The sequence below is a fragment of the Cydia fagiglandana genome, chromosome 5 (assembly GCF_963556715.1).
Source record: "Cydia fagiglandana chromosome 5, ilCydFagi1.1, whole genome shotgun sequence".
Lineage (NCBI taxonomy): Eukaryota > Metazoa > Arthropoda > Insecta > Lepidoptera > Tortricidae > Cydia > Cydia fagiglandana.
The window spans coordinates 4,104,510-4,176,598 of NC_085936.1; the positions used below are offsets into that span (position 1 = coordinate 4,104,510).

Below are 72,089 nucleotides of genomic sequence, written 5' to 3' on the forward strand. Positions count from 1 at the left end.
GAGTAGGTAACTTTATCTCCCTCTTTTTAAAAGGTTAGTCGGAAATTAGATACGAGTGGATAAACGAAGATAAAATTAAAACTATGCGAACGATGGTATCATCGCCCACACTGTTAACTGACAGTTCCTAAATCTTATTAAAAAAGGCATAAGGTCAGTCGATGGACAGTTAAAAGTGTTGATGTTTGTACCTACCAACTGCTAGAGGTCCATAGTTTGACAACAGTTTCTTCAGCACCTCTTCGTCGGGGACTTCTACTTCTTTACCATCTAATACCAAGGCAACTCCCTTACTCTTATCTTCATGACAGTCATGTTTGGAGTCTTTATAGGGATAGTCTTCTTCCTTTTCCAATTTTTCCTTCTTTTTAGCTAATTCCCTGAAATTAATACTTGTTATAAGGTTTATAATAAATTATATCCTGAACGACGGTCCCGGAGAGTTCCTCATCTAGCTAACGGCGAGTACCTACTTGTACAGACATAACCTCATAACTAGGATTATTCACCAGTGACTTGCTCTTCTATACGATATTGCTTTGTGGACCTCGAAGCACCGTACTACTTGCAAGTACTTACCTGCGCCATTTTTCAAAAATGGTCTTGCCACGCTCTATTGGGTTCGATCTATGACCACTTACAGTACTGTAGTCAATAACTCAGACATCTTAACAATAGATAGATCACAACTCCAGGCCGTGCTCGCCGGCATCACTATCTCCCATGAGAATCATGAAAGCTGAGAAGTACAAGTCCAGTAAGTACCTAGACTTGGTTCACGAGATAACCGCCATGTGGGATGTTGATTCGACGATCATTGTCCCGATCCCGATAGTTGTTAAAGCGAACGGTTAGGTAGCGAAAAGTCTCGACCAACACCTTGAAAGACTCTCGCGCAGAGGTGGTTGGATCACAATTATCACAAACACTAGGTTCAGATGCAGAAGGCGCTAGTCTTGGACACAGCGTGGATATTCCGGCGGTTCCTTTCTCTGCGGCCCTGACCACCGGCAGCTTGCTCTGCTGCTAGTGGCACCATAGGGTAGGTTTTTCATAATGTATTTATATGTATTTTGTATTATTTTTTTATTGTGTTTTTATACCTATTTTATTTTTACTCACATTGTAAAACCCTAAGACCGGATGAATAAATGAATTACCTTACAGGTGGGCAAGCAAAATCAGAAAAATACTTAATGAACTTGTTTTGTTAATGACGTTAATAGATCTTATTTTTTCCTGTAATCCTGACCTATAATAGGTACCAGTAGTGTACACAATACATATGGCCTGAGTTTCTGGAATAAGTTGGATTGACCGGGAATTCTCAAATTAGATTTTTTTTACATGCATGTGCTGGCGATTAATATATTGGTATTGCAGCCAGTTAACGCTAGACTAGCTTCAACTATTAATTTTCTGAACAAGAAGTCAAATATTTTTCACCACACCAGCTCGGAAAGGCTTACTTTGCACTTCGAAAACGAATAGCAAAGTTGCATTTTATCCGCATGTGAGGCAAAGTAATCGAATGCAAATTTTGAGTTGTTTTCTTATGTTTGCTGGTAGAATTGACTTTTAAATGATGATTTTGGATGGTAAATGTTTAATAACATTCATTTGGATTTGATTTGGTTTGATTTTGTTTGATATTTTACATTTAATATTTGCTTCGGGTTGGTGTGGTGAAAAATTTTGTGTTTCACTCGCGGGCAAATTTTGTTTAACCCTCGTGCTTTGAAACCCTCGCAACGCTCAAGATTCCATTTTTCGAACCACTCGCTACGCTCGTGGTTCAATTTTGGAATCTTTCGCTTGCTTGGGTATCAATATTAGCACGAGCGGTTAAACAACAACTTTGCCCCCTTGTAAAATAAATAACTATTATTAATATAAATAAAAAGCGAACCCACTGGAAAACTGCATGCATTATTCCTCCGTCGCAAGTTCCACTGTCAAGACAGTCAAGGGCCTGTCCTTCTGAGAAGGCTGGGCATTGTTTGTGTTTGATAGCGTACTGCCCTTCAATTTCGCCTGTGAACAATATAAACATATATTTTTCACCTCAGCAGCTCGAACAAGGATAATTTGCTTCTTAAAAACAGTGAGCAAAATGCGATTTTGTTCACTGATTGAGACAAAATAACATTCAAGTGACCTTTATAGTCAAATGTCATTTCAACATGCGGGGTCTAATACAAGTTCGATGTACTTGGGTTCTATTATCTCTGTCCCTTTCACACTGTTAGCAAAAAGAAACAGACAAAAAAAAGTAAAAACAACATTCAACGGCATATTGACGGTTTATAATAGACCCCCGAAAACTTCAGACCGCATCGTTCCAAACCACGTACGAGTACCTACCTATGAATTCTTAATAATTAATTAATAAAAATAAAGTTTCAGATTTGAAAAAACACTGATAAAATATTAGGTATTTTAATGTACAATTAAAACAATGAAATCAAAAAATACACAGATTATCACGCCAAATTACTTTTTTTACTTTTAAGAATTTCTAAAAAATTTAAAAATCACAGAGGAGCTGGGATGACGCTTTATCGAAATTAACTTATACCACATGTTTAGATAACAGCGAAGGAGCTGAACGCGCCCGTTTGATCGCAGTTGGGTGTAGGGAGCATATTCCTCGCCCAATACTGGCACTTATTTAGATGGAAACACCCTCCGTGTTGCAGTTGGGCTGCGCCTGGGGGTTCCAATCTGTGCACCGCATAAATGCCACTGTGGGAGTGATGTGGACCAGCTGGGGCGTCATGGTCTGTCTTGCCAGCGAAGCGCGGGGCGATTGTCACGTCACGCCGCGCTCAATGACATTATCCGTCGGTCTCTTGTCAAGTTGTCACCCTCAACGAGCCAGCGATACTCGAGCCGACCGGTATAGCCCGGGACGATGGCAAGAGACCGGATGGTATGTCACTGGTCCCGAGGAGAATGGGACGAGTGTTAGTGTGGGACGCGACCTGTGTGGACACACTGGCACCGTCTCACCTTCACGGTACAACAAAGAAAGCGGGTGCCGCTGCCGAAGCTGCCGAGACCCTCAAAAGACGTAAATACGGGGGTCTCGACGATAATTACAAATTTATTCCTTTCGGTGTCGAGACCCTCGGTCCATGGGGCTCAGAGTTTTTACACAGATTTGTTCATCAAACGGCTCGTTGAGGTCTCTGGGGACAAAAGAGCTGGCAGCTTCCTCGCTCAACGCATAAGCGTTGCGATCCAGCGAGGAAATGCTGCCAGCATTCTTGGCACTATGCCCCAGGGACCTTCTCTAGATATAGATTTTTAGGTATTTTTTTTTAGTTTTAGTTTTAGTTTTGTAGGTAGTTTTAATTTTAGGTTATTTTAATTGTAGTTAGTTTTATATTTATATTCCTGATTATTTTATTACCTATATTATTATATATTGACTTTAGATTTTAATAAATAAAGCACCATTTCATCTTAAACTGTAATACGCCATTAAGTCCCGTTGTACAATTTACTTATTACACATTTTCTAAATTACCGTTTTCAAGAAACCCGAATTCAAGGCTATTAATTTTGCAAGAAATAATAACGAATAAAAAACAGGAATCCAAAAACTATATAAACAAGTAAAATAAGTGGAAGCTTACCAACAGCACTGAAGATATAGCAACTGCCACAATTTCCTTGGTTCTTCACATGAGTTACCGCATCTTTTTTCCTCCAGTCCAATTCAGCAGCTGTAACCTCGGGCAAATCAGGGAGTACCGCTTTCGTCCTATTTCCACTTGGAAGTTTGAAACCGTGGTATTGCGCCCACTCATGTGGCTTCAGATCAGAAAAGTGGTTTACTGCAAATACTGTGTCAGGAAACCTGTCATTTCGCTCATTTATCTCTTTCAAGCTTTCCTTGAAAATTTCAAGCCTTTCATAGTACTCCCTTCGGTTGTATACTTTCTTATGCTCTTGGACATAGTTTTTGTAAAGGTTCTCAGCGTCTTCCACGTCGTAGTATGGCTTGTCATAAGCAGCCAAGACCGTACTGCTGGCAAGGCACACCGTCGCCAGGACAATCGGCACAAACATGGTTTTCGTTGATAGTTATGAGCTTACTAGAACGTTACCAGTAGACCCACTGATGATGTTACATTTTTACGCAGCCTTTTTATATAAAAAAATATCAATTGATAAAATACCTCAGTCTACTTCCACGTGTATTTTATGTCTCAAAATTTTTCAGATTGCGTAAATAATTTAGTTGTATTACTCCGATAGATATTATTGAAGAAAATAAACCTTGAAATACCTTAGTCAGTTTAAATTCTTCCACGTGTTTTTTTTATGACTGAGTAACTTTTATACTTTACCTTATAATTCTAACCTAACGTACAGTCACCATCAGATATATTGGAGCGGCCGAGGTGTTCTCAAATATCTGAACACGCCTCTATTGTCAACGCGTTAGAGTGCGTGTTCAGATATTTTTGAGCATCTTGGCCGCTCATATATATCTGATGGTGACTGTACCTAATAACCTGTCTATGTACCCATTATACGTACATATTATTCTATCTACATCTTATTATTAATTACACGTAGGTTGTATTTTTCCCATGAGATGACAATATTTAGCATAAAAAGGCTAAACCCATATGCTTATCCTGGCGGCTGTTCACAGTCACTTGTTGTATGTATGTATGTAAACACTTTATTCTTCGGCGCTCAATTTAATATTAAGTAGCAGGTTAAGATTGTTCAACCGTAGTGTAGGTAACCGCTAGACCCACATTTGCTCTCTTGTCCCTATTAGAGGCCTAGTTTTAATTTTAAGAGCTAGAAAGTTTCAGTGTATTCAAGGCCTGTAAGGCCCCGGGTATTTAATTTTCTGTTATAAACTAGTAGTTCGCCCCGAACTGTGAACTCGCGGTTCGCCAAAAAGATCAATTGAATGCAGTGCTACTTAGTCTGAGATGGGCATTTCGTAATTGATTCCTGATTCCACGATTACTTGAAATTACTTTGTAATCTGATTACCGATTCCCAGATTACTTTGTAATAACAAATTACTTACTATCCATTTGAGGAATCAGGAATCAATTTTCGAATACTACAATTACTAGTAATTGGAATCAATGTAGATTCCTCATTACAGGAATATAATACTTGACTCCTTTCAGATTACATTTTGTACTACTTCTATCAAAAGTATAATTCGATAGTAGATATAGATGTTGTTGACTTACTAGGATGCATCTACCTATACCTTATTTGAAACAGGTGTGCAGATTTCGCAAATGATGATCATGAGCAATAAAACGACATCCATGACGACTTTTATGGCATACTGCATGGCCGCCATTTTGCACTCCAAAATGGTCATCGTTTTCGAAATCTGCGCCCCCCAAAACCTATAAAACGACATCCATGACGACTTTTATGGTATAGTACATGGCCGCCATTTTGGAATCTAAAATGGTCATCATTTACGAAATCTGCGCCCCCCAAAACCTATAAAACGACATCCATGACGACTTTTATGACATAGTGTATGGCCGCCATTTTGGAATCCGAAATGGTCATCATTTTCGAAATCTGTGCCGCCTAAAAGCTATAAAACGACACCCATGACGACTTTTATGACATAGTGCATGGCCGGCATTTTGGATTCCAAAAAGGTAATCAATTTCGAAATCGGGAACCCCTAAAACCTATAAAACGACATCCAAGACGATTTTTATGACATAGTGCATTGCCGCCATCTTGGATTCCAAAATGGTCATCATTTTCGAAATCCGCGCCCACCAAACCTATAAATACGACATCCATGACGACTTCCCATATAACCATTCCAGTCGCAGAATCATCAAAGTGGTAACTAAATGTCAGATGTGTCGTAACAGAGTCCACACAATGTGTCTAGAATTGTTTCGAAACAAAGTGTCGTCGCCGTGTCTACACTTTTCCGTAACAAGGTGTCGACACATTTGTGTGCACTTTGCGTGCGGTTTGCGACTAAATCTGACAGCAAATTTGTGACAGCAAATGTCAATATAAAATACCTCTTGAAAACCAAGGTTTGTCAAACTACTATTAGTGTCTCGTGTGCTCGTAATTCTAGTAAGTCATCATGGGCGATGCGAATGATAAAAATCGACCAAAACCATATAAACACCCAACACCCGTCAACCTTTTACAGAAAAGTTTTTAAAGAAATGCAATACGCTACTAGGTCAGGCAACGAATGCCAGGCAATAAAGTTGTAGAGGGAAATGCTCGGAACACAATTTTTGGCTCCTTAAGAGTGCTATTACATTTCGGGGTTGAGCGAGTTTAGGTATTTTACGCGCTGCGGCAGGCCGTGCGAGCTCAGTATTCCGATCCCTTCTACCACACTCGCACTACAATGATGGATTAAACATTCTTGATCCTTCGTGAAGCATATTGAAATCAACCATAACAACACTAACTGTACTTAACTTATAAAGTCCTAAAACTGTTATTTGGTAAGTACGAAAATACTAAATGCAGTGCAAATGTACATAGGGGCTGTTCATAAATTACGTCATCTATTTTTGACCCCCCCATCCCTCAAATCATCCAAAAATCATGCTTCGGATGACTCTGTTTCCTCCTACGTCATGCTACCATCATCCGATGTCCAGACCCCCCCCTCCTCCCATTTGAAACGACGTAATTTATGAATAGCCCCATACTCGTACTTATGAACGTATATTACTCGAAAGAAATTATAGGTACTCAATTATTTACAAGAAACAAGTTACAAGAAACTGAAGATACACAGGGTCTGATGATGGAGCTGGAAGGTGGCCACGGGTACCAGTCTATCATGTAACTAAACCACTTCGTGTTTGGGCTCGTTTGATTCGTCTCAACAAGATCTTTGACACTGAAGATACACAGGGTCTGATGATGGAGCTGGAAGGTGGCCACGGGTACCAGTCTCTCATGTAACTAAACAATTTCGTGTTTGGGCTCGTTTGATTCGTCTCAACAAGATCTTTGACACAAGACAGTACTCAGGGTCTGATGATGGAGCTGGAAGGTGGTCACCATTACCAATCAACCATACAACTAAACCACATCGTGTTTAGGCTCGTTTTATTCATCTCAACAAGATCTTTGACACTACAGTCCGTTTTTTTTAGCATTAGAAAGAACTTCGCAGAAGTAAGCTTGTGGTTCCAAATCCGGCACTATTAGCGGTAATAATTTGAAGTAAATTATATGTATTGACCATGCTTCATTAGATAATTCAATCATTATTAACAATTAAAGAGCCTGATAAAAACTGCACGCTTGCTTCTGTAGAGTTCTTTCTAATGCTAAAAAAAACGAACTATATATAGGTGATACTCAGAGTCTGATGATGGAGCTGGAAGTTGGTTACCGGTACCAATCAACCATGCAACTAAACCACTTCATATTTAGGCTCGTTTGACTAGTCTCAACAAGATCTTTGACACTAGGTGATACTCAAGAGTCTGATGATGGAGCCGGAAGGTGGTCACCGGTACCAATCAACCATGCAACTAAACCACTTCATGTTTAGGCTCGTTTGATTAGTCTCAACAAGATCTTTGACACTAGGTGATACTCAGAGTCTGATGATGGAGCTGGAAGGTGGTCACCGGTACCAATCAACCATGCAACTAAACCACTTCGTGTTTAGGCTCGTTTGATTCGTCTCAACAAGATCTTTGACACTAGGTGATAAACCAAACACGAAGCCCAAACACGAAATGGTTCAGTTATGTGATAGACTGGTACCCGTCGCCACCTTCGAGCTCCATCATCAGACCCTGAGTAGTATCTTGTGTCAAAGATCTTGTTGCGACGAATCAAACGAGCCCAAACACGAAGTGGTTCAGTTACATGGTAGACTGGTACCCGTGGCCACAGTCCAGCTCCATCATCAGACCCTGAGTACTAACTTGTGTCCAAGGTCTTGTTGAGACGAATCAAACGAGCCCAAACATGAAGTGGTTCAGTTACATGATAGCAGTGTTGGCAAAAAATCAATTCGAATTGACGATTGAGAATTGACCGATCAATTCGAATTGACGATTGACGAAACTAATTCTAAATCTACTGATTGAAGATTGACGATTACTAATCGTTAATTCGAATTGATCGGTCAATCCTCAATCGTCAATTCGTATTGACGATTACTTTGTATGTACCTACCTAATGTCCTTTTTATTTAGGCCATTTTTGTGAAACGTCAGAAACATGTTTCGAAACCTTTGGGCACCTCAGATATCGATTTTGAACGCAATCGGTTAATTGGAAGAAATGTCCCATAAATGTCCAGAAAATAAACATGTTACGGAACCTTTGGAAATCTCAGATATCGTTTTAAAGTGCCAACGATCAATTTAAAAAAATGTCCCGAAATGGAAGGGACATCCTTCAATACTGACGTCAGAAACATTTTTCGGGACCTATGGTCGACATCGATTACGAATATGAACGTAATTGTCCAATTTCGAAAAATGTCCCTAAAAGGGACATCAGTCAATACAGACATCAGGAACATGTTTTCGAACCTCTGGGAACCTCAGATATCGAAGTCCAGTAAGTCCCTAAAAAGGACACCTTTGAAAACTAATCTTAGGGAAGGGAAAGGGACCCTAGGTTAATCTAGATTGAGAATTGATTTAATCCAAATTGAGGATTGATGCGTTAATTCCAATTGATTCAATCGGATTGACGCGTCAATCAGAATTAAATCAATTCGAATTGATCAATTCGGATCAGAGGCGTAGCTAGAGGATATGGCGCCCGGGGCAGGCACCGAATTTGCGCCCCTCCCTCCCCCCTAACGAAAGGTCTTGTGCATTTTGGCGCCCCCCCCGTTGGACGGCGCCCGGGGCACGTGCCCCCTCCAACCCCCCCCTAGTTACGCCACTGATTCGGATTGATCAATTCGGATTGACGCGTCAGTTCGATTGATCAATCCGGATTGATTTAGTTCAGATTGATGCCAACACTGCATGATAGACAGGTACCCGTCGCCACCTTCGAACTCATCATCAGATCCTGAGTACTATCTTGTGTCAAAGATCTTGTTGAGATGAATAAAACGTGCCTAAACACGAAGTGGTTCAGTTACATGATAGACTGGTACCCGTGGCCACCTTTCAGCTCCATAATCAAACCTTGTGTATCTTCAGTGTCAAAGATCTTGTTGAGACTAATCAAACGAGCCCAAACACGAAGTGGTTTAGTTGCATGGTTGATTGGTACCGGTGACCACCTTCCGGCTCCATCATCAGACCCTGAGTACTATCTTGTGTCAAAGATCTTGTTGAGACGAATAAAACGAGCCTAAACACGAAGTGGTTTCGTTGCACGGTTGATTGGTACCGGTGACCACCTTCCGGCTCCATCATCAGACCCTGAGTACTATCTTGTGTCAAAGATCTTGTTGAGACGAATAAAACGAGCCTAAACACGAAGTGGTTTAGTTGCATGGTTGATTGGTACCGGTGACCACCTTCCGGCTCCATCATCAGACCCTGAGTACTATCTTGTGTCAAAGATCTTGTTGAGATGAATCAAACGAGCCCAAACACGAAGTGGTTTACTTGCATGGTTGATTGGTACCGGTGACCACCTTCCGGCTCCATCATCAGACCCTGAGTACTATCTTGTGTCAAAGATCTTGTTGAGACGAATTAAACGAGCCCAAACACGAAATGGTTTAGTTGCATGGTTGATTAGTACCGGTGACCACATTCCGGCTCCATCATCAGACCCTGAGTACTATCTTGTGTCAAAGATCTTGTTGAGACGAATAAAACGAGCCTAAACACGAAGTGGTTTAGTTGCATGGTTGATTGGTACCGGTGACCACCTTCCGGCTCCATCATCAGACCCTGAGTACTATCTTGTGTCAAAGATCTTGATGAGACGAATAAAACGAGCCTAAACACGAAGTGGTTGAGTTGCACGGTTGATTGGTACCGGTGACCACCTTCCGCTTCCATCATCAGACCCTGAGTACTATCTTGTGTCAAAGATCTTGTTGAGACGAATAAAACGAGCCTAAACACGAAGTGGTTTACTTGCATGGTTGATTGGTACCGGTGACCACCTTCCGGCTCCATCATCAGACCCTGAGTACTATCTTGTGTCAAAGATCTTGTTGAGATGAATCAAACGAGCCCAAACACGAAGTGGTTTACTTGCATGGTTGATTGGTACCGGTGACCACCTTCCGGCTCCATCATCAGACCCTGAGTACTATCTTGTGTCAAAGATCTTGTTGAGACGAATTAAACGAGCCCAAACACGAAATGGTTTAGTTGCATGGTTGATTAGTACCGGTGACCACATTCCGGCTCCATCATCAGACCCTGAGTACTATCTTGTGTCAAAGATCTTGTTGAGACGAATAAAACGAGCCTAAACACGAAGTGGTTTAGTTGCATGGTTGATTGGTACCGGTGACCACCTTCCGGCTCCATCATCAGACCCTGAGTACTATCTTGTGTCAAAGATCTTGTTGAGATGAATCAAACGAGCCCAAACACGAAGTGGTTTACTTGCATGGTTGATTGGTACCGGTGACCACCTTCCGGCTCCATCATCAGACCCTGAGTACTATCTTGTGTCAAAGATCTTGTTGAGACGAATTAAACGAGCCCAAACACGAAATGGTTTAGTTGCATGGTTGATTAGTACCGGTGACCACATTCCGGCTCCATCATCAGACCCTGAGTACTATCTTGTGTCAAAGATCTTGTTGAGACGAATAAAACGAGCCTAAACACGAAGTGGTTTAGTTGCATGGTTGATTGGTACCGGTGACCACCTTCCGGCTCCATCATCAGACCCTGAGTACTATCTTGAGTCAAATAAATACATATAGAATGTCAGGTCGTTTCAAATATTTTTAATCCTGTCCGGTAGTTTATTAAACTGTACCATTATAAATTATAATACTATAAAAACAGTGCTAGGATCAAAGTCTCTCGTTGCGGTTTACACGCACACAGTATAGCGTTTTACACGGCGCCCGCCGCACACAATGATAAAAAACCTCGTCGTCGCCGTTGAAAATGTGCGGAGCCGACCGACACACGTCCTGCCTGTACAAGCTCTGCCGCGGCACTGAGCTGGCGAGCGCGCGTCATCGGTAATATAGAGTAGTTTTCAAAAAATTGCCAAAAAATTATAGTAGAATTTCATAAACACTAATGTATACCAACAGTATAAGCAAACGTTGCAGATTGCTTGAGTATGAAAATGACTTCGATATTAAGTAGATTTTCGTAGAAATTGACACTTGTTTCGGAGAGAAAATTGAGTTCGTTTTACTTTGATTTTCTCTTTCTCAAAGGTATGTAGGAAAAATATCGTTTGATATGCCTAAAGTACAGGGTATTAGTAATACAAAATAGCCAGGTTTAGCAGAGTAAACTTCTCAACATTTCCAAATAAGAGCTTGCCGTTCAGTGCTTCACGCGGTTTTTCGGAAACGACCATCAGAAAAAAATTCATTACTAATTTAATAAGTCCTTTTTCTAATATTTACAACGATATTTAAAAAGATAAGAAGACGCTTTTACTGGAACAAGTACTCATTGTTTCTAATAATGAGCACAAAGTCCTGAATTTCGTCGACTAGTATCATCAATTTTGCATTATTTCGACTTTTCATGTAAGAGCGCTCTTAACTTGGTTTGGACAAGTTAGGAGGTGAACATATCAAAAGTCCTCGGCCGTAGCCTTTGAGCGGGGGGGGAGAGAGGGGGCTTTGAAGGTCCCATTTTCCGGTTTTTCGATTATATCTCGGAAACTATGCATCGTAGCGACATGGCCACTTATAGAAAATGAAAGTTAATTTAATTTGTTACAAGTTTATTTAGTCAATTTTTTCCATATATTGAATAGTTTTTGAGATATCCGCTCTTGAAACTTTATTTAGGGCTCTCAATTTTATCTTGATCTCTACATCAGTGAAGGTGCTAGGCCGTGTTCCACAAAATATAAAAACAATTTTTTTAGGGTTCCGTACCTCAAAAGGAAAAAATGGAACCCTTATAGGATCACTCGTGCGTCTGTATGTCTGTCCGTCTGTCACAGCTTATTTTCTCGGAAACTACTGGACCAATTAAGTTGAAATTTGGTACATATATGTAAATTAGGGACCCAAAGACGGACATATAACGTAAACAAATTGATTTTATACCCAAAAATGACCATTGCCCCCCCCCCCCTTTATCTCCGAAACTACTAGGTCTTAAATTTTGAAAAAAATACACAAAATAGTCCTTTACCTATCACGATTATTAAGATGACAGGAAAACCTATTAGAAATGTGCAGCCAAGCGCGAGGCGGACTTAATGTACGGAACCCTTAATACGCGAGTCCGGCTCGCACTTGGCCGGTATTTTTTAAACTCCTCTTGACGCTTAACCGCTGAACCGATTTCGTTGAAATTTGGTATAGAAATAGTTTGCGTCCCGGAACAGGACATAGGATAGATCTTATAACCAAAATCATCTTTTGAAGGTGTGAAAAGTGGCGTGAAAATTTGTACGGACAATCAATAACCGCTGAACCGATTTATATGAAATTTGGGATGGTCTACAATTCTACATCTTTGATTTAGTTGAAAATGATAAAAAACATGACTTCAAACCTAAACTTAAACAGTAAGTATTAACTTCAAGAATTCAATTCTGAATTCCCCCCTGCACCACATTTCACACCTTTAAAGGATGATTTTTGAGATAACTTATTATGTCCTGTCTCGGGACTCAAAATATATGTGTACCTTTAAATTAAAACTGTTCAGCAGTTTAAGCGTGAAGAGGAGTTTAAAAGAAAGTATTTTAATAAGTTTATATGTTTTTACTTCGGAATGGTGTCAATGTGATACCATAACTAAATTTGGTACTGTGAATTTATACGAAAACGATACCAAACATGGCCTCGTAGCTTTACTGATGTAGAAGTCAAGATAAAATTGAGAGCCCTAAATTCTTATTACTTGGCCTAACTTGTGTAGAAGGAAAAGGAAAAATAAAAGTCTTCGGCAGGAATATAAGACACAAATATAATTTTTAGAGTTACTATTTCAACCATCAAACATAAACATACCTTGATTATATTATTCTAGTGAGATACGCATATATAAACAAAAACATAAAAAAATTACAAGGTCGAAATGTCACGGAGCTTGTGTGAGTTATATGTGAAAAATAAAAACTTTTATGACAAGAAAATCTGGACACAATTTAAGAATCATCCAATTGCGTCGAGGAATCATCAGTATTTTTGCTTGTTTCATTACCTCCTTGCTTCTTTTTTTGTCCTTTGTATTCTGTAGCAATTGGTTAGATCTGAAAATAAAGATAACTTGCGTCGTCACGGATGTCGATTTATAGGTTTTAGGGAGTGCAGAATTCGAAAATGATGACCATTTTATAATCCAAGATGGCGGCTACGCATGTTGTCATAAAAGTCGTCATGAATATTGTTTTATAGGTTTTAGGACGTGACAGGTCCAACAATAGGGTATATTACTGCAATGTTCTGCCGCCAGAGTGCAGCACTACCGACTCAGTAAATTCATAGACTAACTTATACATACTGTGCCTTAAACTGTTTTTTGACAAGTTTTCAAAGACAATAAAATATGACATTGATGCATCAAGGCGGTTTGTTAACAAGTGCCTACCGGTAAACGCGAAAATCGAAATTTAGTTATCCGCCTCTTTATCGCTCGAATATGCGAGAGTGATAGAGAGGCAGAAACCGAACCCTCGATTGTCGTGTTTCACGATAGGCGATATGTGAGTGACGTAGTGACGCATGTTTGTTTACTGTATGTGTACTACTAGTGCCACCTACGCAGAGCTTTGCCTAATATTCCCTATTGTCTACATCACTGTAATTGAAGTCACAGGCCTCCATGGGCTACGGTAAACGCTTACCATCAGACGGGCGGTGTGGTTGTTTGCCACCAACATGTTAATTAAAAGAAAACTCCACCATATCGCCAGTTAATAAGTTATTTTGCGAAGCTAATGACATTTGTCACAAGAAATACGACAATTGTCACGAAATTCCGACACATAACTCAAGAATTACCGAAAGTTCTTTGAAATCTTGTGACAATTTCCATCATTATCATCATAAACATCGCAAAAGAAATACATGTTTTTGCCGATATAATAAAGTTTTTAAAAATAATACAATGATGGTGACAAACAGGAATACGGCCCGCCCGATGGTAAGCGATAACCGTAGCCCATGGATGCCTGTGACGTCAGCAACAATGAGACTTGTCGAAATGTCGCACCTGTCACGTTACGTCACATTGTCACGCCAGGGAGTACATCTGAAAATTGTGTGTTCCCATTTGTCCCCATACCGATAAGGTGGGAAAAAATGGGAAATATTTACATGCAAATCCTATTCCATCTGTTCCCTACGGAGATAAATGGGAATATATCCGAAAATTGTGTGTTCCCATTTGTCCCCACCCCGATAAGGTGGAAAAAATGGGAAATATTTACATGCAAATCCTATTCCATCTGTTCCCTGCGAGGATAAATGGGATTACATCCGAAAATTGTGTGTTTCCATTTGTCCCCACTCCGATAAGGTGGGAAAAAATGGGAAATATTTACATGCAAATACTATTCCATCTGTTCCCTGCGGGGATAAATGGGATTACATCTGAAAATTGTGTGTTCCCATTTGTCCCCACCCCGAAAAGGTGGGAAAATTGGGAAATATTTACATGCAAATCCTATTCCATCTGTTCCCTGCGAGGATAAATGATAAATGGGATTACATCCGAAAATTGTGTGTTCCCATTTGTCCCCACCCCGATAAGGGGGGGGGGGGAAATGGGAAATATTTACATGCAAATACTATTCCATCTGTTCCCTGCGGGGATAAATGGGATTACATCTGAAAATTGTGTGTTCCCATTTGTCCCCACCCCGAAAAGGTGGGAAAATTGGGAAATATTTACATGCAAATCCTATTCCATCTGTTCCCTACGGGGATAAATGGGAATACATCCGAAAATTGTGTGTTCCCATTTGTCCCCACCCCGATAAGGTGGAAAAAATGGGAAATATTTACATGCAAATCCTATTCCATCTGTTCCCTACGGAGATAAATGGGAATACATCCGAAAATTGTGTGTTCCCATTTGTCCCCACCCTGATAAGGTGGAAAAAATGGGAAATATTTACATGCAAATCCTATTCCATCTGTTCCCTGCGATGATAAATGGGATTACATCCGAAAATTGTGTGTTCCCATTTGTCCCCACCCCGATAAGGTGGGAAAAAATGGGAAATATTTACATGCAAATACTATTCCATCTGTTCCCTGCGGGGATAAATGGGATTACATCTGAAAATTGTGTGTTCCCATTTGTCCCCACCCCGAAAAGGTGGGAAAATTGGGAAATATTTACATGCAAAGCCTATTCCATCTGTTCCCTGCGGGGATAAATGGGATTACATCTGAAAATTGTGTGTTCCTATTTGTCCCCACCCCGAAAAGGTGGGAAAATTGGGAAATATTTACATGCAAAGCCTATTCCATCTGTTCCCTACGGGGATAAATGGGAATACATCCGAAAATTGTGTGTTCCCATTTGTCCCCACCCCGATAAGGTGGAAAAAATGGGAAATATTTACATGCAAATCCTATTCCATCTGTTCCCTACGGAGATAAATGGGAATACATCCGAAAATTGTGTGTTCCCATTTGTCCCCACCCCGATAAGGTGGAAAAAATGGGAAATATTTACATGCAAATCCTATTCCATCTGTTCCCTACGGAGATAAATGGGAATACATCCGAAAATTGTGTGTTCCCATTTGTCCCCACCCTGATAAGGTGGAAAAAATGGGAAATATTTACATGCAAATCCTATTCCATCTGTTCCCTGCGAGGATAAATGGGATTACGTCCGAAAATTGTGTGTTCCCATTTGTCCCCACCCCGATAAGGTGGGAAAAAATGGGAAATATTTACATGCAAATACTATTCCATTTGTTCCCTGTGTGGATAAATGGGATTACATCTGAAAATTGTATGTTCCCATTTGTCCCCACCCCGAAAAGGTGGGGAAATTGGGAAATATTTACATGCAAATCCTATTCCATCTGTTCCCTACGGGGATAAATGGGAATACATCTGAAAATTGTGTGTTCCCATTTGTCCCCACCCCGATAAGGTGGAATAAATGGGAAATATTTACATGCAAATCTTATTCCATCTGTTTCCTGCGAGGATAAATGATAAATGGGATTACATCCGAAAATTGTGTGTTCCCATTTGTCCCCAGCCCGATAAGGGGGGAAAAAATGGGAAATATTTACTTTCAAATCCTATTCCATCTGTTCCCTGCGGGAATAAATGGGAATACATCCAAAAATTGTGTGTTCCCATTTGTCCCCGCCCCGAAAAGTTGGGAAATATTTACATGCAAATCCTATTCCATTTACGTACAAAAATGTCCCCCTGTCAACTTTCAATCGAGATTTAATCGATAATTTATTCGATTAATATTCAGATTAATGCAATTTCAATCTATGTTAGGTCGACTAAATTAATCGCGATTAAAATATGAGGATTAACTTTTTTTTATTCCACGGCATGGCTCTTACACTTTGAGAATATCTGAAAACGAATGAACACAAGGAGCCATTTTGCAAATCCAGTAACTTTGTTATTACTTTTGACAGCGCGTGTCATGTGTCAACACAGAGTCGACACAAAGTCGAAACATTTGCGATTACTTTGTGACTGCAATATTTCTCAGCCTTAAACCATATTTATACATCATAATTAACAAGTTTCGTAGTATGTAAAGCGTTATTTCTGTTATTTAAGTATAGTATACGCATCGAAGTACTAAAAATGCATCAAATAATATAGTTATGAACACAGGCACTGAGAAGTAAACAATTTCATTTCCGGCTAAACTAAAACAATGTGGTGGCGCGTTGATTATATTACACTTAGTTTATCAAATCACTCGAGCAGTTTAATTCCCCATAATAATTTAAGTCCTATTGTAATATAAATGAAAACAATATATAATTACGTCTTGTAATCCGTTTTAGAGATGGCGTATTAATGTCACTTATTTTTATTTAAGCATTTTTCCATCTGACAGTTTCCATTTGACAGGAACGAAATGAACGAATGAACGAATGATTTTGGCATAAAGTAGTCGCAAACCCGAAACAATGTGTGCACACGGCGACCACACTTTATGTCACTTTGTGTCATGTGTCGACCCTTCCCCATTTCTGGTAACTGTGTCGACACGGCGACGACTCTGCGACTGGAATTGTGACCGAAACAGAAGGTGTCGACACAAGATGTGTCAACACCGCGTCGTAACGGCGACTAGAAATGGTTGTATGGGTTCCATGACATAGTGCATGGTCGCCATTTTGGAATCCAAAATGGTCATCATTTTCGAAATCTGCGCCCCCCAAAACCTATAAAACGACATCCATGACGACTTTTATGACATAGAGCATGGTCGCCATTTTGGAATATAAAATGGTCATTATTTTCGAAATCTGCGCTCCCTAAAGCCTATAAAACGACATCCATGACGACTTTTATGACATAGTGCATGGCCGCCATCTTGGATTCCAAATAGTCATCATTTTTGAAATCTAAAATTCAAAAGACAATATTATAAATGTGTAACAAACCGAGCACTTTCATTTGATACCAAACTCGACCATACTTTCTTTTAATAAACATGACCAGAATAGCCCTCACAAATGACTTTTTAACATTTTAAGCTCTTCTAGCTCAATAACCTCTTGTTCGAGCCTGCTCAAAATTTTATGACTAAAATATAATGCCCTAGCTAAAGTTCTTGAGTATCAAACTATCTTACTGACAGTTCAGCTTAAAAACATCGAAATGCCGGGACGTGCCGCTAGCCAGCCGCGTGATCCAAGTCGAATGTAAGAACTTAGCTTCGCTTCGCTCGCTCGTTCGATAAAAGTTGTGTTGTAACTACAGTGTTTGTATTTTTTTCTTAAAAATCTTCTATTTTAGTATCCCCAAAAATAATACGTATATTTGTAACAGTGGCCAAGTACATAAGACAGGTTATATTACTTGTCCAATACCGTCACATTTCTTTTAATTTCTAAATTTTCATTCTTAGCGCCACTTGCACTAAACCCACTTAACCGGTTAAAGCGTTAACCCAATGTCAATTTGTACTGGTAACCCTGGTAACTCCAGGTCTAACCGGGTAACCCGGATTAGTGAATGGTGCAAGTCGCGCTTAGGCGATAAGGGCTTAAGGCGTTTTAAGGTTTACCTCCCTTTGATTTGTTGTATTCTTTTCTCTATTGAGGTGTGCATTTCTTTTGGGCTTAAATTACATTATAATTTGTATAATGTAATGTACATTATAATTTGAATAATGTAATGTACATTATAATTTGTATAATGTAATTTAAGCCCAAAAGAAATTTTTGATTAAAGAGATGCAACTAATACATATTGATTAGGTAGGTAGATGATAATATAATTAAGGTTAACGTTATGTTAACTAAAGCGACGTATGTGTGACATGTAATCCAGGAATGCTACATTTCACGGTGATGTTGACAGTTGGAGATGACAGAGAGAGCCTAAACCTCTTGGGAGTCGGTGTAGCTTCTTCGTCAGTCGGTCCCTCAATACTGAGGATCGTGACATCATATCCTTCTGTTGAAGACCAGGTTCCTCCATAGGGTTCTGTTCCCCGCCAAGCGCATGGCCTCGTGCTGTTTTAATTGCATAGGTGCCGTAATTTGAGCACACCATCTAGTAGGAGGAGGGCCCTGAGTTCTCGTGCCATCAACTTTACCCGTCATTATTACTCTTTCCAGGAACGGTGTAGCTATTGCCCTTTTAATCTTCTTCCTCGCGTTATCCCGGCATTTCGCCACGGCTCATGAGAGCCTGGGGTCCGCTTGACAACTAATCCCATGATTTGACGTAGGCACTAGTTTTTACGAAAGCGACTGCCATCTGACCTTTCAACCCAGAGGGTAAACTAGGCCTTATTGGGATTAGTCCGGTTTCCTCACGATGTTTTCCTTCACCGAAAAGCGACTGGTAAATATCAAATGATATTTCGTACATAAGTTCCGAAAAACTCATTGGTACGAGCCGGGGTTTGAACCCGCGACCTCCAGATTGCAAGTCGCACGCTCTCACCGCTAGGCCATCAGCGCTTCAGATCAGATCAGAGCTATTGCCCTTTTAATAACGGGTTGATAAAGAACGCCTAAGCCACATGGGAGTGGGCGGTGTAACTAGTGCTATTGCGATTAACAACACGATGTATGGCTTATTGGCATTGGCTGCCAGTGATTATTATGATAATCGATCCCAATAGAGCATGGTACGACCATTTTCGAGAACTGTATTACGTGAGTTCCTTAAATAGGTAGATGCAAAAGGCGGTAATCTTGGACACGGCGCGTATAATACGTCGGTTCCTTTCTCCTGTCGGTCCTAACCACCGGCACCCTTGGCCCTACCCCACAGCTGGCGGCACCCTAAGTTAAATTTTTTATAATGTGTTTAATATAAAGAACAGTGTATATTTAGTATGGTTTTTGTACGTGTTTTTATACTTTACTTTTGTATATCCATATTGTAAAAAAAACTTACCTTTTGATGAAAGATAAATAAAGAGATTAAATGTGACGTTCCACGGCAAAAGGTGCCTTATGGCGGCTGGTGCTTACGTCGCCTAGCGCCGCAATAATATTGGAGCGGCGTTAATAATAGCGTAAGCGCCAAGCCGCCAACCGCCATAAGGTACCTTACCCATGGGACATCACAAATAAATATGAGGATATATGTATAAATCTATTCAGTTCATACCTAAATAGGTACCTAGTACGGTGGTTATGTACCATAATTTCAAAAATCAAATTTCCTAATACGAAATTCCCAAAGACAGAACATCGAAAATCAAAATGTATAATGTACGAAATTCCTAAGGATGCATGTCCTAAGACGGCTAATCAACCTATTTAGGTATCTAGTACCTACAGGTATCCGGCCTGGTAACATTAAAATACCTAATAAAATTAACAAACGCAAACACTATTTCAACAACTTGGAGACATAAAATACACGTGGAGACAATTAAACTAAGGTATTTACTTTAAGTGTCATTTTGTATTAAATAAACTGATAAAATTAAGTATCCAATAAAAAACATATTTACGCAATCTCAAAAATTTTGATACAAAATACACGTGGAAGTACTAAAAATGACTGAGGTGTTTTAATTATTATTTTCTGTATAAAAAGGCTGCGTAGAAATGTATAGTTACAGATCAGAACTGTCAACGAACACCATGTTTGCGGCGGTTGTTCTGGCGACGGTCTGCCTCGCCAGCAGCACGGTCTTGGCTGCTTATGACAAGCCATTCTACGAAGTAGAAGACGCTGAAAGCCTGTTCAAAGACTTTGTGCAAGAGCACAAGAAAGTATACAACCGCAGGGAGTACCATGAAAGGCTTGAGATTTTCAAGAAAACCTTGAAAGAAATAAATGAGCGAAATGCCAAATTCCCTGATACTGTGTTTGCAGTGAACCATTTTGCTGATTTATACCCTCATGAACTAGAGCAATACACTGGTTTCAAACTTCCAAAAAATATTACGAGTGTAGTACTTCCTGATGGGCCGACTCCTACGGCTACTGAATTTGATTGGAGGGACAAACATGTGGTTTCTCATGTTAAGCACCAAGGATATTGTGGTAGTTGCTATATCTTCAGCGCTGTTGGTAAGTTCACTGGAACTTACTCGTTCTTTTATCGGTAACTCTTAGATAATCACGTTATAAGTTTAGTGTCCATATATTTAAGTTGCTCAAATGCCCGCCACCATCTCTCACCTTTTAAATTATACTATTTTTCATTAGTCCTTGACATATTTCTGTCATTAGATACCTGATGATATTCTCTTGAGGTCTCTTTTCATTACTCCACCTATTATGAATATTGTGAAAGGTGAACATGAGTTCTCCTTTCTAATTTGAATTAGTTTATTAGTGGTATTAGTGAGTTAGTTCGTTGTTTTAGTGAGAGCGTTTAAGGAAGTTAGTGAGAGCGTTTAAGGAAGTTAGTGAGAGTGTTTAAGGAAGTTAGTGAGTCGAGCGTTTAAGGAAGTAAGTGTTAATCTTAATAATATAATTATGTACCTAACAATGTAACCTATTATCCTGTCGCATACTTCCAGGCCCCAATTTCACATCGGTGACAGGTGCGAGAGTTGTAAAACATCACTATTGCTGACGTCACAGCCATCCATGGGCTACGATTACCACTTACCATCGGGCGGGCCGTATTCCTGTTTGCCACCATCATTATTATTGAAAAAAACTTTATTATATTGGAAAAAAACAGATATTTCTCTTGCGAAGCTCCAGACAATTTTATTGTCAAGATTTAGAAGAATTGTAGGTAATTCTTGACAGGGTAATGAGTTATATGTCGGAATTTTGTGACAATTGTAGTGTTTCTGTGACAATTGTCATATCTTTGCGAGAGAAATATCTGGTTTTTTTCCGATATAATAAGGTTTTTTTAATAATACAATGATGGTGGCAAACGGGAATACGGCCCGCCCGATGGTAAGCGGTAACCGTAGCCCATGGATGCCTGTGACGTCAGTAACAGTGATATTTTACAATTGTCGCACCTGTCACCGTGGTGAAATTGGGGCCTGTTGTTTCTCCATTAACAACTATTGTCCTTACTTACCTTTCTCGCAACTTGCAAATCTGTTTTTCAAACCGAATTCTCCACTATCACACGCTTGTTAGTACTTAAATATTTTTTTAGCGTATTTAATTAAAGTATGTGAAACGGGTGGCGCAAAATCGGTCATTGTGGCACTCTTTGGGGGAGGCCTATGTCCAGCGGACGTCCTATGGCTGATACGATGATGATGATGATATGAAACGGTTACGTTTCAAATCACTTGGCCAAGTACTTTATCGTCGATTTAAGATTGTAGAAGACGACGTAACGGACCCACGACATTATACCACCAAAATAAAATTACGAGTAGTGTTTAGAATTATTTTTAACTGTTGTTAAATATTTTATGCCTGTAAGGTCAGGTAGAACTTAGTTACCAGAAAATAATTATATTTGATATACTTAAATCGAACCGATGGCTTTCACGCCATAATGCGGAAGCGTACTGCCTAGTGTTTGGAAGTGGTTTGGAATGTGGCAGTCTTTGCTTTATTAAATAAGATATTTTAGTATTATTATTTCTACTTTAATTTATTATATTTTAATTTTGTACTTACTAACATTAGCATATTAAGATTAATTTATATTGTATTACTAACAAATTATATGGGCTTATATGCCTGAAATAAATGATTGATTGATTGATAAATACACTAGCAGACAGCGCAGAGCCAAAACTGTTACAGGGCCTTTAAACTTTCATGTATTTTTCAAGTTCAACTATTATGGAAAGTTAATTTGAAAGTGAACAAAGGAGTAAAATTATGCTTAACGTTTTTAAATTGAAGACGGAGTTAAAAGTATAAAACTATATTAATTTATTCACAGGTGATATTGAAGGGCAGTACGCACTCAAACATAAGCAATGCCTGTCCTTTTCCGAAGGGCAGGTCCTCGATTGCCTCGGAGAGAAATGGGGTTGCCAAGGAGGATGGATGCACGAAGTTATGCAGTAAGTAGAGATGCACCGGATATTTGGTTATTATCCGGTATCCGGCCTATCGGGCTATTAATTTAATATCCGTCCGGATACCGGATAGTGATCTACTATTCGGCCGATACCGGAGAGTACCTACCTAACATTGCATGATTTTAAGTAGGTACACAAATTGGATTCAAGAAACAGTCACGGTCATAATCGTCATCATCATAATTTAAGAGCATGGCTTTTGTCGGTGGAGTATGCGCCAGTTTTCGCGGTCCTCGGCCAGGTTCTTTAGGTCCCTGTAAGAAACGACATTTGCTTTTGCTTTTAGTTGTTGTGTATAGCTTGCTCGTGGTTTTCCTCTTCCTCTCCTAACTTCGATTTGGCCTTCTAATATAGGTAGTTTAGCATAGATAGTAGGCATAATCGTACTTGATTATTATTATAAAACAACTTAAACATTCCAATGACTTGCACGCACACTCATTACGAACCTAGAAATGTGTCTGCGCGAACGTTCACTAGGAAACAGGTCAAACCTGCACAATGCGCATCTGAAAAACCGAAATGTAGGTATAGTTGCGTGACCGAATATTCGGCGGCCGGATACCGAATATTCGGCGGCCGGATACCGAATATTCGGCCGATGATCAGGCTGAATATCCGGTATCCGACCAAACAACTATCCGTTCCATCTCTAGCAGTAAGTGTTTGCGCTGACAAAAAAGAACTAAGGATATTTCCATCGTGTTCGATGCAGTGATTACCATCTAGTGACGACTAGCAGCCAGTGACGAGTTTCGCGAAGCGAAATACGTGTCCGCTAAGGTTCAAGTAATATAACACTTATTTGTCATACGGACATTAAGTTGAAGTTTAATTTGCATAATCTCTACTGTCATAAGTTACATTTAATGTAATAAACTCATAGCGGGACGGGATATCATATGCCTACGAATAATTTACTCTCATTGTTAGGTAATTTAACTTTAGGAAATTATAAAAAATATATACACACTTTTATCTTTATGCAATTTGATCACTTCTCTACTCATAACAGGAAATTATGCAATTAGTTTTAACGCAAAATGTAAATGTTGGTATTTTGTTCTTTGTAAGTACTTATACAAAAAATATACCCGTTATAATCGTGTAACCGTCAGAAAATGTATAAAAGGATAAAATAAATAAGACCACGAATGTAATTCCTGCAGTAAAATGTTTATCTTTCCCCTGTCACTTATATTTTCAATTACAATACAATACAATACAATGCACATGCTCTTTATTGCACACCTCACATACACGTAGTTTACAATAAATGAACAATAACATAAACAAAGACAATAGAGGTGACAACAGGCGGTCTTATCGCTTAAGAGCGATCTCTAACCTCACCTTAAAACTGCGTGAATTTCAGGGAATTGGCTAAAAAAAAGGAAAAGTTGGAAAAGGAGCCAGACTATCCCTATCATGATGCAAAATCAACATGCAAAGAAGACGCCAGTAAGGGGGTTGCGCTGGTAACAGGTGGTACTGTTATCAAAATCGCCGACGAAGAGGAGTTAAAGAATAAATTGGTAAACTTAGGACCTCTGGCAGTCGGTGAGTACGGGTTATTCGCGGTCGGTCTAGAACGCTAAATGACTAGTGTAACATTTTGCCTATATCGCTCTAAGTCTACATCGCGAACGGTCCAGAACGCAAAATGCCTACATCATTTTCCGTCGCTTTATCTTTACGTTAGCGATGTCGACGGAGCCCCGCTGATGCGGGGCTCCTATTCTGTGCGGTTTGGCGTACGGCCATTTGAAGATAACTAACGAACCTAACCTACCACCTGTGTGATATAAAAAAGTGGTCAATTTGCGTTCTAGACCGTTCGCGATGAAGATTAAAAGCGAAATAGGCAAAATATTACACTAGTCATTTTGCGTTCTAGACCGTCCGCGACTATGTGAGTACCTAACATGATCTTTTCAAAGTTCTCATCGTTTCTGGATCAATCCGTATCAGCTTTCTATTTAAACAAAGTTTTTAGTGTAATCGGTTTATCTTTGTGGACGTAAATTCAATATCTAAACTTAAATAGGTACCTACTATTTGTACCTAAAATAATAAAGTCTGTAATGATACAAAATGTAAGGTGCAGAAAAATATTAGATTGTGTATCAATTACATTGTGTCCATAGTACTATCAATACTCTTAAAGGCAGGTGACGTTACCCTTTTTTTGAACAAAGTTAATAATATTTAATTTATACGTGTCGTTAAACGAGTATTAAATATTAATATCACTTGTCGTGTCATGGGACCACTCTGTCAATAGTGTAACGAAGAAGAAGAAGAACAATAATTAATACTTAAGTTTGTCTTTGTTTACCTACTTTCAGCTCTAAACGCACTTGATTTTTACGATTACAAAGGAGGCATACTAGAACCCGATAAGTGCAAGGGTAAACAACTTAACCACGGCGTGCTCTTGGTCGGGTATGGAGAAGGTAATGTTAGATTTTAATCAATAATAGGTATTTTAATAGTACATTATTGCAGAGGCCGGGAAAAGGCAATTCGTGGATGAGTTTCGATTTTGTCGGACGACGCGAAGCGGAACGGAGTACTGTAATAACTACTGTAGTGTTTTTTTATTTCCCGTCCGCTAGAACAGGACAGCGATAGTTTGATTTTTTTTAATTAGAGTTTTACAATAACGAAGAACTTCCCGTGCTATTTTTGCCACATTAAGGTGAAAATTTCCGAGCATATTGGAGAAAAAGGCTTTACTTACCGCTGCAACAATCACTTAATACAAATAATTGCTCTGAATACTCTGAGAAGTGTGACAAAGCAGAAGAACCCTTCAAATGTACAGAATTAAAACTGTTTTTCTTTCGCAGAAAACGGCAAGAAGTTCTGGATTATTAAAAATTCGTGGGGAGATGGATGGGGCGAAAAAGGCTACGTGAGACTGTTACGAGGAGTCAACGCTTGCGTCATGGGCACCAGTTACACCGCCCACTCCCAAGTGGCTTAGGCGTTCTTTATCAACCCATTATTAAAAGGGCACTAGCTACACCGTTCACTCCCAAGAAGCTTAGGCTCTCTCTGTCATCTCCATCTGTCAAAATTACTGTACAAGAAATGTAGCATTCCTGGATTACATGGCGCACATACGTCGCTTTAGTTAACGCAATCTTCATTATATCATCTACCTAATCAATGTATTTCATCTCTTTAATCAAAATTTTACTCTAGCTTGAAAGTACATTATATAAATTTACTAATCATTGGACACTAAAATAAATGTGGTATATACGTTTGAATCGCATTTTGTCTATTATTTTTATGACCCTACCAAAAATTTTCTTTTGTGAGTGTCAATTCCAAAATAATACAGGTTGTCCCTAGCCATTGGACAAAGCCGACATACGTACATATGCATTGGGGTATTTAGAACCAGTACCTATACAAAGTATCATAACAATCGGTGTAGTGGTTACGAAGAAATTAACAAATTACGATTTTTTTTACTTTGGAGCAACCTATATGTGTTAGTAGCTCCTGAGGTAATAGTAATAATACTCATAACTGAGGGTCGTGGCTATGCAATAGCAGATGAAATTATCATGAAAAAGAACTGCCGGAGATAAATCAAGAAGCACGGTCCCGGAAGGTCAGGCATTATCATCTCAGGTTATTCTCATGCACTTGCTCAGACATACGGCCCAGAGTCAAAAGTGACGTTTTTGTTCGAAGAAACATCACTTTGGATACCGACTTTAAAGTTCGAATCAGCCGGCCTAGCCAAGGTTACAATCGCTATCGCTTCGACATCGAAAAGCATTAGTCTCTCTAACACTCTTCCATATTAGCGCGACAGTGACAGTTGCGTTTCGATCGCTACGGAGCGTAAGCGATTGGCATCTTGGCTACGCGGCCAGGTCGATAATCTCGTTGCCCGGATTAGTTATTCACTAGCAACTTGTCCTCTTTTAGATTTCCTTGCATATAGTGCAGTATTCCCCTACCCACCTGACTGACTCTACCTAACATATGGTGGATTCCCAAAAGTGGGTGTAGGCGCTGATGGGTTAAACTTACTATATTTTAATAGAAGCTAAAGGTTTCAACTTTTTATTTCAGTGATTTAAAGTTGGTTGCACTAAACCGTACCGTTAAAGCATTCGCAAAATTTTATTTTATGGGAAGTTTCATACTACACTGCTACTATGTGTTTGAATTAAGGGGATATGGGAGTGGGTTATTTCTTTCCTCCGTGAGTTTTGATCGTAAAGCAATGATTTTTTCAATACACATTAATATTGAAATAAATTGAAATAAAGAACGAAAATCTAAAATCAATATCTGTGTCGTACTGTTTTACTTTTTAATATGTAGTATTTTTTTGCCATTTCAGCAGTAAGTAGATGGCTACTTGGCATTGTGTTTGACGGCATACGAGTACATATTTCCTATTTTCTCCAGAAGCGGTATTATGGTCGCACTTTTATCACCTGTCATGCCATGCGTCACTTTCGCACTTACATATTTGTTAGAACGTGTCAGGCATGGTAACAAATGATAAAAAGCCGACCATCTTAGCCCTACAGGTGGAGACATGTAGTTTTTACAATCACTATAAAAACTAAAATTTTACATTAGCCCCTTATTAAAAAAAACTTTCTTTGTTCATCTAGAAATAACATGCGCGTTAAAATTTATATTTGACTAGCGACCCGCCCCGGTTTTCCGCGGGTTGACAAATTATACACTTAAACCTCAACAATCACTTTATTGATAGGTGAAAACCGCATGAAAATCCGTTCAGTAGTAAAATGTTTTTTGAATTTATCGCGAACATATAAACAAACACACAAACAGACAGATACGGGGGATTTTGTTTTATAAGATGTAGTGATTGTTTTGGTTTGATATAAACATGGAAAATAATTCGAATATTTTGTAAACCTTTATGACTTTTCAAAATGTATAATTATCTTGTCAAACTATATATCTTGTCTTGTCAAACTTTATATCTTATCAAACTTTATAATATTGTCAAACTTAATATTTTAAACTTTCGCGGTTTGAACACATATTAACTCACATTATAACGTCGGTAAATCAAGGTAATTAAATAAAATTCGCGTTAGACCCGTCTATAATGTGAGTTAATATACTTATTGTCAAACTTTCCGCAACTGGCACATCTTTAGTCCGGTTAGCGCCATTGCACTTGCACCATCCCACTAACCCGGGTAACCGGTTAAAGCTGGAGTTAACATGGTTATACCAGTACAATTTGACAATGGGTAAACGCTTTAACAGGTTGACCCCGGGTTAGTGGCATGGTGCAAGGGGGCCTTAGATTTTTAGGAGAATGATTCAAGAAAAAGAAGTCAATTATGATTTAAGTCATGACATACCAAATTTATTTGTCTCCTATAATTAAATGATAATTAATGATTAAGAATATTGCAGTATATGTTTCTATTACGATTCACGATGTACACATTGTCGCCATTTTTGTGGCTTTGCCATATAAACCATGATAAATGATTTATACAATATATTATGTATGTTAATTTAAATCACGTATGGGCAAGATGCGAGTCAAGAAACTGCTTTATAATACTCCTTATGTTTGATTTAGAATTTTGCTATGATTGCTTATGATCTATGAACGCTCCGAAAAGGTAAAAAAAGAAAATTATGCCACAGTGGATTCGGCTACATAAGTCCCAATACCGCATGCGTTGACTCCTCGCAATATTCTTACGTAGCCTTCCTCGCCCCAGCCAGTTCCCCACGAATTCTTGATTATCCAGAACTTTTTGCCGTTTTCTGCAAATGAAACATTGTCGAAACGTTAATTTTGAGTGCCTCACACATTCTTTATACGCATTCTTACGAATCACTCATGATGGAAATGAGTAGAAATTCGGCACAGGCACAAATACTGAATAAAATGCAAGGGAACTTTGTGCAAGTAAAAATTTAAACACAATTATTTCGTCCATAATAGATTACATTAAACTAAAAGTATACGCACAACCCTGCGTACTTCTTCGCGCTTCATCAGTTCAGAAATACTCGGACGGAGCATATGTATAAGTACACTCACTCCACGTAGATATAATAGTCATTAATCATTTATCTTAATTTATCATTTTGACTTATGTATTTGGAAGAAAGAAATAACAAGCTTCTATTGAGTCTTGTCAAGTTTTATGATTATATAACGTTCAGTAGGTAACAACTCTGGTAATGACAAAATTCTTATGTGATCAATGATCATAAAATAATGAAGTTATTTCGTGATGATGATGATGATTTCGTCATATTTGAATTGTGTTAATAAAATATTTGGTACTGAGTGGAATTTCATTCATTACCTATAATGAATGTATTAATAAAAAATATAAACGTGTAGTAGCTATAAAATTTCTACAAACCTTCTCCGTATCCCACCAGAAGTACACCATGATTTGGGTCTTGCCCTTTGCACTCATTAGGTATTAATATACCTTTATTATAAAAGTCAAAGTCCGCGGCGTTTAAAGCTGTAGAAATATAATAAAAAAATAGTGAAGAGCATCAATCTTCTGAAACAGGTTAATATACAGGGCGTCCCACAGCTATGCCACATGGAGGGTAAGTACCCTGAATATTGTAGATAGAACATTTTGCTGAAAGAAGACATTATTTTAATTTAAAAAACAATTTAAACTGCATTCATAGATTTTTAAATAATTACATGGTTGAACCGGGAATCGAACCCGCTACACGGAAAAAAAACACCCTGTAGCTTTTTCATACCGATCGAAAGGCTTCATCATAAGGATTATTTTTTGCTAAATAACATAGTGTCGGTAATAAAAAGAAACCCATGAATTTTAACATTTTTAATTCAAATTAACCAATTTAATTTATCAAAATATGCTCAAAATGAGTGTCATTCTGTTGAATACAAAGCCGCTCTCTTTTGATTATTTCGCTAAATTTCACATCAAATGTTAAAATTCATGGTCTTCCTTTAGTTTCTGACACTATGTTATTTAGCAAAAAATAATCCTTATGATGAAGCCTTTCGATCGGGATGAAAAAGCTACAGGATGTTTTTTTTTCTCGTGTAGCGGGTTCGATTCCCGGTTCAACCATGTAATTATTTAAAAATCATGAATGCAATTTAAATTGTTTTTAAAATTAAAATAATGTCTTCTTTCAGTAAAATGTTCCATCTACAATATTCAGGGTACTTTCCCTCCATGTGGCATAGCTGTGGGACGCCCTGTATATTTACGTACAAGGACCTAAATTAATTCATTTCAAACTTTATAATGTTGAACCTTAAGTGTCATTCTATGGAACTAGCTAACTGTAAACAAACCGCCATATTGAAATTGTCTCTGAATGATGAATTTACGAGTGACTTTTGTTTACATAGTTAGCAAATTCCATAGAATGACACTTTAGTAAACGTTTTTAATTTTTGTTTCACACTGCCTCACAAATTAAGGTTAAGTATATCATTATTGCAATAGCATTGCCACGCGGCATTTCTGCCAAAGCCATTGCTGCAGAAATGTATTTTATCTAAAACCTGACATTGACATGACTACTAACAACTGACATTTATGATATTGATGAGGAATTCATGTACGAGTACTTACTATGTGACACATAGTCAAACAAAGAAAAATAATATAAGGCAAGAAATGAAAATATAAAAAACAAACCCAAAAACTAAAAACTAACTAAATACTAAATTTTGTCATTACATTTAACAATTGTTGGAAAGTACATCCAGTTAATATAAAATATAGAGTACATTAATTTAAAAACTATGTTGCACGAAACATACCAATTGACATAGGGCCACGTTTGTGTAATTGGGTCTTCATCTGTTCCTCGTCCATCATTGATAGTTTTTTACCACTTGTGCACTGGACAACTCCCTTGCTGGGCTCATGATGACATTCTCGTTTGGGTGGTGCTGTATAGGGATAATTATCTTCCTTCTCCAACTTCATTGGGCGTTTAGCTAATTCCCTGAAATTAACGAATATTATGAGGTCAATGATAGCTATACTAAATACCAAGGGGTAATTTTCTAAATTCCCATGAAATGATGACTATTAAACAGGCACTTTCACATTTTGTTACTGTAGATGTAGATAGAGTCTGTGCAGTGCTAGATTGACTTCACTGGCAATTACAACTGACTCCTAATACTACACAATGTTCGGTAGCTTGAATAGTTTATATAGTATCTATAGTTTTTCCTATGTTATATGTTCTGTTTCTTTTTCTTTTAGTCAATCCCACACTATCTTCACTAGATTCGCATTAATAAGATTAAATAAATAACAAGTATACGTATACGTACTGCATAACTTCATGCATGAATCCCCCTCCACAAGATCCAACAGTAAGGCAGTCGAGAGCTTGCATTTCGGACAAAGATACAAGCTGTCCATGTTTAATAGCGTACTGCCCTTCAATATCACCTGTAAAAAAGGCAAACAAATATTTATTTTCCTATGGAGAATTGAGACCTACCTATGTTCGAGTTCTTTTGTAGTCTTAATAGAACCGTACTTAACATTCACTTCCTCATTGAAACTAATGATAATGGTAGTAACAAAGCAACTCTCGAAGTAGTTTTTTAACTAACAGCATCATAGTCACAAAAATTACAATTTATAATTAACAACAAATAAAAAAAAAGCTTTCCGATCAAAGATAAGTTAGGTAATTAGAGATGGAAACATACCCACAGCACTGAAGATGTAGCAGCTGCCACATTGCTCTTGGTTCTTAACATGTGTAACCTTATTTTGTTTTCTCCAGTCAAATGATTCAGGCGCACCACCCAATCCCTCGGTGATTTCAACTTTCGTCAAATTCATATCTTTTGGGAGTTTGAAACCACGATAACACTTTAACTCGTGAGGCTTAAAGTCGGCGAAGTGATTTAATGCAAATACGGTATCAGGAAATTTCTCATTTAGCTCATTTATATGTTTTAATGTCTTCTTGAAAATTGCAAGCCTTTCGTTATAATCTCTACGGTTGTATACTTTATTATGCTCTTGGAGAAAGTCATCAAACAGGTTCTCAGCGTCTTCCACATCGTAGAATGTTTTGTCGTATGAAGCCACGACCGAAGTACTGGCAAGACAGACCGTCACCAGGATAATTGGCACGAACATTGTGTTCGATGATACCTTACTTTAATGTTACCACTCTAGATTGACGATGTTACATTTTTGTGTAGCCTTTTTATATTGAATATAATCAGTAAAATACTTTAGTTACTTCCACGTGTATTTTATTTCTAAAAATTGTTGTGATTGCATGAATAATTGAATAACTGTTAAGTACCTGCAATTTTAATGTTATCATAAATACCTACTAAACTACACGTATAGTAAATAATGTACTTAACTTTTATTTAAAAATGCTTAATAGTTATTTGTACAACAAGAGACCAAAGTTTGATATTCCTTCGAGTGCTTATTTTGAGTCCCATCCAAGCGAAAGATTCTAAAATAGGTTCACGATCGTAGCGAGTGAATCTAATTTAAAATCTTGAGCATAGGAATTAAAAGCGCACGAGATGTAAATAACTTCGATCTCGTGTAGTACACACAACTTTTCACCTCAGCAGTGAGAACATATTAAACGGCCTGAAAAATGTAATCGTTCTTCATCACGTCATTTTGTCTAACTCAGTTTTTAAGTAGCAAAGTACCCTTGTTTGAGCTGCTGAGATGAAATAGTTATTTGTACAACAAGAGACCAAAGTTTGATATTCCTTCGAGTGCTTCTTTGAGTCCCATGCAAGCGAAAGATTTTGCAATAGATTCGCTAGCGTACTGTAAATAATATGAAATCAGCCTCAAATGTTTGAAATCTATTCTCCTTTCGTCTAATCTTACTTCTAACTAATATTAGACCCGAATTCAAAAGTTTGTTAGGAAGTATGGTTTTCTAGGTGTATTTTACATCACTAGCAATACAACGTGACGCCATTTCATTCCGCACCTCTTGCCATATTGTAGTAACCGCTCAGTTGTATCTATCAGTCGTGTGTTAGGAAAAGTCTAAAGAACCGGCCGGGATTGCTGGGAATTAGTATAGGTATAAATAAATACCTGAATTGAATTACTGTAGTCGAACCCAAACTTTTAACTGAACTACTTGTAGCTATCCTGCCTACCAAATGCGATTCCCAATGTCCATATGAAGAGGGCGCGTAAAGTCAGGAAATAAGAAAAATACAAAAGATATGGCGGTCCATATTACTATGAACTTTTCGACGGAAGATTTGGTTCTCCCTCGGATTTTTGCCGTTTATCTCAATTCTCCTTCAAATCTTCTGTTGGATCTATCTTCTCGTATACTTGGGTTTAAAGATATGCTATATATCTCCCGGCTATTCCATACTAAATATACTGCTATGATATGCAGGATACTAACTGGAAAAATGTATCTTTTTATATCGAGCCAACGAATCTGGTTAAAATCTACTCTTGCAAGCATACGTAGTTTTCGTGTGATTGTCAAGGCCAATCATGTTTTTTACACGACTGCCCAAACAAAGAGTGTATTGTTTTCAGGGTTCATGTTTGTATGTGAGTTTCTTTTTTCCACCATAACTTCTGAATGCCTTAACTGATTTAGATAAATGATATATCATTAGAATCCTTACGTTATCCCGACTAACATAGGCTATGCGACGTCATAATAAAATCAATATGGCGGACATAATACATGATATTGCGTGATGTTTAGAAAAAAAAATCTTGCAAACCTATCGAGTGGGGCCTCAAAATAAAGAACTTTGAAAGACGATTTAAAATATATACACACGCGTTCAAGTCTTATTTTGGTAGAATAAGGATTCACAAAATATGCTAAGAAAAATAAATCCTTCTATCTTATTTAGTGAGCTATCAAATGTAAGGGTTTTTATCGCTGATCATAAATAGTACATTATTGCCGAGGCTCGGAAGTAGCTACTTGCAGGCTGAGGATTCGTTTTAAACGGACGACCTTGGGAGTCCGTTTAATTGAATCCGAAGCCAGCAAGTAGACTTCCAGCCGAGTCATATATAGTGCTTTTCTCAAAAATGGTGCAATAAATATAAATATCATAGAAATATTTTACAAAAGCAACATTCTTTCGTATATATTTTCACAGAACAAAGCCCTTGCCGCCTTTTTATTTTTTTTAATAAAAAAATAGAAGTGTATTTTTCTGCCGAAAATACGCCAACCTATTTGAGACAGCTAAATAGTCGCGGTACTAATCATCTGTTTGGCTGTTTAATGGGCCTGTGTCTTCATTTGATATGGCCATTTCAACTTTTAAAAAGTTTGGAACTCGAGAAATAATGGAATTTGTATGCAACATTGCAGTCCTAAAATCGAGACTGCAATGTTTTTAACTTTTTAATTTTTGACTGACCATAAACTCCGCGCTTCACGACCTATTTTTTACACGGCAAAGTCGACTTTGACGTCCATTTTTGAGAAAAATATATATAAATCATATGGTATACCTAAGGTAAATACAGAAACTAAACACAAACATGTTCTAACTCGCGCTATTGAAATCTAAACGTGTGAAATTCTATTTAAGCGATGGGCTTCGAATAATTTCTGGCTTATTGGATTCTTATATTTCTTGTGAATAAAATTATCCTTGCCTACTAAACATAATTAACCCGCCTGCGAAAAAAATTGGTTTTGTTTTAACACGTGCGTAGGTACTAAACTAATATTCATAATAGGGATACTGCAGTGTTCTGCCGAATATGCAAGAGTGATAGCGAAATTTCGATTTTCTTAAGGATGACTCACGTTAGACCGGGCCGTGTCCGACCCGGAGCTTCCGGCGCATCGTTTTCTATGGAAAGTATCACGTGACCGCCTGTCATGTCATAGAAAAGTAAGCGCCGGAAGCTCCGGTCCGGACACGGCCCGGTCTAACGTGAGTCATGCTTTAATTCGCGGTAGAGCCCGAGATTGTGATGGAATGTAGTAGTGGTGCCCCCTACGCAGAGTTTCGCGTAATATTCCCTATTGCAAGAAGTATCTATGTGACAATACATATATGTTTATACATATTATTGAACCTTAGTTTACTTTTTTGTACATAGTGTTCGTTTGTCTATCATGTTTGTTTTAATTTACTCTCAATTGCTCAAAGGTTGACTGGAAGAGATCCCTTATAGGGATAAGTTCGCCTTTGTACATTATATATATTTTTTGTTCCATTGTAATTTAACCTGTCTTATGTACAATAAAGTGTTTACATACATACATACATACATTATTTTAAGAATCTTTCGTTTTTTTTAAGTCATTTATTGTAAAAATGTAAAAGTAATATATGTTAGTATTTCCTCTTCCTTGGATTTAAGTTTCAATTGTGTAAACTCACTTGAGTCTGGGTTACCTACGAGACAGGCGAAGCCTAGTGTAGGAACCAGAGCAACCTGATATAATGTATTTCTTAGCTGAGGTACCTACACTTTGTCAAATTGTACATAATTAGGATAATCTTAGCACCCCTGAAAATGTTTTTGTGTATTACCTACAATAAATTTTGTGTATTTGTGTGTGTGAAATTTTGTGTATTTATGTATTATGTCTCTTCCTTCCTTCTCAAATGCTTCGAACCTTCCTTTATTCATTTCTAACCTAACTAGTAATAGTAGAAATTTGTCTAAATTCAAAAGCCGAAATGTGAGCTCCGCGTAGGGTCCAAGGGCCAGAGCGCGCGCTTTTCGCTACTTTCCCTTAAGTAATATCTTAATTGTGAAGGCCAAAGGCCGAGCTGCAAGAGTGTTGTGTTCAAACACAGACCAATAGAAGAAGTGTCTAGATGCGCAGGCCCATCGCAGGCCAAAGTCCGAGCTGGGGTAGGGTCGAAGGCCAGGATCATCTGACAGGTGGAACTCACTTACTGCAATTTCCCCTACTATGGCTGCAATCTCCCCTTTCATAGCAATAAAAAAGCCAATGGCCCGATTCGTCCGAAAAAGGCGCGTCTTTAGTATTCAAACAACAACCACATACCATAATATAGACAATAATACAAGTATCTAAATACGAAGGCCGAAGGCCGCGAACCTCGCGTAGGGCTGAATGCCCGAAGCGTCCGAGAGAGGCGTACCTTTAGTATTTAAACACAGGACAATGCAGTGTTACAAGTGTCTAATGCGAAGCCAGTAGACCGAACTCCGCCTAAAGCCGAAGGTCCGGAGCGTCGGACAGGTACATGCGCTATCCTCAATTTCCCCTAGTATCTTAATTGGGAAGGCGCGATTCCACGTGACGCCGAAGACTGACCTGCGGGAGTTTAGTACTCGTGGAACTCGGTCAGACATTTGAAGAAATTGCACCCGTGGGCCTTACGCAGAGCTCGGTCTTCAGTCTACGTATTTTGACACATGTACAATGATGGTTCTGTGTTTCACCGCTAACGTCCCGCAGCATGGCTTTCAGCCTCGCGTAGAAGAGTGCTTCTCTTGAACGTTTTGGGCGTTCGGCCCTACGCAGAGCTCGGCCCTCAGCCATCTAGTCTGTCGGGGCTAATAGCTACCTATATTCGCCAGTCATCATTTGTAAGTAGCTAGTAATTACTGCCACATAAAGATGTTAGCCTCGCGTAGACTGAATAATGAAATGCAATCAGACGCACCTAAGCAAATTTCAATTTTAATTTTATATATGATAATACGTTGGACATCAATTATAAGTTTTTTTTTTCTATTTTTGTGTGAAAATCTTAATGCGGTTCACAGAATACATCTCTTTACCAAGTTTCAACAGTATAGTTCTAATAGTTTCGGAAAAAAGTGGCTGTGACATACACGGACAGACAGACAGACAGACATGACGAATCCACAAGGTTTCCGTTTTTTGCCATTTGGCTACGGAACCCTAAAAATGGCCGACACTCTATTTTTTTCATTGTCTGATTTACAACCACCGTGCTGCTAGTCACCTTCTACGTCGATTAGATTTGACAATCCAAGGTAAAATGTATCTCCCAAGGCTTCTCCACTTAACAGGAAACTTATCCACACTTCCTGGGCTGGAGTAAAATAGGATCAGATTATACGCATTTAGGATCAAATCTGTGCCTCCAGTGTAAAAGGGTTAAACTCAAAAAATGAAATTTTTCAGTATGGCCGAGAAACGTTTCAAACCGTGTTTTCTCTGCATTGTTTCTAAAAAAATTAGGTTTTTGTTTTTAGTTTAGATAGTTTGAGTCGTGAATTGTAAATTGTCATTTTAATTAACCTGACTTATGTGAAAGTAACTGAAATATTGGCTTTCAAAAACAACTTATATCCCTTTTCACAAAAAATATGAATGTGTGAAAAGGTTAAACTGCACTTTCTCTAGTGTTGCTAAAATCTTTTTGAACTTTTGTATTGTGTAAAGAAACCATTTTGGGAACTAACTATTGCATTTTTTGTAGATTGATGGTAAAAAAAAAAACAAACCAAAAAGAATAATATTAATGTAATTAAAGAGTGACTTAATATATTTTTCACCACACCAGCTCGGAAAGGCTTACTTTGCACTTCAAAAACTGATAGCAAAGTTCCATTTTATTCACATGTGACACAAAGTAATCAAATGCAAATTTTGAGTTGGTTTCTTATGTTTGCTGGTAGAAATGACTTTTAAATGATGATTTTGGATGATAAATATTTAAAAACATTCATTTGGATTTGATTTGGTTTGATTTTGTTTGATATTTTACATTTAATATTTGCTTCACAAGCCAGAAGGAAGGAATAGGAAAACGGAGAAGAAAGCGAGACATATTCAACGGCTGTTATAAGTGGCAAAATAAACCTACAATATGTTACTGCAAAGTCTGTGCTGTATTAATATTGACTCTTAGTACAACACAATGATGAGTAGCCTATATTTCTTTATAGAGCTACATCGTAGTTTTATTAATAATAAATGTTTTTTTTTTTTTTTGCAATAAACATTTGGAGGTAAAAGTTAGTGAGTTATACCTGTGATACCTTACTGTATCGTCCTATATTATTATGCACCTACTGAGGTCAAATTGTGTTTTGTGAAAAACAAATTATAGCCAGGATTCAATGAAAGTTACATGCAACCTTTTGGTAAGTACCAAAAGGTTGCAAGTAACTTTTGCTGCGGGCTAGCTACAGCTACAGCTAGTATACAAATAAATACCTGAATTAAATAACTGTAGTTGTACCTAGGGATTGCAATCCGGATTATTCGAACTTCGAACATCCGAATTATCCGCCAATTTTTCAGTCCGTTTCTAAATCCGGATTTTTAAACCCAAATCCGAATTTTCGGATTTTTTGTTAAACTATTATACAATTGCCTTGTGCAAACTCGAGTTTAACCCTTTTACACTGGAGGCACAGAAATGAAGGTATTAAAACATCTAATCCGCCTAGATAATTTTCACGGCATTCGCTCAGTGATTATAAAACTGTATAAATTCAATATAGAAACTACAACTTTGCACTATTAGCCTCCTATTAATTCTTATTTTATCTAGAATGACAAGTTCACGTTCGGGTTTCTATTTGATTAGTTCTCTTAAAATTTTAGAATAGTGTTCAAGAAAGGAAAGTCAGTTTGAAATTCAAGCCATGATATACCAAATTTATTTGTATCCAATAGTTAAATGATGATGATATTAATTAAACAAATAACAATGCTTAAGAAGATTGCAGTATGCTTTGCTGTTAAATTTCACGTTGCAGGTGGTCAGCATTTATGTGGCTTTGCCATGTAAACCATAATAATAGATAAAATATGCATGTTAATGTGATTCAAGATGGCAAAGTGGGAGGCAAGGAACTGCTTTTTACTCCTTACATTTGATTTAGAATTTTGCTATGATCTATATGATGTGGTGCTTCGTGGTTTTTTTAATGCTCAGTTAACATAACAATAGAGAGTTATGCCACAGTGGATTCGGCTATGTAAGACCCAAGACCGCAAGCGTTGACTCCTCGCAACATTCTGAAGTAGCCTTTCTCGCCCCAGTCAGTTCCCCACGAATTCTTGATGATCCAGAACTTTTTGCCGTTTTCTGCAAATGAAATATTGTCGAAACGTTAATATTGAGTACACTTTCTTTATACCCATTCTTACGGGTCACTCATGATGGAAATGAGTAGAAATTCGGAACAGGCACAAATACTGAATAAAATGCAAGGGAACTTTGTGCAAGTAAACATTTAAATTAAACACATAATTATTTCGTCCATAATAGATGACATTGAACCAAAGTATATGCACAACACTGCGTACTCTCTCGCGGTTCATCAGTTGGGAAATATTGGGAGCACATGTATACGCACACTCCACAAATGGCCATTAATCGTTCATCTCCATTTATCAATTCGACTTATGTATATTTAACATTCTTATTCTTAAATATAACATTCTTCTATTGAGTCTTGTCAAGTTTTATCTCAGTAACAAATCTGTTAGTGACAATTTTTTTATGTGATCGTAGAATACTTTCGTGATGATGATGATTATTTCTTTATAAATATTACTGAGTGGAATAATAGATAATAACTGTATAAGTAATAAAAAAATATAAATATGTAATATGTATTAAAGTTTGTACAAACCTTCTCCGTATCCCACCAAAAGCACGGCATGGTTAATTTGTTGTCCTTTGCACAGATTAGGTATTAGTATACCGCTCTTATAATGGAGTGCGTCGTTGGCGTTTATAGCTGCAGCAAAATAATAAAAAATGAGTAAAGAGCATCAATCTTCTGATACTCTGCGATTAGATTTCTAAAGGTTCTTTGTAAGGAAATATGTAGTTTTCCTTAAATTAGGCTACATCTAATTCCTTTATAATGTTATAATGTTTAACGTTATAATTTTTAGTGTTCCGTACAAAACTTTGTTCATGGAACACTTATAGGATCACTCCCGTCTTGCAAATTAGTTAAATGAGTTTCTTATTATTATATCATATCATATAATTATAAAAAATGCAGAAAAATTGTATTGCTGGTTTAGGCGGTATATTTAATTTTTACTCGAGAATGAGTAGCTGAATTTCGTCAATTAAGCTAAGAACTATCATGGCGTATTTTGCAAAAATTCGCTTTTTTTGGTTGCACATAGAAAGTCTGGGTTCGATCCCCAGTGAGACATAACTTTTTGTATTTTTTTTTCACTTAAAAACAAAAAAAGAAATACGAATTCTTTTTATTTTTATTTTGAATAAATTAAAAACTTGGTATTGTTGTTTGACCAAACCGCTGTGTGGCGCTGTCATCGTGCAATAAGCTATGCTCACGAGGTCTACAGCTCACAGTGCCACTAGTATTAAATTCATGTAGGTACTTAACTTTGTCACGTTATATTACAATCCTATTAATGAAGCAAAAAGTAATAAAATAAGGCGAGAATTAATAAAAAAAAAGAATCAAAAACTGTTATCAATGCATTCATTTAAATTAGATCTTAATTTATTTATAAATCATATTAAGACCGCCTGTTGTTTACTTCTGCTTGTGTTTCTGTTTTCTTTTGCATTTCTTTTATTCGAGTGTGCAATAATAGTACATTACTACAGAGGCCGGGACGAAAGGGGTTGCCGGCCGAAGACATATAGACGGCCTAGCGAAGCGAGGCCGGATAGGTCTGAGCGCGGGCAACCCCATTTCCCGCCGAGGTATGTATAGTGCTTTTCTCAAACATGCAATGAAATAAATAAAATAAAAATTCCACGAAACCCAAGTTTTATTTATATAAAAAACTAAAAGTAAACTACACCCAAAATATAACCAACACGTACCTATAACATTATCACGCGTATGTTTTACACGAGTCGTGCATTTTTACTACCCGTATATTTTCATGTATCTTTGATTTTTTCGCCTTGTATCGGTCTGACTGTCGTTTTCGTCACATAAGTTTACATAGTATGATATAGTCTTTCATGTTGATATCATGTTTCACATACATCGTTGCTTTATGCATAGAGTAAATAAGTATAATTTCCACAGTGTTGACGAATTTGTAGTTACATTCATTTAAAATATGCCACAAAACTGTTTCTAATAAACTGTAAGCCATTTTTTTTAGTTTCTCAAATAATAGAATTGCCATAAGCAACCATATACATACTTCGTCTTTGACTTGGCGGCAGAGGCAGCAAGTTATTTAAAATCAATTCTGCTTACGCTGCCAATTCCAACACCCACGATTACAATACAATTAATATTAATTTCATTATTTCGTCGGAACTCATATTAAAGTCAAGAAATCAACATCGCACCATAAATCCAATAAGACAGAATGAATATTTTTCAACTTTACCTCCATAACAATTTAAAAAATATAACTACGCGTGTTTGAGTAGACCTTTTTACCGCTAACGTTTAGATGAAATATTTTAAATGTTTTTATGTGTGTAGTTAAATTTATAATTTAAAATTATAAAATTATAGAATGTATTATTTATTAAGTTCATGTTGATTTTATACAAATAAAACTGCAAATTATAGCAAACATTGTTTTTTGTTTTTTTTTATAGGCGTAGTGGCAGAGTGTCATTACGAACCATAAAGCAAATTATGCCTCTAGTTTTTTTTAATGGATGAATGCCACGATGCTGTGTCACAAATATCTGTGAAATGAAAATTAAAAAAGAGGACTTTGCCGGCCTAGGCCTGCAAGATGTGTATGAAATTCCATTAACGACCTTTTGTCCTAGCCGCACCTGAAACGTCTTACTTCGCAGCCTATTATAAGGAACATAACATCAATATTTCATTGCATGTTTGAGAAAAGGGTATTTATATTGTAAGTACCTTTATCTTTCTAAAAACTATTGTAAACGAAACTTACCAAACGAGATAGGTCCACGGTTGGCTAATTCGGCCTTCAACTGTTCTTCGTCCATTATTTGTTTCTGCACACCGCTTGTGCACTGGACAAGTCCCTTGCTTGGGTCATTTTTACAGTCTCCTTTCTTTGCGTCGTAGGGGACATAATCCTCTTCTTTTTCCAACTTCATTTTTCGTTTAGCTAATTCCCTGAAATTAACAAATGTTATAAGATCAATAATAGCTTTTGTTACTTTGAAGGTTAGGTTAGCTTATAGCTATAACCGCTTCAGGATTATTAGAAGAACGGTAAAAGCAAAAAAACTAATTAAATGACATATTCAGCGGCTGTTATAAGTGGCAAAATAAACCTACAATATGTTAGTGCAAAGTCTGTGCTGTATTAATATTGACTCTTAGTACAACACAATGATGAGTAGCATATATTTATTTATAGAGCTACATCGTAGTTTTTCCTATATTATATTGACTATCTGTTTCTTTTTCTTTTACTGAAGCCCACACTATTTTCGCAAGATTGGAATTAATAATATTAAACAAATTACAAGTATTAAACGTACTGCATAACTTTTTCCATGTATCCTCCTTGACAGGTTCCAACAGTAAGGCAGTCGAGAGCCTGTTTTTCGGACAAAGCTACGAGCTGGCCATGTTTAATAGCATACTGTCCTTCAATATCGCCTGTAAAAAAGTGAAACAAATATATTTTCCAGTGGAGAATTGAGTGTGTTCAAGTACATCTGTACTCTTAGTTGAACCGTAGCGTACTGAACATACACTTACTCATCGAAACTAATGACAATGTTATAATAAAGCAACAGTCGAAATAGTTTTTCGACACAGCAACGTAGTCGCAAAACTTATAATTTATTATAAAAAAATGCCGATCAAGGATAAGGTAGGTAATTAGACAGAATAGGAGAAAGAACCATACCAACAGCACTGAAGATGAAGCAACTGCCACAATGTCCTTGGCTCTTAACATGTGTAACCTTATTTTGTGTTCTCCAGTCGAATGATTCAGGCGCACTATCCAATCCCTCGGTGATTTCAACTTTCGTCAAATTCATATCTTTTGGGAGTTTGAAACCAAGATAACACTCTAATTCGTGAGGCTTCAAGTCAGCGAAGTGATTTAATGCAAATACGGTATCAGGAAATTTTTCATTTTGCTCATTTATATGTTTTAATGTCTTCTTGAAAATTGCAAGCCTTTCGTTATACTCTCTACGGTTGTATACTTTATTATGCTCTTGGAGAAAGTCATCAAACAGGTTCTCAGCGTCTTCCACGTCGTAGAATGGTTTGTCGTATGAAGCCAAGACCGAAGTACTGGCAAGACAGACTGTCACCAGAATAATTGGTACGAACATTGTGTTCGATGATACCTTACTAAAATGTTACCAGTAGACCCACTGACGATGTTGCATTTTTGCGTAGCCTTTTTATATTGAATGTAATCAGTAAAATACTTTAGTTACATCCACGTGTATTTTATTTCTATAAATTGTTGTGATTGCATGAATAATTGAATATTTCACCTGCAATTTTAATATTATCGCAAATACTAAACTACACGTGTAGTTATTGTAACTTTTATTAAAAAATAGCTCAACCAGAAAGCAAAGTTTTGATATTTATTCGAGTGCTTATTTTGAGTAGCATACAGGCAAATGATCCTATAATAGGTTCACGATGGTAGCGAGTGAATCTAATCTAGAATCTTGAGTATAGGACTCAAAAGCGCACTAGATGTAAATAACTTTAATCTCGTGAAGTACCCACAACTTGTCACCTCAGCAGTGAGAACATAATATTATACGGCCTGAAAAAATTAATTCTTCTTCATCACAGATTTTGTGTATCTACTTAAAAACAGTGAGCAAAATCGCATTTTGCTAGTAGTAGAAAATTACCCTTGTTCGAGCTTGTGAGGTGAAATTGTTATTTGTATAACAAGAGAGCAAAGTTTGATATTTCTTCGATGTGCTTATTTTGAGTCCAGTGCAAGCGAAAGATTCTGTAATAGATTCACGAGCGTACTGTAAATAATATATTATGTATTCAGCCTCAAATGTTTGAAATCTATTCTCCTTTCCTCTTATCTTACTTCTAACTAAATAATATTAGACTCGAATTCGAAAGTTAGTTAGGAAGTATGGTTTTCGATGTGTATATATTTTAACTTTACTACTACTACTTACTAGACTGATTTGACTGGAGGATCGATTTGGATGATATTTGCCATGGACAGTCAAGGAAGTAATAAGTTTTTGGCACAAATTTCATTTTTGGTACAAGCTTTTATCGCTGACTGTACTTTTCTTACGACAGACAACTAATACTCATCGAGACAATTCTAAAAAACCCTAACACAATAAGGTTGCGTTGTTTCACCACCGAGTTTCTATGGCCACCTCCTGTCTCCATCATCAGATCAGCTCGATGGGACCATAATATTGCATTGTCACCCGACTTACGTATGTATGCAAAATTTCAGCTCAATTGGAAACCGGGAAGTGGATCAAATGTAACTTGCAAGATTTGATTACAGACAAGCAACGGTCAGGTAAAGCTAAATAAAAGCTTGTAAAAATACAAAAGTAGTGAGGTAGGTATACCTAGCAATGCACGCACGAGAACTTTCCAAAGTTGCGAAACTTTCCACATGAGAAATTCTCGGTAACTTCTGAGAATGTTCTCGAGAACGAGAATTTATTTATTTATCGTAGTTTATACCATGAATATTCACGATAGTTTAGGTGTAGTCCTTACCCCCAGAAAATTCCGACTTTTGGTCGTCCGCTTCCGGTCAAAAAAATGTATGACGGCCCGGCCAAACGGTCAGACTTAGGTGGGGGGTGCTCGACCAAATGTCATAGAGGGACCCTGGCAGTTATTGACGCCGCCATTTTTTTTCAATATGGCCGACTATCTCGGATACTTATGAAAAAAATTTTTTTTTGAAAAATGCTACAATTGCGGGAAAACTGGCCACTTTTATTTTGTATGGCAACTTTTAAACGGTGCGTGATAGGTGGGGGGTGCTCGACCAAATGTCATAGAGGGCCCTGAGACAAAACAATCTGCATTAAAAAAAATCAAAATGGCCGACTTTTTTTTTAATTTTTTTCAAGTTGGTCCGAGCGCGCTGAGATTTGGCATGGCGGGAGATAGAGGCCTCTAGATTCTAATGAAACAAAAAAAAAAATTTGGAAATATACTGTCGAAAGTCGAAATGTTCTCTGATATACAGTGAGAATTTGAGCAACTTCTTGGTAAATTTATCACATCAACAAAATAGCTAACTGTAATAGATAATAATATATGCATAATAACATTTAGTTTTAAGTTATGCCTATTTAAACTTTATTTCAAGTGTATTCTCTTGTTTAAACAATAATTTCCATGTTGCAGGAATGTTCTGAGAACATTCTAGAGAACGTTTCCGCTTTTTGGGAATGTTCAATTTGTACATAGGTAAGATCGGATGGAGGGTAAAATCGTATGATAGCAATTGCTTCCAGAATAGAAGTTATTTTACATCACTAGCAATACAACGTGTGACGCCATTTCATCCCGCACCTCTCGTCACATTGTAGTAATAACCGCTCAGTTGTATCAGTCGTGTGTTGGGAAAAGTCTAAAAAACCGGCCAAGTGCGACTCGGACTCACGTTCCAACGGTTTCGTACATTAAATCCAACACACGCGTGACTGTACATTTTTAATAGGGTTTCCTATCATCTATAGGTAAAGAACTATTTTATGCAAATTTTTTTCAAAATTTTAGACCCTGTAGTTTCGGAGATAAAGGGGGGAATGTTCATGTTTTGTTGGTCAATTTCTAACCTATTTATTTTAAAATTATAAAAAAATATATTTTATAATATCAAAATGAGTTCTTTCATTTGATATGTAACACGATATAGTTTGTAAAACTTTGTTTTTTAAATTTCTCATTTACCCCCAAAAGTGACCCCCATGTTTAAAATTCATTTGTCTACGTTACAATTACAAGTCCATCTTTGGGTCACTAATTTACATATGTATACCAAATTTCAACTTAATTGGTCTAGCTTTAGGGAGAAAATAGGCTGTGATAGACGGACAGGCAGACAGACGCACGAGTGGTCTTATAAAATAAGGTTTCGGTTTTTTTTTCAGGTACGGAACCCTAAAAAGTGCGGAAAAGTTAAAATTTAATGGAAAATATCGATTTTTTTTAATGTATACACCTTTTATTCTCATTACTTTAAAGTTCAAATTACAAATTAGTTCTGTCTTAACCAGAGTTTTTCGGTTTGGTGTCTTGAAAAACATGTAGTACCTACCTTAGTAATTCAACTTTGAGTGTAGATTACGCCTAAACTATTTTATTAACTGGCAGTAAGTAAATTAATAATAAATGTTTGTTTTTTTTTTTGCAATAAACATTTGGAGGTAAAAGTTAGTGAGTTATACCTGTCATACCTTACTGTATCGTCCTATATTATTATACACCTACTGAGGTCAAATTGTGTTTTGTGAAAAACAAATTATAGCCAGGATTCAATGAAAGTTACATGCAACCTTTTGGTAAGTACCAAAAGGTTGCATGTAACTTTTGCTGCGGGCTAGCTACAGCTAGTATAAAAATAAATACCAGAATTAAATAACTGTAGTTGTACCCCAACTTTTAACTGAACTACTCGTTGCTACTTGTATTGTGGCTACCAAATACGATTTCCAATTTCCATATGAAGAGGGCGCGTAAAGTCAGGAAATAAGAAAGATACAAAAGATATGGCGCTCCATACGAACTTTTCGACGAAAGATGTGGTTCTCCCGCGGATTTTTACCGTTTATCTCAATTCCTTCAAATCTTCTGATGAATCTATCTACTCGTATGCTTGTGTTTAAAATTATGCTCTATATCTCCGCCCTTTTTCATACTAAAATAAGTTACTGCTATAATATGCAGGGTACGTACTAATTGGAAATATGATGAAAAGTAGACACATGTTGTTTTCATCATTTTATCTTTTTATGTCGAGCCAATGGATCTAGTTAAAGTCTACTCTTGCATATGTATAGGTGAAGTTTTCGTGTGATTATCTGGGCCAATCATTTGCATTTTATAAGCTGATCGGCGATTAGCTCAAGTCACACCTGATAGAAAGTGAAGACAGAGCCTAAGATGGAGCTCACCGGTTCAGTAATAGCCTATTCACTGTAGCTTTAAAGAGACTAAGGTCATATTTCTCAGGGAATACAGAGGACGGGAGCACATTCCATTTCTTACCAAAAAATCCGCCGCCGTTTAGCCGTCCTTACCAAAAAAGACGACGCAAATCATTTTGTGCGGACAAATGGAATTAACCACGAACGGGTGCATTCGCTCCCCGCGAGTGGACGCCCGATGATGGAAAGGGGAAGGTGGGATCAGGTCATGCAGCTCTTGTGCGCACTCTCAAGAATGCATCCGATAGAACACCGAGAGACATGCGACTCGTCGGCGATGATCGAGGCTCTGTAATTTTGATTTAGATTTTTTTCAGAAATTAATCTCCAGCAAGCTGAAAATTGTCTTAACCTTCATTTGGTTCTAAATTAGTGTAATCCGAGTTTGCTCCATACCAGTAGTTGTGTAAAAAATGTTACTCGTTTTCAGTTTTTTGCTTGTAGTTTAGAAACGGTATATCCGACGGAAAATTTGCTCTAATCATGATAAGAAATTACATCTGAAAATACAAACAGTACCTTAATATGAATTCGTAGTTTGTAAAAAATGGCCGACACTCTATAATTCATTTTTTTTTTCAGTGTCTGTTCTACAACCACCGTGCTACTAGTCACCTTCTACATCGATTAGATTTGACAATCGAAGGTAAAATGTATCTCCCGAGGCTGCGACAAGTTTTCTACACCTCCTGCGATGGAGTATAATAGGATCAGATTATACCCATTTAGGATCAAATGAAGGTATTAAAATGATTTCCAGCTTGCTGGGAACTAATTCCTCAAAGCGCTTGTTTTGGATCTAATTTGCCTAGATATTTTTCATTGCATTTGCTCAGTAATTATTAAATTGTATAAATTCAATATAAAAAAAACTACAACTTTGCATTATAATTAGCTTCCTATTAATTCTTATTTTATCTTGAAGTGACAAGTTCACGTTCGGATTTCTATTTGATTAGTTCTCTTAAAATTTTAGGATAGTGTTCAAGAAAGAAAAGTCAGTTTGAAATTCAAGCCATGATATACCAAATTTATTTGTATCCAATAGTTGAATGATGATGATATTAATTAAACAAATAACAATGATTAAGGAGATTGAAGTAAGTATGCTTCGCTATTAAATTCATTCACGTTGCAGATGGTCAGCATTTATGTGGCTTTGCCATGTTAACCATAATAAAAGATAAAATATGTATGTTAATGTGAGTCAAGATGGCAAAGTGGGAGGAAAGGAACGGAAGGAGAGTTACGCCACAGTGGATTCGGCTATGTAAGACCCAAGACCGCAAGCGTTGACTCCTCGCAATATTCTGAAGTAGCCTTCCTCGCCCCAGACAGTTCCCCACGAATTCTTGATTATCCAGAACTTTTGGCCGTTTTCTGCAAATGAAACATTGTCGAAACGTAAATGTTGAGTACACTTTCTTTATACCCATTCTTACGAGTAACTCAGGATGGAAATGAGTAGAAAAATTCGGAACAGGCACAAATACTGAATAAAATGCAAGGGAACTTTGTGCAAGTAAACCTTTAAATTTAAACAGATAATTATTTCGTCCATAATAGATGACATTGAACCAAAGTATATGCACAACACTGCGTACTCTCTCGCGGTTCATCAGTTGGGAACAATTCGGAGCACATGTATACGCACACTCCACAAATAGCCATTAATCGTTCATCTCCATTTATCAATTGGACTTATGTATATTTAACATTATTCTTAAATATAACATTGAGTCGTGTCAAGTTTTATCTCAGTAATAAATCTGTTAGTGACAAAATTCTTATGTGATCATAGAACAATTTCGTGATGATGATGATTATTTCTGTATAAATATTACCGAGTGGAATAATAGATAATAACTGCATACGTAATAAAAAATGATAAATATGTGGTATGTATTAAAGTTTGTACTAACCTTCTCCGTATCCCACCAAAAGCACGGCATGGTTAATTTGTTGTCCTTTGCACAGATTAGGTATTAGTATACCGCTCTTATAATGGAGTGCGTCGTTTGCGTTTATAGCTGCAGCAAAATAATAACAAATGAGTAAAGAGAAATTAAGGGGAGAGGCCTTTGCCCAACAGTGGGACACCTTATAGGCTTAAAAAAAAAAGAAATACGAAGTTAAAGTGAAAAAAAAATACAATTAGTTACGTCTCACTGGGGATTGAACCCAGACTTTCTATCTGCAACCAAAAAGGCGAATGTCTGCAAAATATGCGATTAAGTGCAGCATCTGTCCAGTTGCTGAGAAATGTGTCCAGGTCGTCCCGCCATCTCCTCTTAGGCCGACCTTGCCGGCGTTTACCTTGTGGCACCCGCTCCGTGGCTAGTTTAGCCCACCTCTGTGGGTGCATGCGTCGTACATGGCCTGCCCAGTCCCACTTTAGCCTGGCGGTTTTTACCCCAACGTCGACGATGCCTGTTTTGGTGCGCAACGTAGTGTTTCGGATCCGGTCACTCCTTCTCACCCCAAGCATGTTGCGCTCCATCGCTCTTTGGCAAACCTTCAGTTTGGTCTTTTGTAACTCGGTAAGAGACCACGTTTGAGCACCGTACGTGAGGATTGGCAATATGCACATGTCGACGAGTCTACGCTTAAGAGCTAATGGAAGGTCTCCTTTCAGTAGTTCCTTAAGAGACCAATAGCTCTTCCAAGCGTTTTGGATCCGTCTTTCGACCTCTTTGTCTTGTCTTTGGTTGAAAGAGACTATTTGCCCCGAGTTCGTCGTATATACTCGTCGACATAGTGCAGGATTCTTTTTTTTAATAGATTATAAACTTCGTATTGTTGATTGATCAAACCGCTGTGTGTCGCTGTCATCATGCAACAAGCTATACTCTCGCGGTCTGCAGCTCACAGAGCCACTCGTATTAAATTCATGTAGGTACCTAGGTACTTAACTTCGTGAAAATTTTTTTTAAATATTATATCACAATTCTATTAATCAAACAAAAGTAATAAAATAAGGCAAGAATTATTAATAAAAAAAAAACGAATCAAAAAATGTTATCAATACATTCATTTAAATTAGATCTTAATTTATTTATAAATCATATTAAGACCGCCTGTTGTTAACTTCTGCTTGTGTTTCTGTTTTCTTTTGCATTTCTTTTATTTTCTTTTATTCGGGTGTGCAATAAAGGGTATTTATATTGTAAGTACCTTTATCTTTCTAAAAACTATTGTAAACGAAACTTACCAAACGAAATAGGTCCACGGTTGGCTAATTCGGCCTTCAACTGTTCTTCGTCCATTATATGTTTCTGCACACCGCTTGTGCACTGGACAAGTCCCTTGCTGGGGTCGTTTTTACAGGGCTCTTTCTTCGCGTCGTAGGGGACATAATCCTCTTCTTTATCCAACTTCATTTGTCGCTGAGCTAATTCCCTGAAATCAACAAAATTGTTATAAGATCAATGATAGCTTTTGTTAGTTTGAAGGTTAGGTTAGCTTATAGCTATAACCGCTTAAGGATTATTAGAAGAACGGTAAAAGCAAAAAATAAATAAAAACAAATTTACATACCGTAAAACGGGGTAAGTAGGTTTCGCGGGGAGAGTTGGGTTATGAATGGGGAGAGAAAGTTTGAGAGGGGGGTGAGAAGAGATTTTAAGGCTACTGCTACAAAAGTAATGTATTCCAATATAAAATGGGGCTATAGTAATACGTATAAAAAAAAATCGATCAAACAATCATCCAAAATCACCTTTGTATGAAAAACCCTCTCACCCCAGATACGAGGCACTACGGGGTGAGGTGGTTTTCCTCTTTATCGTCAAAGTTATGAAATGGAACTACCCAAAATAAAATACAAACTAAAATACAAACGTCCGAACCACTTATTATATACACCATTCAGTTTTCACATGTAAAAATAAAATTTTATCGAGGTTTGAAAGTCAAATTTCACCCAAGTCACCCCATTCTACGGTACTTAACGGTTGTTATAAGTGGCAAAATAAACCTACGATCTGTTACTGCAAAGTGTGTGCAGCTGTATTCTGACTACACTAACAATTTTACTTTACTGACTCTTAGTACAACACTATGATGGTTAGCCTATATAAGTTTATAGAGCTACATCGTAGTTTTTCCTACATTATATTGACTATCTGTTTCTATTTTTTTACTGAAGCCCACACTATTTTCGCAAGATTGTAATTAATAATATTAAACAAATTACAAGTATTAAACGTACTGCATAACTTTTTCCATGTATCCTCCTTCACAGGTTCCAAAGGTAAGGCAGTCGACAGCCTGCTTTTCGGACAAAGCTACGAGCTGGCCATGTTTAATAGCATACTGCCCTTCAATATCGCCTGTATAAAAGTGAAACAAATATTATTTTCCAGTGGAGAATTGAGTGTGTTCGAGTTCATCTGTACTCTTAGTTGAACGGTACCGTACTGAACATACACTTACTCATCGAAACTAATGACAATGTTAGAATAAAGCAACAGTGAAATAGTTTTTCAACACAGCAACGTAGTCGCAAAACTTATAATATATTATAAAAAATGACGATCAAGGATAAGGTAGGTAATAAGATAGAATAAAAGAAAGAACCATACCAACAGCACTGAAGATGAAGCAACTGCCACATCGTCCTTGGCTCTTAACATGTGTAACCTTATTTTGTGTTCTCCAGTCAAATGACTCAGGCGCACTATCCAATCCCTTAGTGATTTCAACTTTCGTCAAATTCATAATTTCAACTTTCGTCAAAATCATATCTTTTGGGAGTTTGAAACCAAGATAACACTCTAATTCGTGAGGCTTCAAGTCAGCGAAGTGATTTACTGCAAATAGAGTATCAGGAAATTGCTCATTTTGTTCATTTATAGTTTTTAAAGTTTCCTTGAAAATCTCAAACCTTTCGTAATACTCCCTTCGGTTGTATACTTTCTTATGCTGTTGGAGAAAGTCCTTGAACAGGCTCTCAGCGTCTTCCACGTCGTAAAATGGTTTGTCATAAGCAGCCAAGACCGTGCTGCTGGCAAGGCAGACCGTCGCTAGGACAATCGGCACAAACATGGTGTTTAGTGATACTTATGATCTTACTAGAACGGTACTAGTAAATCTACTCTGTTGTTTCAATTTTTCGCAGCGTTTTTATATTAAAATTAGCTAATAAAATGCTTAGTTAATTCCACGTGTATTTTATTTCTCAAAATTTTTGAGATTGCATGAATAACTTTCTTAGAATTTTTATCTTATGAGAAATATTCGGTGTGTACGTGTCTCATCGTTGCCACGATTTTACTGCCGTAAAGAATGTATTTTTCAACGGTGGCTTAAATTAATTGAATGTTGATTCGGTCAAATTGTGTTTCTTGAAAAACTAATTATAGCCAGCCTTTTATGAATGTAGTATGATACCTTAGGATATGGTGCTTTACGCACACTAGCGTCCCTTCCCCTCTCCCTGGCGCAACCCCCCCCCCCTTTTTGCATCATATATTAGAACACAATTTAACCGAATCATGTTGTATTCTAATAACTGATAAGACAATGTTCAAATCAAATTGCCACCGACTGAATTGCTGCAATAGAAAAACAATTATCTAGTTCTGGAACGTAATATTATATTTAAACCTATATTACATTCCAGTACTATATAGATATACTGATTGATATATACTGTTTTTACTTAAGGAAAGAATTATCCAGATTCCTCGATCACTCCTGCATCAATGGGGCTGGCATCAATGCTTCACATTCTTCCTAACTTAGATCGCTACCCCCTTTTTATTCAAAATGTAAACAGTATGTACCTAAGCTTATGTTAGAAACTCTCCCTACTTTTAATGTATACTTTAATGTACCTACACCTAGTTATAGTTTTAATATCGTTAAACATAATTTCACCACTGTATGAAAGAGCGAATACCTCCTAACACAAGTGTCAAACTTAAAAGGAGGATTCGACACTTAGGAAAATCCTTATACAAAATAAACGAATTTTGAATTTTTGAATTTTGAATTTTTTCACAGTAAGCTTGTCAAGACTCCCTTTCTTTATTGAGGAAAATTAAGCCTTTGACCACATTGTGATCTAAATAGAACATCCTTACCTAAAAAGTGTTTTTATACTCTCAATTTAAAAAAGTTCGAGTATTTTTTTTCTTAATAACTTCCTTCTTCCCTTTCACACACTTGGCAAAAGATTGTCAAGTAACCTGTTTATAGTAATTCGTGCACCGTCGCTGCCGCCGTCGCCCGACGTAAATTGTAGTCTTTTCCTCGTTTTCTGTGTCTTCTCTCTGTATTGCTGGTTTTGAATTGTAATTTTTCGTCAGTTTTTTTTTGTCTTCACATTAATGTTAGCCTTATGTTACCTAGTTCTTTATAAGTTAAATTCCTACTCCTTACCGATCATCAGCGCTGCGGCTTGCCGTGGCATTACGCTAAGTGGGAGTCCTTTTTTCGTCCACTCCTTTTATACACTCTCTTATGTGCCCACCATGATGAGACATAAATAAATGTATTATATTCTTTTCTAATCAGTTGTAAATATAAATGCAGAAAGTGGACTCCATGTTCTACTCCTGTCGATGTCGTTAGCATAAGAAATCTGGAAGAGAAACGTTTTGGACGATTCAGTGGTAAAGTAGGAACTAACAAATTAAAGTTAAAAAACCAAATTCGCAACTAAGTAGTTCCAGTTTGCATGTGCTTGGAGGATTTTTAGCTTCAACGACGACGACGTCTGAGGGGAATAACTGTTTAACCCTAAAATGCATAGTGTAGGATGCAGTCTACACAACAAAAACATCAAATTGTATGCATGATGATGATATCCTGTTATCCCTCTTAAGGGACATAGGGCTCTCAGAACGGATTTCCATTCTTTGCGATCCAGCGCGGCCTCTTCCAGCTCCGCCCAGCCAAGGCCAACTGATGCCGCCTTTTTTTCCACTGTGTGCCTCCAGGTGGTAAGTGGGCGACCTTGCCCTTTTTCCAGGAAAGTTTCCAGGTCAGCCCTTGCTTGGATAGGTAGTTGTTTGGCCTTCGTAAAACATATCATATCCAGCGCCATTTCCGCAGTAGTATCTCCTTAGCTTAAGTGTTTTGTCCAGTCAGTTCCCATGATTTAATATTGGAGAAGGTCCGTGGCCAGTAGACTCCTACGATCCGCCGCAAACACTTGTTTAAAACCACCTGGAGTCTTCTGGTTATGCCTTGCTTGGCCGGCCATGTCTCGCATCCATACAGGAGGACCGACTTCACGTAAGTTGTATGCGTAATTAGACAAATTATATTTGTTTCTGATGATACAATTGATTCATTTTAAGTTAATTACAATATATATTTACATAGGCCCTTCATCAATTTTCGACGAACCCTAATGGTCTAAGAGATAAGAGCACACTAACTAGAGGGATTTTGTTACTCTATATATTGCAAACCTTCAACCGTCTCAACCGTCTTCAACCTTCTCCGTCTATACTAATTTAGGATCAAATAAAGGTATTAAAATGATTTCCAGTTTGCTGGGAATTAATTTCACAAAGCGCTTGTTTTGGATCTAATTTGCCTAGATATTTTTCATTGCATTTGCTCAGTAATTATTAAATAGTATAAATTCAATTAAAAAACTACAACTTTGCACTATAATTAGCTTCCTATTAATTTTTATTTTAGTTAGAAGTGACAAGTTCACGTTCGGATTTCTATTTGATTAGTTCTCTTAAAATTTTAGGATAGTGTTCAAGAAAGAAAAGTCAGTTTGAAATTCAAGCCATGATATACCAAATTTATTTGTTATCCAATAGTTAAATGATGATGATATTAATTAAACAAATAACAATGATTAAGAAGATTGCAGTACGCTTCGCTGTTAAATTTCACGTTGCAGATGGTCAGCATTTATGTGGCTTTGCCATGTAAACCATAATAAAAGATAAAATATGTATGTTAATGTGATTCAAGAAGGCAAAGTGGGAGGCAAGGAACTGCTTTTTACTCCTTAGATTTGATTTAGAATTTTGCTATGATCTATGATGTGGTGCTTCGTGATTTTATTTTAATACTCAGTTAACATAATAATAGAGAGTTATGCCACAGTGGATTCGGCTATGTAAGACCCAATACCGCATGCGTTGACTCCTCGCAACAATCTTACGTAGCCTTGCTCGCCCCACTGTCCCCACGAATTCTTGATTATCCAGAACTTTTTGCCGTTTTCTGCAAATGAAACATTGTCGAAACGTTAACGTTGAGTGCCTCACACATTCTTTATACGCATTTTTACGGATCACACATGATGGAAATGAGTAGAAATTCGGCACAGGCACAAATACTAATTAAAATGCGAGGGAACCGTGTGCAAGTAAAAATTTAATCACGTAATGATTTCGTCCCATAATAGATGACATTGAACCAAAGTGTAACGCACAACCCTAATATACGTACGCACATTTCACACAAATAGCCATTAATCGTACATTTCAATTTATCAAATTGACTTATGCATTTGGAAGAAAGATATATTATAACAAGCTTCTATCGAGTCTTGTCAAGGTTTATCTCAGTAATACAACTCTGTTAGTAACAAAATTCTTATGTGATCATAAAATAATTTCGTGATGATGATTATTTCGTCATATTCGAATTGTGTCCTATAAATATAACCGAGTGGAATAATAGATAATAATAACTGTATAAGTAATAAAAAAATATAATTATGTAGTATGTATTAAAGTTTGTACAAACCTTCTCCGTATCCCACCAAAAGCACGGCATGGTCAACTTGTTGTCCTTTGCACAGATTAGGTAATAATACGCCGCTCTGATAATTGCCGAAGTCATTGGCGTTTATAGCTGCAGCAAAATAATAAAAAATGAGTCAAGAGCATCAATCTTCTGATACTCTGCAATTGGATTTCTAAAGGTTTTTTGTAAGGAAATATGTAGCTTTGCTTACAATACCCTAAAATCTAATTCCTTTCTACTTTCTTAACGTTTAACGTAATAACACCTACACACACCTACAGGCACCTTCTGGGCGAGCTCGCTCCATCGTAGGCCACGTCTACGCCTCGGCTAGTCTGTGGCCATGAGTAAACCCATGCATAATAAAAAAAAAAAAAAAAAATTTTTTAGTGTACCGTACAAAACTTTGTTTACGGAACACTTATGGGAGCACTTCGGTCTTGAAAATTAGTTAAATACGTTATTTATTATTATATCTTAACATAATTATATCAAAGACGAGGCGTCCGCTATGTCATTTTCTATGAGTATGATGGCTAATCGGTGATCATGTCGTGCTTTCCATAGAAAACGAGACGCCAGAAGCTCCGACCCGGCCCCGGCCCGGTCTACCGTGAGTCATCCTTTAAGGTACCTATGTCGTACAGCAACAGCATTGCTAACGGGTAGGTATTGCTGCAGGAATGTCAAATATATCTAAGAGCATGATAATAATATACATTTCTATATAGATATTAAATTCACGTACTTACTTCGTGAAAATATTTTTTTTAATATTATATCACAATTCTATTAATCAAACAAAAAGTAATAAAACAAGGCAAGAATTAATAAAAAAATGAAATACAAAATGTTGTCATTTCTATCAGCTTTTTTTAAAATTAGATCTTAATTTATTTATAAAACATTAAGAAAGCCTGTTGTTTACTTCTGCTTGTGTTTCTGTTTTCTTTTGCTTTTCTTTTATTCGGGTGTGCAATAAAGGTTATTTGTATTGTAAGTACCTTCTTTCTAAAAACTATTGTAAACGAAACTTACCAATCGAGATAGGTCCACGGTTGGCTAATTCGGCCTTCAACTGTTCTTCGTCCATTATTTGTTTCCTCACACCGCTTGTGCACTGGACAAGTCCCTTGCTGGGGTCATTTTTACAGGTTCCTTTCTTTGCTTCGTAGGGGACATAATCCTCTTCTTTATCCAACTTCATTTGTCGTTGAGCTAATTCCCTGAAATTAACAAATGTTATAAGATCCATGATAATATAGCTTTTGTTAGTTCGAAGGTTAGGTTAGCTTATTAGAAGAACGGAAAAAGCAAAAAGAAAAGCAAATTAAATTACATACTTAACGGCTGTTATAAGTGGCAAAATACTCACGATCTGTTACTGCAAAGTGTGTGCAGCGCTATTCTGACTACACTAACAATTTTACTAATACTGACTCTTAGTACAACACAATGATGGGTAGCCTATATTAGTTTATAGAGCTACATCGTAGTTTTTCCTACATTACATTGACTATCGGTTTCTTTTTCTTTTACTGAAGCCCACACTATTTTCGCAAGATTGGAATTAATAATATTAAACAAATTACAAGTATTAAACGTACTGCATAACTTTTTCCATGTATCCTCCTTGACAGGTTCCAACAGTAAGGCAGTCGAGAGCCTGTTTTTCGGACAAAGCTACGAGCTGGCCATGTTTAATAGCATACTGCCCTTCAATATCGCCTGTAAAAAAGTGAAACAAATATTAGTTTCCAGTTATTTTCGAGTTCGCCTGTAGTCTTCATTGACAACCACTTACTCATCTAAACTAATGACAATATTATAAGAAAGCAACACTCAAAGTAGTTTTTCTACACAGCAACTTAGTCCCAATGATACCTATATAAAACTAACTAACTAATTAAGATAACTATATAAAATTACCGATCAAAGATAAGATATAGATAATAAGATAGAATACGAGTTAAAGAAAGAAACATACCAACAGCACTGAAGATGAAGCAACTGCCACATTGTCCTTGGTCCTTAACATGTGTGACCTTATTTTTTGTTCTCCAGTCAAATGATTCAGGCGCACTATCCAATCCCTCGGTGATTTCAACATTCGTCAAATTTATATCTTTTGGGAGTTTGAAACCACGATAACACTCTAACTCGTGAGGTTTCAAGTCAGCGAAACGATTTAATGCAAATACAGTATCAGGAAACTGCTCATTTTGCTCATTTATAGTTTTTAAGGTTTGCTTGAAAATCTCAAGCCTTTCGTAATACTCCCTCCGGTTGTATACTTTCTTATGCTCTTGGAGAAACTCCTTGAACAGGCTCTCAGCTTCTTCCACGTCGTATAATGGTTTGTCATAAGCAGCCAAGACCGTGCTGCTGGCAAGGCAGACCGTCGCAAGGACAATCGGCACAAACATGGTGTTTGGTGATACTTATGATCTTACTAGAAAGCTACCAGTAAATCTACTGATGTTGTTTAAATTTTTTGCAGCGTTTTTATATAAAAATCAGCTAATAAATTGCTTAGTTATTTCCACGTGTATTTTATTTCTCAAAATTTTTGAGATTGCATGAATAACTTTCTTGGAATTTTTATGTTATGAGAAATATTATGTGTACACGTGTCTCATCGTGGCAGTAAGGAATGTATTTTTCAACGGTGGCTTCAAATAACTGAATGTTGTATTCTAATAACTGATCAGCCAAATGTTCAAATCAAATTGCCACCGACTGAATTGCTGCAATAGAAAAACAAATATCTAGTTCTGGAACATAATATAATATTTAAACCTATATATATACATTCCAGTACTATATAGATATGCTGACTGATTTATAGTGTACTGTTTTTACTTAAGGAAAGAAATTATCCAGATTCCTCGATCACTCCTGCATCAATGTCCAAAAAATGTTTATTAAAATACTCAACTATCGCAATTTTCGTATTAACTAAGTTACCAGGAATCTCTACAACACTACCGACTTCTATCCTTAGAAAACAGACGCAATTTAACTGATGCCACTATTTTATTTAAAATTATAAATAATCTAATAGATTTTCTTAGTATATGACATTTATTTCAGTTTATAATCTAATAGATTCTCCAACTTTGTTATCTAAAATAAACTTCTTTCGTGTAGTAATCGTCCAGCTCGCTCCTCACGTAAAAAATATCTATTTTCACCCCCCACTTTAAGAAAAAATACACAAAAAATTGTTTTCTCTCCCGTGCGCCGTAAATGTATGTACCTATAACAATAAATTTTTGCATATTAACCCTTTTAATGTATCCATTTCATCTTTTAAAAAATGAAATATCTAATTGCTTATTAACACATCCCACGCAATAACTCTTGATAATTGGAACTTTGAATAATGTAAAACCTAAATGATCATAACTATCATAAGGATATAGATTTTAAGAAACTTTGTTTTTAAGAAATTTCTTATTCATTGTCATTTAAATTGTTAGCCGGATTTCGTCGATAACTTAACTGACAGGTTTCCAAAATATATTATATACATATATGTATACAAAGTAATAAATTGTCAGTTGAAATGTTGTGAGCCTGTCTGTTGGGTTGCACGATGGATCTCTCTACCACTCAGTATCAACTCCTATAATGTTTCTACAATATCACTTGTAAACGTCGGCACTGTTTGTCTTCTCTGTAATCCATCCTTTGTATCTTTTGATGTAATGACTGTTTCTTGCCATAATCAAATAAAATAAAACAATAAAATAAAATCAATGTGGCTGGCATCAATGCTTCACAGTAAGCTTGGGCCAGACTCCCTTTCTTTATTGAGGAAAATCAAGCCTTTGACCACACTGTGATCTAAATAGAACATCCTTACCTAAAAAGTGTTTTTATACTGTCGATTTGACAAAGTTCGAGTAATTTTTTTCAAAATTACTTTACACACTTGACAAAACTTTATCAAGTAACCTGTTTAAACCATTTCATGTAATTCGTGGACCGTCGCCGCCACCGTCACCGTCGGCAGTAGGCTAGACACGTAAATTGTAGTCTTTGCCTCGTTTTCTGTGTCTTCTCTCTGTGTTGCTGGTTTTGAATTGTAATTTTTGTCAGTTTTTTTTTTGTTTTCACATTAATGTTAGCCTTAAGTTACTTAGTTCTTTTTAAGTTGGGTCCCACTCCCTACCGATAATCAGCGCTGCGGCTTGCCGTGGGATTACGCTGAGTGGAGTTTTTTCGTCCATCCCTTTTATACACAATCTCTTATGTGCCCACCATGATGAGACGTAAATAAATGTATTCTATTCTCTTCTAATCAGTGTTAAATAGGATTGCAGAAAGTGAACTCTATGTTCTTCTCCTGTCGATGTCGTTCGCATAAGAAATCTGGAAGAAAAACGTTTTAGACGATTCAGTGGTAAAGCAGGTAACAAAAGATAAAAAACCAAATCCACACCTAGCTCCATTTGCAGGTGCCTGAAACCCTAAAATGCATAGTGTAGGATGCACAACAAAAACATCAAATTGTATGCATGATGATGATGATATCCTGTTATCCCTCATCAGGGACATAGGGCTCTCAGAACGGATTTCCATTCTTCGCGATCCAGCGCGGCCTCGTCCAGCTCCGCCCAGCCGAGGCCAACTGATGCCGCCTCTTTTTCCACTGTGTGCCTCCAGGTGGTACGTGGGCGGCCTTGCCCTTTTTCCGGCAAAGTTTCCAGGTCAACCCTTCCTTGGATAGGTGGTTGTTTGGCCTTCGTAAAAAATGTCCTATCCAGCGCCATGTCCGCAGAAGTATCTCCTTAGGTAAAGGGTTTTGTCCAGTCAGTTCCCATGAATTAATATCGGAGAAGGTCCGTGGCCAGTAGACTCCTACGATTTGTCGCAAACACCTGTTTACAAACACCTGGAGTCTTCTGGTTATGCCTTGCTTAACAGGCCATGTCTCGCATCCATATAAGAGGACCGACTTCACGTAAGTTGTATACATAAATTAGACAAATTATATTTGTTCCTGATGATACAATTTATTAATTTAAAGTGATTTTATTGCAATGACAAATAAATGATAATTAAAACAACATTAAAATTGAAACTAAAATTGAACAGAATCTTAAATTAACTTATAAGTAAAAAATGCTCCCCAGGTCGCCTTCGTTTGTTATGGTGCCCAGGAGGCTGGCAGCGTTTCCTTTTTGGATGGCCAGGCTTATTCTCTGGCCGAGGTAGTTGCCAGCCCTCTGGTGACCTGTGGTGTCAATGAGACGCTGGGACATTTCCTTAAATAAGGCTTTTGCGCTAGGCCCCCACGGTCCCAGAGTCTCTACGCCAAATAGCGCAAATATGTATCCCTCACCGAGGACAGCATATTTGCGCCGCTTGCTCAATTCTGCAGTTGTAGCCGCCGCTCCCGCCCGGACGGAGGTCGCCTGTAGGTGGGACGGCGCGAGCGTGTCAACGCAGGTGGCGTCCCACACAAGCGTCCTCCCCAGCCTCCACGGAATAAGTGTCATTCCGTCGGGTCGCTTGCCGTCGTCACGTGCGATACCGTTCGGCTCAAGTATGGTCGGCACGCTAACGGAAGCAAGCGCCCTCCGGATGACATCATTCAGGGAGGCATGGCGAGAGATGCGGCCCGCGCTTCTCTGGCAGGACAAGCCGTGGTGGCCCAGCTCGTCAACATTGGAGCCACAGCGGCAGCGGTGGGGCTCATTGGTTTTGACCCCCAGTCGCAGACTGGTAGCGAGTGTGAGGGTCGTTTTCTCTAGGAGGGTGCCTATGTTGGGGGATGGCAATGCATGAAGCCAGAGCCCTGACTCTGGCTCCGATACGGCTAGGAGACGAGCGCGCTCTGCAGAACTTTGAGTAGTATCAATAAGTGCTTTTAGGGTGGCTCTGCAGAGGGGCTCATTTAAAGTTAATATATATTTACAATATTTACATAGGTCCTTAATCAATTTTCGACGAACCGTAATGGTCTAAGAGATAAGAGCACACTAACTAGAGGGATTTTGTTACTCTATAATATACTGCAAACCTTTTTATGTAGTTGGGTCAGTAAGGAACACAAATGTATGGAAGTGCATGCACTTTAGTCTCAGGCGATGCCGCTTGGCACGATTGTTCCTTAGGTCAAACATAGTTGATCTGGCGCGGTAGCCAGGAGACCGTACCATGCAGACCCCCCCAAGAAGGGGGGGGGGGGTAGGGTTGGCTCCCCAGGTCCAATCTATGCTATATTCCTTTCTAGTCTTAGCAACTAGGGCAAGTTGTATATCATTTTCGTAAAACTTAGGGACGAGGAATTCATTTTTGAAATAATTATTGTACCTTTCCATACAAAAAAAAAATGATTTTCGTACAAAAAATAAAAATGTTATGTAATTTTTTGTGATAATTTTGGATGTTACAATCACAGTGTGGCGATTTGCACTAAATTGGACGATGTAGCCCGTGTGTTCTTTATTCTGGAAAATATCACTTTATAGTAGGCATTCATACATTTTTTTGTAATAAAAAAATAATTTATAGTGCATGGCGGTAACAATTTCCATACACATTGTTCAGACTGCAACCTTTTTACGTTCGTAATGTATTCGATAATGACATAAATTTGAATTTAACATATTAAAAAGAATTGTGTCACCAAATTTTCACTCACATCTGTCATATCATCAAATATAGTCGCCCTTTAATATAATTTTCGTATTTTTATTTAAATTACAACAAAATAGAGAAGAAATTACACCAATTTTATTCATGGTCCTTGCTGAACCGGATATAAAGGGAAGTGCAGTGTTTTTAAGTTTCAATCTAAGAAGATAAACTGTGAGTACATTCAAGTTAATTATTAGTGTCGCACATCGGGTTTCCAGTTATCAATTACGGATTTAAAAGTGTTTACAATAATCAAAAACCATTTTCAACAAAATTCGCAAAAGGGGAAATCATATACGTTTCGTACCCCCCGGAAAAATGAAAAGGGGAAAGGTGACCAATTTCGTACACCTTCAACAAAAGTATTGCGGACATGATACCCTTTTGTTCTAAAACATTATTTACGACTAAATTATAAATTTTCAACGGACTTTGAACATTTTTATTTTCATCTATCTCTGGATTTGGATTTTTTTTGGAACACTTCAACTTGTAATTTCGATTCATTATTGTCAATATGGACGCGGAAATATCATTGCTTGTTGACGTTTCTGTACGCATCGCGAAAGGACATACTAACTTCAGAAAGTCACCCAAGGAGCGTGTGACAGTTTCATATGTAGAAGCGCGACTAGAAAATTTGGAATCACTGTGGAAAAAGTTTTCTTTAGGACATGATGAATTGGTTAAAGCCTATGCAGCACCAGACGTGGAAAAATCTATATATGGAACAGAAACAGTATACGACGTAACTGAGGAAAATTACTTGGATTATAAATGCGCACTGAAAGATGCACTCAACCGATTGAAACCAAATCCAAGTAACTCCGATACTTCGTTACACATGTCAAAGGCTACAACTTCAAAGACCAGTCATGTCAGGCTACCAAAGATTACCATTCCAACATTTTCTGGACTTTATACAGAATGGATGAGTTTCAGGGATCTATTTGTTTCACTCATTCACGACAATAATGAAATTGATGATGTACAGAAATTACATTACTTGAAGGGACATCTCAAGGGAGAAGCTGAACAATTATTACGACATATACCCATAACTAATGATAGTTACGAGCAATGCTGGACTCTTTTGAAAAGCCGATACAACAATAAACAGTATTTAGTTAATAGCATTTTACAGCGGTTTTTCGGTCAAAAAAGCATTTCAACCGAGTCCTCCAGTGCAATCAAACAATTACTAGATGTTACAACAGAAACTTTAAATGCCTTGAAAGGGTTAGGTATTGACACTGGTACATGGGATGTCATGATAATTTATATTGTTAGCCAGAGATTAGATTCTGAGAGTAGGAAGCAATGGGAGTCTAAGGTCAGCGAATTGGTATCGAGTTCAGATAATTTGCCAAGAATTAAACAATTTAAAGAGTTTTTGGAAAACAAATATCATTCGTTGGAGTTCTTAGATTCAAAATCAAACACTTTTGTTCAGAAACAGCGCACTTTTAATTCTCACAGTAATCAAATAAATCAATCGTTTCATGTAGCTCAGTCAAGTTGTGCATTGTGCAAAGATAATCACCATCTTAGAAGCTGTAAGGATTTTATTAATAGGGATCTTGATAGCAAGCGTAACTTTGTGCAAACACAAGGGTTGTGTTTCAATTGTCTGGGCAACAATCATTCGGTAAAACACTGTAAAAGTACCACATCGTGCCAAATATGTAACAAACGGCACCATTCATTGTTACATTTAAAGGGCGAATCGCACACTACGATGGCGAATCATTCCATTGGCAACCAAGCTTCACCAGTTGTGAGTCAAATCAAAGCACCTATCAATGCTTCATCTGAGGAGCATCCATCAACCTCTACACACATCACCAGCCATTTTGTTAAGGGTGTAGCACCTCGGAAGGTATTAGCAACAGCTGTAGTGTCAGCTGAATCACAAAATGGCGGGAAACATCAACTTTTGCGAGCTCTTGTAGATCAAGGGTCGGAAGAGTCTTTTATTGCAAGGTCAGCAGTTCAATTACTTGGATTAAAAACCACACCAACCAGGGTAGATACATCAGGTTTGGGAGGTGAACAGGGCCCTTCAACAAGGTCCATAGTAGAGGTATCAATCAGTTCACGTCTCAATCCAGGTTACGTGTTTCGTGTTTCAGCGTATGTCGTCGACAAAGTGACGAGAGACTTACCTTCAACTGCTGTATCAATCACCTCATGGCCGGAGTTAGAACTCGTAACGTTAGCTGACCCGGAATATCACACTTCGAATAAGATAGACATCTTATTAGGGGCGGAGGTTTATGCTAGGATTATTCAAGATGGTATTATCAAATGTCCCTCAGGGTCTTTAGCGGCACAAAATACAACCCTGGGATGGATATTATTTGGAGCGGTCAAGTCGGATCAAAACACAAACATCAAAGTTACAACATTGCACACACATGTAGAGCCTGTAGAAGAATTGCTTAAGTCTTTCTGGGAGGTTGAAGCAGAGCCGTCCAACAAACATAAGATTTTGTCAATCGAAGAGCAACGGTGTGAAGATATCTTCCATTCAACCACCACACGAGATGAAGAGGGACGATATGTTGTCAAACTTCCATTTCGAGATAGTGAACCAGCCTGCGCCGATGGTCATTCACGGGACATTGCGTTGAAGAGATTCCACTATCTTGAGAAGAAGATGCAGAAAGATGAGCGCCTGAAACAGGAATACAAGAAAGTATTTGATGAATACTTAGAGTTAAATCACATGAAGGAAATTCATAACAACAAAGCAAAGGGTTGTTACATACCATACCACGCTGTCATACGCGAAGACAGACAAACTACCAAGTTTCGGGCTGTCTTTGATGCGTCATGCAAAGGCACGAACGGCGTATCTTTAAACGACGATTTAATGGTAGGCCCTAGATTGCAACCAGAGTTGCGTCATATAATAATGCGTTGGCGTATGTATCCAATCTGCTTCATTGCAGATATAGTCAAAATGTACCGCCAAATAAAGGTTAGTGACGAAGACTCAGAATTCCAGCGTATTTTGTGGCGTGAGACACCGGAAGAGAACATCAAGGAATACAAGATGCTTCGCGTTACATTTGGAACTTCTTCAGCACCTTATCTGGCTGTAAAAAGCTTGATACAAGTGGCAAGGGATGAAGGGAAAGACTTCCCTCTAGCAGCTGAAAGAGTGAAACATGAATTTTATATGGATGATTTGATGTCGGGTTGCGAAAGCGAAGAAGAAGCAATCGAAATATACAAGCAAATGAATGAATTGCTAAAAAGGGGAGGTTTCGAATTGCAAAAATGGGCAAGCAACAGTCAAGCAATGTTGAAGCAAATACAACAAGACAGTTTAGGAAAGCAAGATGAAAAGAAGATAGAAGTCAAATTAGAAGCTACTAACAAAATATTGGGACTTACCTGGAGTCGAACTTCCGATGAGTTCGTGTACGCAGTTCAGTTGCCTCCTATGTCTGCACCTGTAACAAAAAGAAAGGTTATCTCGGATATTTCAAAGTTGTACGATCCACAAGGCTGGATAGCACCGAGTATAATCAAGGCAAAGATTTTCATACAGAAGTTATGGCTTGCGGGTATCGGCTGGGACGAGGAATTACCACAGCCACTATTGCAAGAATGGACGAAGTATAGGGAAGATCTTTCTGACCTCACACAATTTCGGTTGAAGCGCTGGGTATACTACAAGGCTGATGCGAAGTTAGTAGAACTCCATGGTTTCTGTGATGCTTCCAATTCTGCATTTGCTGCAGTCATATACTTGCGAGTTATAGATGCAAGAGGAGGAGTTCATGTCAGTTTGATTACAGCAAAAACAAGAGTATCCCCAATCAAACAACTCAGTCTTCCAAGATTGGAATTATCAGGTGCTGTTCTGTTAGCGAAGCTGCTTATTGAAGTGTCGGGTGTTTTGAACATACCGAAATCAAATATACACGCTTGGACTGACTCTGAGATAGTGCTTGCGTGGTTGAGCAGTCATCCTAGTCGTTGGAAAACATTCATCGGGAACAGGTGTTCAGAGATACTGACTGTCACAGACCGTAACCAATGGTCACATGTCAAATCTGAACATAATCCAGCAGATTGTGCATCACGGGGCATTCGGGCCTCTGAATTGATTGGTTTGGAGCTCTGGTTAAGAGGACCTTCATGGTTGAATGAAAAGGATATTCAATATCCTAATCCTAAGGGATTGGAGACAAATTTAGAAGAAAGGAAAATAAAAACTCACCTTGCTACTTCAGTAGAAGATCACGGCGAAGTTGACGACATCTGGGCGAAATTCTCATCGTTGACGAAGTTGCTGAGAGTCGTAGCATATTGCCGCAGATTCCTGTGTAAAGAGAAACCAAAACATCAGTACCTCCTAAAGAAAGAAATTGATGATGCGTTGATAATAATGATAAAAAAGTGTCAACTTCAAGCATTCTTTGAGGAGTGGAAGGATGTTAATCAAGGAAAACCAGTAAGCAAGAAAAGTGTACTTACCACTCTGAATCCACAGCTGGACGACTCGGAATTACTCCGAGTTGGTGGGCGGCTGCATTACGCTGAATTAGATGAAGACCAAAAGCATCCCATCATTTTACCAAAGCAATCGCTGTTGACGACTCTCGTTATACGAAATGCACACAAAGTTACACTGCACGGAGCGCCACAGTTGATGATAAACATCATTCGAGATAAATATTATATCATTGGTCTTAAATCAACAGTTAAATTATATTGCAGGAAATGTGTCACCTGCATTAGATACGCAGCAACAAACAAACCTCAACTGATGGGGCAATTACCTTCACCGAGAGTGAACATAAGTAGAGCGTTTCTTCATTCAGGTGTTGATTACGCAGGCCCAATAAACATACGGGTATCAAAAGGTCGAGGTAATAAATCCTACAAAGGATACATATGTCTATTCGTATGTATGGCAACGCGTGCTATACATTTAGAAGCAGTGAGCGATTTGACTTCGCAGGCGTTTTTGGCTGCATTCAAGCGGTTCGTGTCACGTCGAGGTCATTGCAGCGAATTATACAGTGACAATGGGACAAATTTCGTGGGAGCAGCCAGAGAGTTAAAAGAGTTGTTTGATGAAGAAAAATCAAGATTTCTACCCGAGATCGCAGATTGCTTGGCTACAAACGGAACACAGTGGCACTTTATTCCACCACAAGCCCCCAATTTCGGAGGTCTTTGGGAAGCTGGTGTACGGTCCTGTAAATTTCATCTGAAGCGAATAATTGGCAATTCAACACTGACGTTTGAAGAGATAACTACAGTGCTTGCGCAGATTGAAGCCTGTCTAAATTCAAGACCAATGACATGTATCCAAGATCAAGGTGATCCCATGCCCTTAACACCCGGACATTTTCTGGTGGGTGAACCTTTATTAGCTGTTCCAGATCATAACTACGAACATTCACCAGTTAGTTCATTAAGAAGATGGCAACTTTTACAGCGAATGTTACAGGATTTTTGGCGGCGTTGGTCGCAAGAATACCTTACACGTTTCATGCAAAGATATAAGTGGACACAGGTTGTACCTGAACCAAAGGTTGGAGATGTGGTTCTAGTAAAGGAGCTTGATTTGCCTCCAGCTCGGTGGTTGTTAGGTCAAATTGTTGAAAAACACCCTGGAGTGGACAACGTTACGCGAGTTGTCACGTTGCGCTATAAAAAATCTTTAATCAAACGACCAGTGTCTAAGCTTTGTGTCTTACCTTTAGCAGATTAATTGTTTGTTTCAATGTATTGTATTGTTATTTCAACTATTCATAACACACATTGGTGTTATTTAATGTTTTATTGGTATCATGTAATGAATGGTTTCGCTTAACTGTTTTTATGATTGTTATGTTTTCAAGTTGAAGGAACTGTTTATGTTGTGTGAACCTTATCAGAGCTATCGAAAGATTTACATGAGGGTTATTATCACGATTTAGTAGTTTTGTTTAGTTTAATATCAGCATTGCATTGTAATCAAAGTTAGTTAAGAACAGTCGTTCTTGGCGGGCGGCATGTTCAGACTGCAACCTTTTTACGTTCGTAATGTATTCGATAATGACATAAATTTGAATTTAACATATTAAAAAGAATTGTGTCACCAAATTTTCACTCACATCTGTCATATCATCAAATATAGTCGCCCTTTAATATAATTTTCGTATTTTTATTTAAATTACAACACAATAGAGAAGAAATTACACCAATTTTATTCACACATAGAACTATGCCCAAAATCAAAGATTAAAAATGTTTACTAAAACACTGAATTTGACATTGTAAAAGTTTAAATGTAATGCTTTAATATTTTTTCCATGCGTTTTTGCCCTTTTTTGGTACAAATTTGTTGTTTTTATTTTTCTTCGATACAAACTTTCTCCCCCCTATTCCCCCCCCCCCCCCCCCTTAAGCGTTGATTTTATAAAAAAATATTTTATCTTAAATTTAAACCTGTCGCATTTAATTGATGTTGAAACTTTAGCTTTATATCTTCGGGGGTTTAGATTGTATGATGTCTGGAAGTAAGCAGTTTTGTTAGATATTATAATGTATGGGATATATTATTATGAAATAAAATGCCTTTAGCTCAAACACATGTAGATCCTAAACTACTGAACATTTTAACCTGTAAGTTTGAAATTAATACAAAAGGTATAAGTTAGTTATAAAAACAAATTTAAAAATATCTACCCTTAAGGGGGGGAAATGAGGGGGGGGGGGAAGTTTGTATGGAAGAAAAATAAAAACAACAAATTTGTACCAAAAAAGGGCAAACACGCATGGAAAAATTACTAAAACATTATATTTGAAGTTTCAACATCAATTAAATGCGACAGGTTTAAGTTTAAGATAAAATATTTTTATTATAAAATCAACGCTTAACCCTTATCTTGGCGTCGTAACACCCGTGATACATGGAACTTGAAAAAATCTAGCAGGTTCACTTTATTACCTAACACAATAATTCTGCCATCAATATGTCGAGCTACAGATTGAAAAATTTATAGAAAAAAATAATTGACACGAGTGTCATTGTAAATTAATTAGTAATAATCAACATGGCGCCGCGGAATCAATAGATTTCGGTTCGTACTGGAAGTTTTGCATTTATTTCTTAGTTAGTATATATTTTTCCATAATCTACATTTTGATATCTTTACTGTCTCTTAGTACATACATATTTACAATGCCTTCGAATTTAAAAACATTTAATACACAAAACCTGACATGAAACTGTTATGTATTATATTTGATACACTGCCAAGAACTCAGAAATGTACATATCGAAATGATTGTACCTATTACATTTAATACATTGCCAAGTTATCGTCAAAATATTTTTACATGATTTTTAATTTTTTTTATATTAGTGGGGTTACAAAATATGCTTCAATTATTTAATATTAGTTGTCGTATTATTTAGTTATTAAACTTTGATTTTTTTAAGTACTAGATGTTATTTAACAATATATTCGTACGCTGTAGCATTATTGCTACGCCGTAGCCCGTAGCACGGAAAAATATGTGTATGGCAAAAAATGACCCCAAAGTAAAAAAAATGTATTTTTTTTTACTTTAGATTATTTGTTTACTTTTCATATTTTACTCAACTTTTTGCTGACGACTTTTTTGGAACTTTACGGGATCTAATTTTCCGCCCAGGTGATCAGGTATTCGTAGATATAATTTATTTTTAGGTTTAAGTCATCTGATGCTTTAGATTGCGTTTAATTAGCAGTAAATGCTATTATATTATTATATTGTAACGTAGTACATTTTTCTAAATTTAAAATAAATATTTTGGGTCGAATAATAATTAAAAGAAAAATACCTCTTCTTATTTCAACGTTTTTAACGGTGTCCGAAACAAATTACATTGATTGCATTTCTTTGCATAATCTGTTGCATTCAGATGCACCTCTCGATGCTTACCTGTTGTCGGGGTTGTCATATGACTAAAAATAATTAAAACTTGAGATATTTATGTTGTCACTCCAGGAAAACTTTGTATGAAGTAGGTATGATTTATTATAAAAAAACAATTTTGATGTAAAACAAAACATAGAAATTACAGACTTACAAAGTGGCTCTGAAATGAAACAATATTAGATTAAATGGTAAAAATATATTTCTTAGGCTCAGGAGTGAAATTGTCTAAATAATTCAGACAGAATTTTCGAAGGATTTGTGTCTTCAAGGGACTGCCACCCTACCTTTGTTAGGGCTCTCAGGGACTCCATATTGAAGGAGATCATTCGAGAATGATATGCACATTTGATTTGGGAACCCCTCTGGGGACACTCGCTCGTAAGAGCCCAACTTGTGGGAAGACCACACTTTCGGCATGGTGGTCTGAAAGATGGAAACGGCTTGAGTCCTTCGGAAGCTCCACTGAGTGAGTAGAAATCAAATTTCGTGGTGATCAACTCCACAATGGCGCGAAACGTTGTGGGTTTGTTCTTAACCAGTTTTGGTTCTTTGCCCATACAACCATTTCCAGTCGCCGTTACGACGCGGTGTAGACACATCTTGTGTCGACACCGTCTGTTTCGGTCACAATTCCAGTCGCAGAGTCGTCGCCGTGTCGACACAGTTACCAGAAATGGGGAAGGGTCGACACATGACACAAAGTGACATAAAGTGTGGTCGCCGTGTGCACACATTGTTACGAGTTTGCGACTACTTTATGCCAAAGTCATTCGTTCATTCGTTCATTTTGTTCCTGTCAAATGGAAACTGTCAGATGGAAAAATAATTAAATAAAAATAAGTGACATTAATACGCCATCTCTAAAACGGATTACAAGACGTAATTATATATTGTTTGCATTTATATTACAATAGGACTTAAATTATTATGGGGAATTAAACTGCTCGAGTGATTTGATAAACTAAGTGTAATATAATCAACGCGCCACCACATTGTATTAGTTTAGCCGGAAATGAAATTGTTTACTTCTCAGTGCCTGTGTTCATAACTATATTATTTGATGCATTTTTAGTACTTGGATGCGTATACTATACTTAAATAACAGAAATAACGCTTTACATACTACGAAAGTTGTTAATTATGATGTATAAATATGGTTTAAGGCTGACAAAAATTGCAGTCAAAAGTAGTCGCAAATGTTTCGACTTTGTGTCGACTCTGTGTAGACACATGACACGCGCTGTCAAAAGTAATAACAAAGTTACTGGATTTGCAAAATGGCTCCTTGTGTTCATTTGTTTTCAGATATTCTCAAAGTGTAAAAATGCCGTGGTCAGAGATGGGACTTAATAGATTAACTGTTTATTCGACAAATTAATGGAATAAAAAAGTTAATCCTCAAATTTTAATCGCGATTAGTTTAGTCGACCTAACATAGATTGAAATTGAATTAATCTGAATATTAATCGAATAAATTATCGATTAAATCTCGGTTGGAAGTTGACAGGGGGCCATTTTTGTACGTAAAATTAATAGAAATGTCTTGCCTGCAGATGGTAGCCAAACACTTTGTCATAAAAGTCGAGATGGGTGTCGATTTATAGGTTTTAGGGAGTGCCGATTTCGAAAATGATGACCATTTTGGAATCCAAAATGGTGGCCATGCACTGTGTCATAAAAGTCGTCATGGATGTCGTTTTATAGGTTTTAGGGGGCCCCGATTTAGAAAATTATGACCATTTTGAAATCCAAAATGGCGGCCATGCACTATGTCATAAAAGTCGTCATGGATGTCGTTTTATAGGTTTTAGGGGGCCCCGCTTTCGAAAATGATGACCATTTTGGAATCCAGAATGGCGGCCATGCACTATGTCATAAAAGTCGTCATCGGTGTCGTTTTATAGGT

The 72,089-nt window shown here is 37.4% G+C and overlaps 4 protein-coding genes and 1 long non-coding RNA gene across 6 annotated transcripts in view; 3 read left to right on the plus strand and 2 right to left on the minus strand.

Moving 5' to 3' along the window:
- The window catches only part of LOC134664301 (procathepsin L-like), a 4,786-nt gene extending 640 nt beyond the window's left edge, over nucleotides 1-4,146 (minus strand). Inside the window, exons 1-3 of the mRNA XM_063520868.1 lie at nucleotides 3,642-4,146; nucleotides 1,914-2,034; nucleotides 196-380 (exon numbers count right to left, since the gene is read on the minus strand). Of these exons, the coding sequence (XP_063376938.1) occupies nucleotides 196-380; nucleotides 1,914-2,034; nucleotides 3,642-4,077 (742 nt within the window). The 5' untranslated portion in view covers nucleotides 4,078-4,146. The remainder of the gene's footprint in view (nucleotides 1-195; nucleotides 381-1,913; nucleotides 2,035-3,641) is intronic.
- Nucleotides 4,147-20,379: 16,233 nt separating this feature from the next.
- LOC134664714 (procathepsin L-like) lies at nucleotides 20,380-25,803 on the plus strand. Its single transcript, XM_063521460.1, has 5 exons — nucleotides 20,380-20,830; nucleotides 22,638-22,761; nucleotides 24,155-24,339; nucleotides 25,128-25,235; nucleotides 25,632-25,803. Exons 1-5 carry the CDS (start codon nucleotides 20,398-20,400, stop codon nucleotides 25,766-25,768), a joined length of 987 nt encoding a protein of 328 aa, XP_063377530.1. The 5' UTR covers nucleotides 20,380-20,397; the 3' UTR covers nucleotides 25,769-25,803.
- On the plus strand, nucleotides 22,723-24,218 carry LOC134664787 (uncharacterized). Its single transcript, XR_010098284.1, has 2 exons — nucleotides 22,723-22,761; nucleotides 24,155-24,218. It is a non-coding gene; the product is annotated as an uncharacterized LOC134664787 (long non-coding RNA).
- Nucleotides 25,804-28,414: 2,611 nt separating the features above from the next.
- Nucleotides 28,415-58,067, minus strand: LOC134664300 (procathepsin L-like). Of its 2 annotated transcripts, none has more exons than XM_063520865.1 (5): nucleotides 57,585-58,067; nucleotides 57,205-57,325; nucleotides 56,636-56,823; nucleotides 55,598-55,705; nucleotides 28,415-28,578 (listed from the first exon to the last, which is right to left on the minus strand). In XM_063520865.1, exons 1-5 carry the CDS (start codon nucleotides 58,021-58,023, stop codon nucleotides 28,445-28,447), a joined length of 990 nt encoding a protein of 329 aa, XP_063376935.1. In that variant the 5' UTR covers nucleotides 58,024-58,067; the 3' UTR covers nucleotides 28,415-28,444. The 2 variants fall into 2 exon arrangements, with proteins under 2 accessions (XP_063376935.1, XP_063376936.1); XM_063520866.1 differs by lacking the exon at nucleotides 28,415-28,578 and adding an exon at nucleotides 54,638-55,069.
- A 5,919-nt stretch (nucleotides 58,068-63,986) lies between these two features.
- On the plus strand, nucleotides 63,987-67,032 carry LOC134664716 (uncharacterized). The gene is made up of 2 exons (XM_063521462.1): nucleotides 63,987-66,783; nucleotides 66,983-67,032. The coding sequence occupies exons 1-2, from the start codon at nucleotides 63,987-63,989 to the stop codon at nucleotides 67,030-67,032; spliced, it is 2,847 nt and encodes a 948-aa protein (XP_063377532.1).
- The last annotated feature ends 5,057 nt before the right edge of the window (nucleotides 67,033-72,089 follow it).

Excerpts from the sequence above, each read along its gene's own strand:
- LOC134664300 (XM_063520865.1), bottom strand. The coding sequence starts at position 58,023 with ATGTTTGTGCCGATTGTCCTTGCGACGGTCTGCCTTGCCAGCAGCACG. Across the intron at positions 57,326-57,584 it reads CTTCATCTTCAGTGCTGTTG|GCGATATTGAAGGGCAGTAT; the intron begins GTATGTTTCTTT and ends ACTTTTTTACAG. Across the intron at positions 28,579-55,597 it reads TTTGGTGGGATACGGAGAAG|AAAACGGCAAAAAGTTCTGG; the intron begins GTTTGTACAAAC and ends TTTCATTTGCAG.
- LOC134664714 (XM_063521460.1), top strand. The coding sequence starts at position 20,398 with ATGTTTGCGGCGGTTGTTCTGGCGACGGTCTGCCTCGCCAGCAGCACG. Across the intron at positions 20,831-22,637 it reads CTATATCTTCAGCGCTGTTG|GTGATATTGAAGGGCAGTAC; the intron begins GTAAGTTCACTG and ends ATTTATTCACAG. Across the intron at positions 25,236-25,631 it reads CTTGGTCGGGTATGGAGAAG|AAAACGGCAAGAAGTTCTGG; the intron begins GTAATGTTAGAT and ends TTTCTTTCGCAG.
- LOC134664716 (XM_063521462.1), top strand. The coding sequence starts at position 63,987 with ATGGCGAATCATTCCATTGGCAACCAAGCTTCACCAGTTGTGAGTCAA. Across the intron at positions 66,784-66,982 it reads CTCGGAATTACTCCGAGTTG|GAAATGTGTCACCTGCATTA; the intron begins GTGGGCGGCTGC and ends ATTATATTGCAG.